The sequence below is a fragment of the Macadamia integrifolia genome, unplaced genomic scaffold (genome assembly GCF_013358625.1).
Source record: "Macadamia integrifolia cultivar HAES 741 unplaced genomic scaffold, SCU_Mint_v3 scaffold978, whole genome shotgun sequence".
In the NCBI taxonomy this organism is placed as follows: domain Eukaryota; kingdom Viridiplantae; phylum Streptophyta; class Magnoliopsida; order Proteales; family Proteaceae; genus Macadamia; species Macadamia integrifolia.
In genome coordinates, this window is record NW_024870608.1 from 177190 (window position 1) to 229988 (window position 52799).

Below are 52799 nucleotides of genomic sequence, written 5' to 3' on the forward strand. Positions count from 1 at the left end.
TTTTTTGAACCTTCTTATGGACTCGGGCTAGGAAGGATTCATTGGTTGTTGCACTAAATACTCTCATGGGACATGATGGTGCCTTCTCTGTAGAACTGCGGATACAAAAAACTCAGGCTTAGGTTTTGATTATGCCTGCATGTTGGGTTTATTAAGAGAGTTTTGAACAGTAGTATTACTTATGAGATTGCCAAAATTGATTTTGAGGTGATGACTTGCTATGAGGATTTTTCCACTCTCGTTTTCTCAATTAGTTGATTATCTATAAACCTTCTATTATTGTTTGGAGAATAAGCACTATGTACAATGTATAATTTACTTATTCTCTTAGATATGATGAAATAACATTTTTATCATACCTTACAATGTATCTGTATCTTTCTAAATTCTCTCCTAAGAAGAATTTGTAGGTGCAAGCGCCTCCTAAATATGTGTATCTATATCACAAAATTTTGATATTCTTGTACGTCTATTTTTCTCATCTATATGTCAAGAGACACAGAAGTTTTCAATTGATCCAAAATCAGGTTTTCTTGACACTGAGTTTCTGACTTTGAGTACGAAGGGGAAGAACCTAAAATGAAATATAAAATACAGTGAATTAATTTTGGGTATTGGGATTCTTTTTCTACTTCTAGGGTTTCAATGGAGACTTTCTCTCTCTTCATAAGACCATATGTTCAAGTTCCTATTATATTTATTTGGCTTGCATTCCATGCAAAATTAACCATGACTTATTGATGTGAATAATCTACATTCTTTCAGGGAATAAACATTTGACAACGCTGGAATGTTGGTGCATGGCACGAATACATGGATTAGACGTTGGTCCCATTTGCAATCCTCGCATATGTTGTATCAGTCTAAGTCATTTTGGAGCTCAGCCATGTCATTACGACGCTGCAAGGTATCTTTCTTCATATGATCTTATCTCTCCTTCAAATTTTCCATTATTGATTAAATTTTTGTTCTATAGCCAATCCCCATTTGTCGGTGACAGTGACAGAACTAATAACCCTTTTTTAATATTTGATTAGGCTTCTCTATATCCCTTTCTTAAATTAACTCTAACTAGATAGAGTTGAAGAGATTTTCTTTTCATGTCTATTAATAAACCAATGGGTTGCTACTTTCTTCTCCTCCCTTGTTTAATTGTATTAGATATTTGGTTTGTTGTTTCAGTAGCTATTGGATAACTATCGTTTTATACTTGTATTCTTCTTTAAAGCAATGGATTAGGCTTGATTGGTTTGAGTAGCTATTGGATAATCTTCTCCATATTTCAGCAACATTTCTTTCCAGCATCAAAGAATAGCTAATAAGACTTTGTTCACTCTAAGAGCTTATCCTGCCATTGCCTAATGAATTTAAATGGATTCTAAGCTCTATGTGCTTAACAGATGAATTCAGAATCTTAACAAGATTGGACTGCTTGGATATCACAGAAACAAAACCATTGATAACGCTTGGATATTACAGAAATAAAACCATTGATAGTTGCACAGGAAAATACCAATATTGGAGGAAATGATTATTGATAATTTTTCGGTTCTAAGAAATCCTATGGTTCATGCCTCCATCCGAAGGGGCTATATAGTGTTAGATCTAATTTAGGGTTTCACATCATACCCTAAATGATTTCATACAGACAGCTAGAACACGATATCAAATTAAACCAAAAGTTTGGATCAAAACATAGAAGATTGAATTGTACCTTTCACTTAGTATGTTGAAGACGACTGACGCTGTTCTTCACCTTTTTCCTTCTCTTGGTTATGGATCTTCTACAGCCCCTTAGACCTCCTTGGTTCTCTCACTTCAGTGGTAAAGTGGGGAAGAGTGAATAATGGTTGTAGGGACCCAAAACCTAGTATTTATAATATTGTCCTGCACCCAAAACCTTAAACCGTAACGGATTGGGCCAGCATATCCCTAAACTTGAGAGTGGACTGAACCGGTTCATGCAACTTGATTCTCACCCATTTAATCAATCCGAATAATTAATTAAGCCCATAAATCCAACAATCTCCCACTTGAGCTATATTAATTATAAAGATATCTTTTAAATTGGTGTGACCATAGAATCTAATTACATTAACTACTTTTTACTATGATTTAGTTAAAAAATCACTCACATCAAACAATAGCAGAAGATACATCTCAATATAAGACATACAACTTTCTATCATTACAAACATAAGTAAGTTTCTCAACACGAATCTATGTGGGATATTAATATGGAAATATTGACATATCCTCAAATAAACCTATTGTCATTCCATGTAGGTCCTTAACTATGATATTAACCTTTACAATGGTAAATCGCCTTTAATCTAGGGTTAACATTTAACTGTGGTTTTTAGCCTATAACTGCGGCTTTTCGCCTGTAAACTATGGCAAATATTGCCTTTGAACTGTGGTAAGTGCTGCCTTTTAAACTGTGGTAAAAAATATTGTCTTTGAACTGTAGCAAGTGCTACATTTTAAATTATGGTAAAAAATATTACCTTTTGTTACACCCGTGCCCTAATTCGGTATAATTTGAACTGTTGTGATAGGCCTCGGATCAGAGATCGAAAGTACAATTAGGTTTTGGCTCGTGGCTGCACATTACCGAAGGGGTAGAGATGACCCCACATGTTCGTGCATTGCGTGCCTATCCAACTGGAGGGGATTCATACCTTCTGATCCCAGACGATAAGTGACCTGACTCCCCACACTTGATTTCTGGCACGCATCAAAATTACTGAATAGCCTTGAGTATGATCGAGGGCAACCAACTTTGTGAAACCAACCATGGGACAGCAAGCTGTCAAGACATGACCGCTGGAAACAAGCCATCGGAAGCAGCTTGGCCCTGGATCCGGTGCCTATTTCTAGTGGGTTGATAGGTTGCTGTCGAGGTTCTGATGCCTGTGGTTCCCGCCACTCGCATCGTAAATGACTCCGGATGATCCCAAATCATCGTTCACATTTGCCTCGTGATGTGAGCACCTTATGGACATAAATGTGTGAGTCTTCGTGCCCCGAATTTCATTTTAACTCGATTGGTTCAAAGGAGGTCTAAAACAAACAGACCCTAAGGCCCACTTAAGTTATAAGTTGGGAAATGAGGATTCATTTCCTCATTTCCCTTGTGCCCAACATAGGAGAGGAGAGAAAGAGGAGAGGAAGGAAGAAGAAAAGGAAGAAGGAGAGGGTTGAAGGCCTACATTGGTGCCGGCTGCCCCCTTATTGTCGGAATCACTGCTAGAGGTAAGTACAACCTCCCATACTACTCTCTTTCTTCATTTTGACCTAAGTAGGGTTAGGTATGGATGGAATCTTGATGTAAAAACATCTTAAGGTTGTAGGATGAGTGTTCTACCCTCCCGATGTTGTTGTCGAGCTCGAACCAAGCCTGGTGAGCTCCGGTAACATATAATGCCAAAAGACCAACTAGGATTTCAATCGTTTGATCGAAAAATCTCCCAAATGGCTTGGTGGAATTAGAATTTTCTTCGCTTAGAATGATGCTAGGAACATCCCCTACAAACTCCATAGAACAAATCCCGACAATCGAGCCCGAGCTGAAAAGCCCCAAAATAGTTGGACTACTCTGAACCTTCACCGGAAATAGCCCACCGGATCCACTGGGTCTGTTTCTGGTGGATATGGAGCCTTATGTGCTTTCTATCACATCCACCGGAAATAGTTTTGATATTTCTATTAGAAATGCCCTGTTTTTGGTGGTTGTATCCGGTGACAGTACTGTCACTTAAGAACAGTGTCTGTACCCTTTGGGGGTGACCTGTGTGGGTCCCTCCTGATATTCTCGATGTGTACTGATGTACGGTTTCCTTGTATCTAGGACAGTGACGCGCACATGCCCCGAAGCTAGAATTGAATTGATCGATCAATGGCCGTACTTGAACCCGAACACACCCGATCATAAAATAGGTGAGAGATGGACTGTGTTTATTTCTAAAATGTTTTTATCATTGAATTACTCACATGTTTAGAATCATATGTTTAATTGTAATTATTCAAATACTATTATGATATGCTACATTATCATTTTACGATTTGATATGAATTGTATGGAGATGTATGATGGGATCCGGTGTGGTCGAGGTGGTACTGATACTGTGATCGCCGTGTGTTTGGTTGTGTGTATGAGACAGAATCTGACGTGGCTGAGGTGGTACCGGTGCCATGATTTCCGTGTGTATGTTGTATTCATGCATTGATTATTTGCATTAGAGTTAGTTGTAGTCGTGGGTTACAATTTATGGCCAAGTTTTCACTGGTATCGTGTACCCCGGGACTGCATTTGGAAATAGATACACTTCGTGGTCGAGGTCTTGCCGGTGTTGCGTAGTCCATACTCAAATGCCATTTGCATGCTAGATTAGGTAAACGGTCTCGGGTTACACTTTGTGGCCAAGGTCTCTCTGGGATCGTATAATCCATACTAATTGTATCATTATGAAGGCATGTAGTATATATATATATATATGGTTAGGTATCACTCGCTATGTATGCACCCTTGCCAACAGGGGTTGAGGTGTTGGATAACCCATTGTGGTATAATTGATGTGCCTTTCTGAAGTGCCACTCCTGTGGTACGATGTGATTGTTGTTAGAGGAGGGAATCTGTCCGGCATGGCCGATGTGTTACCGGTGCAGTGACTTCCAGGAGGGGGTTATCAGGGGTTTGCTGGGTGACCCATGGATGCATATGGAGATTGAAAGACTTCTAATCACTGCTAGGGTTTGTATCCTTGCGTAGTCGATGGCGGTTCCTAGACGAAGGATACAGCCTAATGCGCCATAGTAGCATTTACCAGACTTTGTTTGTGTTGTTAGGTGGATAATAAATAAATGAATTGTAACGAGCATCATGGACTATGTGTTTAATTTTCGCAATCATGCATCATAAATTATTACTACTATTTTCTTACTTGGATGTGCTTGACCCCACGTATACACCCTTTTTTAGATGATGATGTAGGTACCGTGGTGCTGATGGCGAGTGACCCCAGTATCTTCTGGGTCGGAGTATAGTGTGAGTGACTGGTGAATGCCAAAAGCGGGGGAGCACAATCAGGACTGTGCTTGTGACCATTGTGCTTACGTCGCACTATGAGATTGTATATCATATTTTGATACTTTTGGGTATAACTGTGGATTTTATATTGTTTTAAGATTATATTATACGTCATGGATGAATGTAACAAAATAACTCGGTTATCGCTATTATATTATCATTAGATTTTTCTCTATTTTATTTATGATTCCACTACTATACTCTGATTCTGCTACCTATGTTGGTTTGTGATGCGAGATTGTGAAAATGTTGAGATACTACTATCAGAGATCCTAGTAAGTTGGTAAGACAAGTACGTGTCTTACTCACACCGCCAGTATTCCTAATGGTAAGTTGGGTCTACTGGGAGTGGGGTGTGACACCTTGGAACTGTGGTAAAATATTACTTTAAATTGAGGCAATTGCTGTCTATAAACCATGCTCAAATAAATTCATAAAGCAATCAACAAAGAAATTAATGATAGAATAACTTTGCATAAAATAAATGTTAAAATCGAATGAATAACATAATTATATAATCTATCAAACTGTGCCCAAAACATAGAGGCTAAAGTTTTAAAGCATAAACAAGTAATCAACAAGAAAAAAAGCTCTCACTAACCAAGCATTTCAAAAACTCAATAATGCTCATGTTAGAAACATGATCTTTGAATACTCCCACTGGAAAAGCCTTTGTAAGAGGCTTCCCAATATCTTGTCAGTGGTTAAGAGTTGTAATTGAAACTGTATTCCTATCCTTTAGGACAGTGATTCACTGATCTTCTTATTTCTTGTATTAATTGTGAAAAGTACATCAACTTTTGAAAATTCTATAACCTTTGGGTAGAATAACTCCTAAGTCAGTGTCTTTTTCTAACATGTGATGACATCACCTTTGGGAAAAATATCATTATTACTATCAAGAAATACATAATTAAATTGAATGTCCACAAACTTTGATGATATCACCTTTGAAAAATATCATATTTACTATTGAGAAAGACACAATCCAATTGAATGTGCCACTTTGGTGAATTTCACTCAATCATGTCATGTTTTCCCCATTGGAGATATATCTGTGTATAAGAACATATATTTAAATGTGTCACTAGGACATAAAAATCATATAAAAGTAACTACATTTCTATCCTTTGAGCTGAGAATGTACTGGTCTTCTTGCAAATTCATATTTACTATGAAAAGAACTATAACTTTCGGGGCCCCCTCACCTTTGGGCTTAGAAACCTCAAGGTTACTGTCATTTTCTTTAATTTTGGTGATATCACATTTGAAAAATTGTTACCTACTTTTCTGCCCCAGAAAAAATCATAAAAGAATAAGATGTGCCACTTTGGTGGATTTCACCTCACCCTCTCATGGTTTCTTAAAAATTTATTATGCAGTTAAATATGTGCGGAAGCTTACACCCAGTTTAATTCCAACATCATCCATTCATAATAAAGTATTCCAAATATGACATACAAGTACAAAATATCATTAATTTTTTACTTACGTCATTCATAAATGACTTTTTAATATCATGGTAATGATAAACCAGTGCATGCATCAACATAAATATCTATGTGGGAATACACTTGAAGTGTTATTCGTACAACCATTGACAGAAATAGGGCATAAAGTTGTTATAGAACTGAAAATTAGAACAAAAATCCTCGAAGAAAAAAATCAAGACAGTAAATATGACCCAAAATAATTTCAAAGCCAATATGAAAATAAAACAGAACACTACAATGTTCCAGGATAGTTCTAAAACAAAAAACTGGGTCCCAAAACAATTCTGGAACAAAAAAACTGAGTTCCACACATTTCTGGAACAAACTTTGATTTAATTCCATTTTATCTTGCATTAAAAGCAATATAGAATGTTGAATTTATCTTACTTTTTTGTTTTTTTAAAGCAATCTAGAATGTTGAATTTCATCCTCCCACTGATCGAACAATATAAAACATTTCAGAGTACACAATTCCATCCTCCCACTGATTTGACTAATCAAATATTAATCCACAACATCTCAAGTACATGATAAAGTGACATCATGATGACCAATGGTATTTTATTATTCATAAAGCCTTAGGACTAAGGTTTTAAAACTTGCAAACGATCATAGGATCTGTCAAGGCTGATACCGATCGATACTAACGGTTCTGTTTCCATTGAACCATGTTTAAGACTCTCAATAGAATTGGTTCGAATTTTAAAAACCCATTAGGCATTACTTGAAAATTTCTTATTATCAAATAACATCATTTTAATATACTTTTAAAGATAGAAACCCAATTTTATTCGTTCCTCATTAAATCATCAAACAGATTTGGGTTTAAAGAACAAGCCCACAAGAGTTTAACAAAAACAAACCCCTTGGGATCGAATACATGGCTCTTTAGATGACCAATAACATAATCATTTTTCAAAACATTGATCAATGGCCTCTTGTTTCTATGACTAACTATAAATAAAATATAAAATTTCATATAAATATGTCATAGAACAAATTAGATAATTAAATGTGGCCCGAAACAATGAATTCAACGCAAAAAATGGATTTCAATTTGGCCTCAAAATAACCCAAAAAATGGCATTTAAAGTAGTTTAAATGAATCCCACTCTAATTTGGTTCATCAAACCCAATTTGTTTTGGTTCAATTTATCATATTTTAGAATATGCTTATGGGCTTGAACCCATTATACTTAAAAAAATATGGGCTTCACCCATTAGTTTTAAGTCAAACAAATCTAAAAAGAACATCCATCGGCTCAGCCCATTAGTTTTGAGGAAAATAAACATGAGTATGAAACGTTAATGGGCTGAGCCTATTGGTATTTAAAAAAAAAAAAAAAAGGTTTTTGACTTAAAACTTTAATAGACCCATAATTGGGTCTGTCACCATAGACCCGTAAACCCCATCCCCTTTCTTTTTTTTTTTTTCCAAACAAAAACATCCGCCATCGAGTTGCAGGTCAGTTTTGGATATACTAGTAAGAAAAAACATGTGTAAATGCACGTGTGGCCAAATGCTTTTATATGCTAAAAATAATGCATGGTCATCGTATTTTCATTTATTTCCTATAATCAAAAATCTCATACGGGTTTTTTTTTTCAACAATAAATAGTTAAATGCTATTTTGGAGAGAGAGAGAGAGAGAGAGAGAGAGAGAGAGAGAGAGAGAGAGAGAGAGAGAGAACACAAATGATTTACATGGGTGAGTGCAATAGATAACTTGAAACAAAGTCAATATTATTTCGAGTAAAATTGTCACTTTAATCAATTTTCTAACTTGTCCAATTGTTGAGCTTATGTGATCTAACTCATCAATTAATATTAGAAAACTTGGTTTAACTCATGAGTAAATATCACCGTAAAATTACAAAAAGATATAACTACTTCCCTCTTATAGAGAATTTGAACTCGTCTGATGCGCAACACAGTATCCGGCACGCATCCAACGGCCAAAATTGATGCTACCATTAGGTTAAAATGAAATATTATGGAATTCATTTAAATAACTGCTATGTTATTCTAGTATACAACCCAGATATTTCCATGACACTACCATTAGGTTAAAATGAAATATTGATAAGGGACTTGGTGGATTCAAACCACTGTCCTCTTGAGGTATGGATTCATTTCTCATGCCGCAAAGTACTCAACCAATTGAGATAAAGGCCCACATTTTAATTATAAAGTCATGACAAAAGAAAAAGGAAGAAAACGAAACTAAGACATAATATTTCATAGTTAATAAATCCCATAATGTGAATAGAGGGAAATCACCTCAAATTTGCAATGTAGTAGCTTAAAAATTGCAGTGTCTCTATAGAATTAGTCCTAGAAACTGTTTGGTTACCCTAATCTATCAATTGGATTCTCTGGAATCAGTCTGAAAAAACTGTTTGCTTATCCTAACTCTATCAGTTGATGGTATTTATAATAAGACAAAAAAAATAAAAATTACATCCCTATTTAGTTACTTAAATTAATATATTTCTATAAATAATAATTAGAGATATATTCTATATAAGATGTGTTGTCAATCGTCATTCACACATTGGTGTGTCCCACCCACATGTATAATTGGGACTCACCCCCCATACTATGTGGTTGTGTGTGCACACGTCACTGAAAACAGATAAGAAAAAAATCATAGATTTAAACCAATAGAGGAGAATATTTTCAACGCATGATCAATTACATTTGGTTATCATCATAATGTGCACAACCTTAACCATACTAAATGGAGAGATTGTTCCCCAACAAAAAAGGTTTGTTTGGTCCTATCATATTGTATTGTAGTAACAAAGGACTAAACTAAGGAACTCAAGAACATATAACCACTCCTAACTATTACTGGAGTTGGAGAAAAAGAAAACAAAATAATAAGAACTTAAGCTAACCTAAACAATCTAAGTAACCATCTAGTTTTGGCAAGAGGCAATATTGATTTGAACTGGTAAAAAGAGCTCTTCATCTCCAATCACAATCATGTTCTCCATGGACGGTAAAACCTTATAAACTGTCTTGTCCACCACCATCAAGCTCTTGCAAGCAATAAATGTAAACTTCAAGGTCTTGTTCTCCCCTGCTTTCAAGAACACCCTTTGGAACCCAAAGACCTGTTTGATATGAGTTTCCTTGATGCCTACCAGAGGCTTTGAGTAGATGATGACAATATCGGCTCCATCCACATTTCCCACATTTTGAACTTGAATATCAACCTCAAAGTCTAATTCTTTGCCACAAGTTATGTCATCTACAACAACTGTTGGGCGAGGAGGCCTAGCAGTACCATCCTCATAAGTGAGATCACGACAATGTTGGAGCCTTCCGAATTTCAGTTGAAGTGCATGAGAAGAAGATACCATTGAGTATTTGAACCGAGTGTAGTTGAGGCCATAACCAAAAGGATAAAGGGTTTCACCATTGAAGAACTTATAAGTCCTTCCAAGGTAGCCAAATTTAGTAAGTGGCCTTAGGGACATGGAATTCAGGGGCAACTTGTCTATGTAGTCATTAGTGCACCATGTAAGAGGTAACTTACCACCTATATATTAAACACTACAAGTGAAAGGATGCCATCAAAGAATCCAAGTCTCATGAGAACAACATAGTTGTTCTTCAAAGCCCTATCAATGTCTCCCTCTTTGATTCTCCCAATCATAGTTGCATTCTAACCATAGTCTTGGAAGTACCATCCACATTCCAAATCCAAACCTGAATTTTACCAGCAAAATAAATAAATAAATAACCCCAGGATAACTAATTACACTTTAATATTTTGCAATTGATAAGATACTTTCCCAATAGTACCTGCATTTAGTGATTTTGCAATAACATCTTCATTTGAATCATCAAGCCATTTTTGTCTATGAGCTATTACATTCATTGAATAGCAATCAAATACAATGTACTTGTAAACCACAAAAGAATTAAGAAAAAAAAAAGAATAATTAACTATTAATGTCAAAAGGTCTAAAAGGAGAAGAGATCCAAAGAAGGGGAATATTACCCATTTAGACCCCTCTCCTCTAATAGTCTCTCTCAGAAATTTTGGGTCACTGCAAGCTAAGATTTCATTAACATTGTTGAAGGAGCACATAACACTAACAACATTGTTGAAAAACGAAAAGCAAAAGTTCTCTACCATCTTAATAGAATCAAAACTTGTCTTCTCTGTCAGGATGCAATGCTGATATAATCCAATAGGATATAATTGAAATCTTAAATATCTGTCAATATAGTTAAACTACCAGGGTGAATTAGATGTTTAATCAACCAATTTCCATCAACCAGAGAAAACTATAAGGGAAAGAACATTACATGATCTGATATACTTAAAGATGAGTCTCAGGTATTGTAAGTGAAGTGAAAATACCCTTTTTCTTACCTTTCCGCTTATCTCCTCCTTCTCCTCGCTCGATCTCACCAGCTGTGGTGAACTAAGTCTCCAAATATGGTCTGGCGACTGAAGGGGGGATGGGGAAATCATGATGTTTGGAGTCACCATCTAGGATTCAGGGCCTAGAACCCTATAGTAGAGCCCAATTTCAATCGAGGGATCGGGCTTGAATAGGGGGTTGGATTCCAATGAAAGGAAGGAACCCCCGAATTTGACTTCATACTTTGGTCTGTTCCAGAGATAAGGGTCCGTGTCAAGTTACGAGTGTGGGAAGGTGTTAGGCACCGACCTTGCCCAAAATCTTTGGTCTTTTTACTAGAAGCTTGGATTTCAAATATTATCCCTCGAGAATTTTAATAGTCTAAGCTAGCACGGAAGTCCTATTACATGAAATAACGCAAATATATACACATAAACTTGCCTAAAAGAATTCCACATAAAATAATAAAATTTACATAAAATAATGAAAAAATGCAATTATCTTATCTGCATACATGTATAACACCCCATGATATGACGATTATGATCATTATTTCATGTTAGGGACACATGCGATAACACATAAAATGATAGAACAAATTATTTTTAATGTACAGATGCTAAAATTAATACATGAAATGATAACAACAAACCATCATTTTATGCAGTAAACACATAAAATAATACATCCGAAGATAAGTTATGTATTATACATGCAAATAGAATTACGATGTAATATCTACATGATAATGACATATGAAAATGGTGAAATTTTAGATAATTCTCCTCGACTCAGGGGCAACGATTTAATTTTCTTCTCTCTTTCTTGGAGACATTAAAAACTTTCGACACTGGGGTAAGAAAAGTTGATAGGGTTTCCATGCTAGGGTAAGAACATGGGTTCTGGTTTATGAGAATTTGGGCAAGGCTTCCACACTGTATTCCTAGGGTTGGAATCAGCTCTGAAAATTTAGGTAGGGTTTCCATGCCGAATTCCTAGAATCAAAATTAGCTCAGGAAATTTGGGCAGGAATTCTGCGTCGTATTCTTAGGGTTGGAATCAGCTCTGAAAATTTGGACAGGGCTTCCGCACCATATTTTTAGGGTCGGAATGAGCTTTTAAGAATTTGGGCAGAGCTTCCACGTCGTATTTCTAGTGTTGGAATCAACTCTGAAAATTTGGGTAGGGTTTTCGTGTCGAATTCCTGGGGTCAGAATTAGCTCAGGAAATATGGGCAGGACATCTATGCCATATTCCTAGGGTTGGAATTAGCTCTGGAAATTTGGACAGGGCTTCCGCACCGTATTTCTAGGGTTGGAATCAGCTTCAAAAATTTTGGTAGGGCTTCTGCGCCATATTCCTAGGGTTGGAATTAGCCCAAAAAATTTGGATAGAGCTTTTGTGCCATATTCTTAGGGTCAAAATCAGCTTTGAAAATTTGAACAGGACTTTCGTACCATATTCTTAGGGTTAAAATCAGCTATGAAAATTTGGGCAGAGCTTCCGCACCTTATTTCTAGGGTTTGAATCAACTCTAGAAATTTGGGCAGAGCATCTGTGCCATAATAAAAGTATTGAATATAAACAAAAAAGACTTGAACAGAGGTTCAGTACTAACCAGATATAGACGACCTGGGCTTCCGAAAATGAGGCAGGACTCCGTCAACTTCAATCAACTTAGTTAGCTAGGCTCAGGGTTCTTACAGACTCTTTTCTTTCTTCTCTCTCTTTTTTTTTTTTAGACCTCTGGGACAATCTTTCTTCAGGGATTCTTCTTTTCTTTCTGCAGGGGTTTTACAATGACCCAGGGGTCACTATTTATAGGAGAGGAGGAGGTAGGGGTGTAAAAATGACTAAAGGCGTATAAGGGAGCCAAATCCGTGTAAGGCCCCCACAAATCCGTGTAAGGGCTTACACGGATTTGTAAGTCCTTACACAATCCGTGTAAGGTCTTACATGGATCCCCCCTGTGTCACCTTGTTGTACTGAAAGGGATACGTGTCACCCTGTCCTTCTTGGAAATAATCCATGGCACCCTACTACATCTCCAACCACTCTCGTAGACTGGGCGGCAGTAGCCCCTGGTGGAAGTCTTATCGTGGTAATAGGCATGGGTATGCCGGTAAGTTTTGGATAGGGGTTGGTCTGGTCCGATTTAAGTTTGGGGTTTCATTTAAATTTAAGGTTTAGTTTAAGTTTAGTGTTTGGTTTAAGTTTAAGGTTGGTTTAAGTTTAGGGTTTGGTTTAGTTTTGGGTTCGGGTTTAGGGTTTTGGGTTTTAGATTAGGGTTTGGTTAGGGTTTTGGTTTGGTTCGGGTTTAGGGTTAGATTAGGGTTTTGGTTTAGGGTTTGGTTTTAGATTAGGGTTTGGTTTATGGTTTTAGGTTTTAGATTAGGGTTTTGTTAGGGTTTTGGTTTGGTTCGGGTTTAGGGTTAGATTAGGGTTTTGGTTTGGGTTTAGGATTTGGTTTAGGTTTGAGTTTTAGCGTTTGGTTTAGATTAGGGTTTTGATTTGGGTTTAGGGTTTGGTTTTAGATTAGGGTTTGGCTGGGGTTTTGGTCAGGGTTTTGGCTAGGGTTTAGGTTAGGGTTTTGGCTTGGGTTTATGGTTTTGGGTTTGGTTTTAGATTAGGGTTTGGTTTAGGGTTTCGGGTTTTAGATTAGGGCTTTGGTTTGATTCAGGGTTTGGTCTGGTTTAGGGTTTGGTTTGGTTCTAGGGTTAGTCGGGTTCAAGGTTTGGTCTGGTTCAGGGTTTGGTCTAGTTTCGTTTGGGTTGGTTTAGGGTTGGTTTGAGTTGGTCTAACTTGGTTCAAAGTTTAAGTAGTCATTACGGCACATCTGGTCATCCATTTTTTTTCCATACAAGATATCAATGGGACCGTATTTCCGAGTACTTTCCAATGATACAGGAATCGAGCACATGTTAGGCACGATTGTCATATTTCAGAAAAAGGTATTAATAACCACTTTCGGTCACCCGCCCTGCATAAAAAAAATCGGGTTTGACCAATCACAAGTTCTGGGATAAGCTGAACTTATGCCAAAAATTCAACTTCTTTCTGAAAGAGAGAATATATGTCTTAATTCATCATTGTCGAGGGGGGGGGGACAAATTTGATGTCTACAGAATGCCCATCTTTGGTCGAGACTGTGCAACAACCGAAAGGCAAAGAAAAGAACAACAAAATTTTGTCATCCTAGAGCATGTACTAGCGATATCCTTCTCAGGAATAGCGGAGGTGCAATGCAAAAAAAAGGCGAGAAATTAAACTCTAGCGGTAAAATTTGATGAAAACAAGAAATTAATATCACCATACATCCAATTGACTAGTGTCGATATATCATACCACTAGAACTGGATCACATATGAAATGTCTTGAACTTGGCCAAGAATGCAAGTATGAGGGAATTATCTCAAAGTACAATTAAATCCTAATGAGAAAGAGAATATATACCTTAGAGATAACTCAGTGGAGAAATTGTAAGGATATCGTTCTTATAACGTACTTCAACCCTTTTGATCAGATTGACGTCTTTGTAACATTTCTTGATACTTTTGATCTTATTGATATCTTAACATTAAAATTGGCATTGAGATTAATATTTTCCAATATTGTTATGGAAACAAGGATGAAATTGGCACTTTTTGGCGCTGTTGTGGAGATGATATTCTTATTATAACATCTGACCAATGCAATCAGCACTTTCTAGTGCTGCTGTAGAAAAAGAATTTTCATAAGCATCTTGGCACTGAAATGTCATTCTTATAATGGCATCTTGGTCATGGAATTGGCACTTTTTGGCACTGTTATGGAGATGATATTCTTATTATATCATCTATACAATGCAATTGGCACTTTCTGGCACTATTTGTAGAAATGATGCTCTTTTCGCGTCACTTAAACACTGAAGTTACACTTATGACACCGTTCGGAGAAACGTATTTATTGTAATGATATTTTGGTATTGGAATCAGCACTTTCTGGCGCTGTTGTGAAAATGTTATTCTTATAATGACATTTTGAAATGAAATTGACACTTTCTGGCACTGTTATGGAGATGATATTCTTGTTATATCATCTTGACACTTTCTGACACTGTTGTGGAAATGATATTTTTACTGAAGTTATACTTATGGCATTGTTGGGGAAATGTCATTCTTATAATGGTATTTTAGTCATTGATTGTTCCTACTCTCTGGGGGGTTTTTTTTTATTGAAACATTAGTGTAGCATTATATGTACTTACTCCTTTTATTTATTTTATTTTTATTTTTATTATTATGATTATTTTGTTTATTTATTTTTTTCTTTTTTTATTATTATTATTTTTATTATATATATTTTTATTATCTTTTTTTTTTTGTGAAAAATGCATGTACTTACTAATGCATTATTACATGTATTATTATTTTTTTTTAACTTTTTTATTTGTGAAACATGCATGCATTTACTCATGCATTATTACATATATTACTTTTTTACTTTTTCTTATTTTTTATATTTTAATAAATTTCTATTATACAGGTAAGTTGGAATATATGCGCAAGTGCGACATTTCCTGATGTGACATTGTTTAGCGAAGCTAGCCACTTAACCACACGTAGGGTTCTTTTTTAAGGACCCAGAGGCCAGGTTTGGTATCTTGGAGAGAAAGTGCCTAAACAATGGTCGGTTCGTGCGTCAGAAACTCCTGTTAATCCTCCAGTGTTGATGCATAATCAGGGATCCTTAAAGGTACATTGTTGGAAGAAGTAAAGGCTGGACGAGAAGCCATTCAGTTTTTTAATAAATCGATTCCTTATCAAGAATATCTCATGAGAGGAACCGTTTGTGTTCCCCTTACCATTTTTTTTGTTGACTTCACAAATCTTCAACAGTATCCTATTCGTCCTATGGCTTCTAGCAGTGAGGCTTCCGCCCCCAGCATTCCTCCTAGTGTCTTGCCTTCACATGCCTCTTCGAGTACACCTTCTGCTTATTCAGACCATCGTCATACGGATTCCAGGACATTTATCTTTGCTTTTCCTGGAAATGATGTCATGGATGCATGTTTTTCTTATCCGATTCATTTGCAGGCCCCAAGGACTCCTGACCAGGAACTGGTCTTCCACCCGCCTTTGATTACGTATGCCCCTTTTGCCCTCCTCCTATAATATATATATATATTTTTTTTGACAATGTTTGTACATATATTAGTATGTACCATGCAAGGATGCAATGGATGATGGTGCCTTGTTATAGCAATTTTATTTCCTCTCTTTAGGCTATGCACGATTCCCTTCTCTTTTCTTTTTTTTTTATTCCCACCACTCATGTGAAGGTAGATAGAAAAGGCTAAATTTATTTCAACTCTAAGCTTAGGTTTACAATAAACGAAAAACGGTTACATGGGAGTACAATAAACCAAAAAGCTAGATCTTCAACTGTCTTTAAATGTTCGGAACTCTTTCTTCTCAAAACCTTACACTAGCTACCTTTGCCACAAATCTACCAGTAGATCTATGACACTAGTGGATAGCTACTCCAAGGGATAAAAGTTCACTACTTCTCCTAGATCTATTTGAAGTAACTAATATTGCTGCTGCAGATGTGTAGGTAGATAAAAGGATGTGTGAGTCAAACCCATCAGCCTAACATAATTGCACCCTGAGGTATTCATAATAGGATTCTCAATTGGTGACCACTGACAAGTCCATCTGATATTATCTTCTGTTTTCTCTTGAAGGTACTCTTGCCAATTGGCAATTGAGTGGAATTCTGAAATTTCTCTCATTGTCTGGTACTGGATGGCTATCAGCTTACTATGTTGGAAAGGCCTTAACAGTTGTAGCTTCTCAGTCAACCAAATTTGAAAAGTAGCAAGACAACCCATGTAGTGATTTATACCAAATCGCCCAAAAATGACCATCTGATCCAGTCCTTTAAGTGTTTCAGTTAGGATTGTAGGAACAATGTTGCAATCTTCTCGAAGTTTAACACTATTTTGATGATGGCGGGAACAGCTCCATGTCCAGGATAACGCAACAAGTGTCGTGCTATCATACATAATAGATAAACATTACATCTACACCACTGATCCGTTCCCTCCAAATGTCTGTATTGAGAAAAAGCTTTGGCTACTTCAAAGATGTCTACTTTCTGAAAAACCATGAACTTCTTCATTTCCTTTATGTTTCATCCGAAAAACTCTTGGATATCTTGAGTGTAGTCTTTTTGCAGAGTAGGACGAAAAAGTTTCCCTTTGGGTGGAGAGAGTAAGCAGGTTCTGAATTCTTCTAGAGTTGGACAACATTCTACTGACCCAAATTTGAACACGTGCAGGTTACAATCCCAATGCTTGGGAACTTCCATCAGCAAACTATGGCATAATTCCATGCAGCGAATCCGGCTAAGAATTTGAAGATTTGTGTCGTCCAATAGTCTAGAATCATCCACATTCATGTTCATAGTCCACCTATGTAGAGTCTCATTCAGAGTATTTGCACGGGAGTAAGCCATGATTGATTTGTTCCTGAATAATACAGACGAACGACTTGATCAAAAAAATGAAATAAACATATACAAGACATGGCAATAAGCACACAAATATTTTGTTCTATGAGAAGATACTTCTAATAGAAAGAAAATTATTTAATGGCCCAATAAGTCCTGCATCATAATTCCAACTTTGTACACTAAAGATAGGATATTAAGGTTGAAAGGTGAACAAAAAGAATCACAATTAGCGAATGATTTGACTTGTGACTGATAATGCCAACTGGCGATTTTTGTAGACCGTTGATGATAGAGAAACTAATTACTAAGAAAAACAAGCTATCTAGCAATTAAGGCACCAAGTGGCGAGGTGATGATCTTAAAACCTTGCTTTCCCTTTTTGGACACTCAAGACATAACTCCGGATCTTTTTTTTTTCACATTTTTTTCTCTTTGTTCTTTTTTTTTTTTTTTTTTTCATCATCATTTTTTTTTCAATCAATGCCCTAAGAATTTTTTCTTTTAGAGTTTAGTATAGATGAGACCACACTCGAATATGCCAAGTTGCCTACATATCCCTTGTGAGGAATCATGTCAAACGTAGTTCAAGTGGTTACCCTAAACTTAAACATAATATTTTTTTAGTTGATCTATATTAACCAAACCTAGCAATTCATCTCCATCCAAATCCATGAATAGTGCAGCTTTTCCTAGCAAGACTTTCTTCACTGTGAATGGACCACTCCAATTTGGTCGGAACTTTCCCCCTTGTGTAGTTGCTCTTTGTTCTCTGAGAACCAAATCTCCATCTTCAATGTTGTGAGGACGAACATTTTTATTAGATGCTCTTGCCATTTTCAACTGATACTTTTTAAAATTGTCTATGGCTTTCATTCTTTTTTCATCTAACAGATTGAGTTCATCATATTTAACCTGTACCCATTCTCCTTCTGGTAGCTTGCTTTCTATGAGGACTTGAAGAGAGGGGACTTGTATCTCAATTGGTAACATGGCTTCCATTCCATATACAAGGGATTACGGAGTTGGCCCTGTCGAAGTTCGAATCAACATTCTGCCCATAGTGCATACGGTAAGTGATCCGCCCAATCTCTATGTGTATCTACCATCTTCTGGAGAATTACCTTCATATTCTTTTTAGTTGCTTCCACTGCCCCTTTTTTTGTGGATGATAAGTGGTGGATCTATGCCGTCCGATCCCAAACTTGTCGAAAAGTTTATCAACTTGTCCTAAAAAATGAGTGCCTGGTCAGATATCAGTTGTTGCAGGATCCCATGTTGACAAATGATGTTCTCTTTAATGAACTTGGCCACATTTACAGCAGTGAGGGCTGAATATGACTGTGCTTCTACCCATTTGGTGAAATAGTCAATTGCTATCAATATGAACTCATGACCATTTGATGATTTTAGAGTAATTTTTCCTATAACATCAATACCTTATGTAGAGAACGGCCAAGGGGAACTGAGCGAGTGTAATTTCATTGGCGGAATATGGATGACATTAGCAAATATTTGACATTTGTGGCACTTCCAAACAAAATCCACACAGTCTGCCTCCATTATGTTCCAATAATATCTTAATTTTAGGATTTTCTTTGTTAGCATTCTTGCATTCATATGAGGCCCACAAATACCTTGATGTATTTCTTCTATCACAGTCTGTGCCTGTTCTTCATCCACACACAATAGTTGAATTCCATAGAACGATCTTTTGTATAGCAAATAGTCTTGTAATGTGAATTGGGTGGCATATTTTCTAAGAAACTTCTTTTCCCCTGATGTTGCTTCCATAGGATATTTCCCTTCCCTGCTGAAGTCCACAATAGGAGCAAACCAAGATCTTCCATATGTTTTCAAGGCATTCAATGAGCTGTGATAGATGGGCTTTTCCTTTCTTTCAACCAAAAAAGGTCTTACTTGGGCCATAGGACTACACTCAACCATTGACGCTAATGTTACAAGAGCATCGGCGAACTGGTTGCTATCTCTCTGAAATTATTCAAAATAGATTTCTTCAAAGTGCTTAGAGATCTTCTCCAGATATTCTTGATATGGCTTCAATTTCTCATCTCTGGTCTTCCATTTCCCTTGAGTTTGGCAGATTACAATGGATGAGTCACCAAACACCCAGATCCTTTTTACCCCAATTGTCAAAGCTATTTCTAGACCAATTGCACATGCTTCATATTCAACAATATTATTGGTACATGAAAAATCAAGTTGAAAAGATGAAGGCAAATACAGCTCGTCGGGTGTTATTAATAGCACACTCGCCCCATAACCCCTTTGATTGGATGCTCCGTCAAAATATAATTGCCATGTATTAACAGAGTTTCCTTTTTCAACCATCATGATTTCTTCATCTGGAAAGGCATCATTTAATGACCTTCCATCTTCTGTGCGATGTATAGTCAAATGATCCACAATTGCCCTGCCTTTAATAAACTTTTGATTGACATATGTGATGTCAAATTTTGAGAATAATAGCAACCACCTTGCCATTTTACCAGTGAGTGCAAGCTTTTCGAACAAATACTTGATAGGATCCATTCTAGAAATCAAGCGAATCGGATATGCCACCATGTAGTGTTGTAACCTTCTTGTTGCCCAAATAAGAGTTGTGTAAGTCTTTTCTAATGATGTATACCGAACTTCATACTCCAAGAATTTCTTACTCAAGTAGTAGATAACTTGTTCTACTCCTTTTACCTTATCTTTCTGAGCTAACATGGACCCTATTGAGAATTTCCCTACTGACAGATATAACAGATGTGGTTTTCCTTTTACTGGTGGTATAAGAACTGGTGGATTTGACAAGTATCCTTTGAATTTATCCTTGACATTAGGAATTCCACAGATAGTGGTCAATTGGGATATGAAACGGCTAATGTATTGGATGTGACCAAGGAATCCTCGTATTTCCTTCTCAGTCTGAGGTGCAGGCATGTCTCTGATTGCTTTAATCTTGATAGGATCCACTTCTATACATCTTTCACTTACAAGAAAGCCTAATAACTTTCCTGCCTTTATGCCAAACACACACTTCTGAGGGTTCAACCGTAATTGAAATTTCTTGATTCTTTCAAAAAACTTTCTTAGTGTTAGGATACGCCCCTATCTATAGATAGACTTGAAAATCATGTCATCGACGTAGACTTCCACTTCCTTGTGAATCATATCATGCAAAATAGCACTAGCGGCCCTTTAATATGTGGCTTCAGTATTCTTTAGACCAAATGGCATTAGCTTATAGCAATAGGTCCCCCAAGGGGTGGTGAAAGTAGTCTTTTCCATATCTTTAGGATGCATGCTGATCTGGTTGTATCCTGAAAATCCATCCATGAATGACAATAAGGCATGTACTGCCATACTATCAATCAATATATCAATATAAGGCAAAGGAAAGTCATCTTTAGGATTGACTTTATTCAAATCTCTAAAATCCACACACATTCTGACTTTTCCATCTTTTTTTGGAACTGGAACAATATTGGCCAACCAATGGGGGTATTTTATGACTTGCAAGAATCCTGCATTCCATTGCTTAATTACTTCTCCTTTAATCTTTTCACTCTATTCAGGCCACATTCTTCTAGCCTTTAGTTTGATAGGTTTCGCCTCTGGATACGTAGAAAGTCGATGCTGCACTATTTTTGCGTCAATGTCAGGCATGTCTTCATAAGACCAATCGAAAACTCTATAAATTCTTTTAACAGATTCACCATTTGTGAGGTTTCTTTTTCATTCAGGGTTGCACCAATTTTAATTTTTTTAGGACAAGTAAAAGGAGACTGACAATAGAAAGGAAATCTTCAGTGTACTTGTTATACCCGAACCCTAAAACTTCCTATTTAATGTTCAGGTGCGACGTAGGAGGACACCAATACCAATGAGCACTGGGTTGCATCCGTCTTTTGCCAAGGAAGGAAGGGCGACCCCACTTGCACCTGCTACCTATGCTTAAGTAGTTGGAAGGGATTCCAGACCTGAAGGGAAAGGTCAGTTGAACCTCACACACACTAGAAACCCTAGAGAAGGACCCACTCAAACAGAGGAGAAATCGCATACAAAGTGAGCAGTTCAGCCTTCACCGGGTGATGGTCACTGGTGGATGGAGCATCCACCGGTGAACACCCTTCGGAGAGAATACTGGCCGAAAAGGGGTTAATTTGCCGTGGGACCCGAATCTTCGCACCTGTGCACATCAAACCACCCCCAATAGTTGGTACGACCTATTGGGGAATAAATGAACGTATCCGGACACCCTAAGGTGGGCCTGTTAGTGCTGAATAACGAAATAACTCGGTATTAGGTAAAAACCCATTAATTCCCCAAACAGCCCTTAGTGGGACTTAAGTGGCTACAAATAGGGCTCTTACCATACATTTCTTCTCCTACCAAAATAGAAAGAAGGAAAGGGAGAAAGAAGAAGAAGAAGAAGAAGAAGAAGAAGAAGAAGGAGGCTAGGGCTCCATTCTTGAGGTAAGCCCATATGCTCATCTCTCCACACACACACATAAATCTCTATCTATCTCTCTCTCCTTCCCATTTCACTCTTTATTGGGAGTAATGGAGACCCAACCAAATTCCACCTACCCAACCATAAATACTACATAATGGAAGAGGGAAATTAGAGTAAGAGACCTACATTGGCAAGGTTATTCACTCAACCTTGGGTCTAAGGACAAATCCCTATGAAATCCCTACCCAAAACCCTAGGATTTGAGAATTTGAACAAATCCTCTATGACCTAACATCCTAACCTAATCCTAAGTTAGGGAAAATGAAATTAAACCTAGGTATGGTGTGTGAGAGTGATTTCATGAGCCATTAATGACCATTCCATGAGATCAACCTAAGTCTTCCCCAATGTATCCTAACCTAGACTTGTGTATTGAGGAAAATGGGTGTATCTTGAAACCGTGTGTTGATCCAGTCACTAATTTCACTAAACCTAAGCTAAGTGAAGTGTGTGAGGATACCCTACATGAAAAACCAACCCTAAAACCACAAAACCCAATTTGTAAACTATACGAAAGAAGGAGAAAGGGGAATGGAGTTGGAAAATGACACCCCACTGAAAAATACGTATTTCCACCAGCATACACAGGGGCCACAGGGCCAATAGGGCTGATCTGGGCAAGAAAAGCCCAGTTTTACCTTCACCGATGGATGGTCATCGGCCAGTCAGTGAAGGTAGGAACCATCCACCAGTGAAAATATTGTAGGATGTGCATTCCGTTTGGATTCATCCACCGGTGAACTCACCGGCGGATAACCATCCACCAGTGAGCATCCACCGATGAACCATTTTTAAGTTAATTTTTAATCCTTTTAATTAGGGCACAAGTCTTAGTGTCCCACTCCTCTATGAATAATAAAATAACCTAAAAACACTATGTATACTAGGAGTGGAACCGAGAAGTGACGGAGACACGCAACACGAAACCATCAACTATCTACCGCCATCTAGAACACGAGGTGAGGGGATTTTGTGTGTTTTTATGGAATGCTTGCATCATAATGCATATGTGAATAAATTTTATCATTTTGCATATTATTATATTATTCCTTATATATGGTGTTGATGTGGCATGAGAATGTGGATTATGATTGTGCATGTGTGCGTGTGTGTGTGTGATTGGGGTGCAGGGTGGCCAACGGTTGGTGCTGGCGGCACTGCATGCTCAGGGTGCATGTGTGCGTGTAGGTGTGTGACTGGGGTGCAGGGTGGCCAACGGTTGGTGCCGACGGCACTGCATGCTCAGGGTGTGTGTGTGTCTGTGTGTGTGATTGGGCTATAGGGTGGCCAATGGTTGGTGTCGGTGGCACTGCATGCTCAAAGTGAGTGTGTGTGTGTGTGACTGGGGTGCATGGTGTCCAATGGTTGGTGCCGGCGGCACTGCATGCTCAAGGTGTGTGTGAGTGTGTGAGTGTGATTGAATTGTGTTGTTGCATATTAGAATGCATTGGGCTAGGATAACCACCCTGGTTCTACAACCCTTGTCAATAGGGGTTTATGTATTGGCTAATCATCTTGTCTGACGGTCTGTGGTTGGGGACAATTTTCGGTGACTAAGGTGCGAAGATGCCAGCGTCGTGATAAACCCTCACGCGATGTTTGATTCGGTGACGAGTATACCCTACATGCGATGTTGGATTCGATGTAGTGGTATCATGTGAGGGTTATTAATAGGGGTTTACCAGGTAACGATGTGGTTCCAGAATCAGCACGCTCCTGACTCGCAACTAGCTAGTATCCCTGGGGACTGATAACGTACATTCATGACTGGGGATAACACCTACGTTGTAGTAGCACTTATACCCCCTTTGGACTTAGAAATTGTTGCTTAGAATTGCTTGATAATAAATGGATCATGTCATTGCACTCATATAAGTGCATTCATATTGATGTGGTCGGGCATGAATATTCGTATTGTTGCATTTTCTTGGATTGTCATGATTGCTTATGTGTGTTACCCTCACTGGGCATCATGGAAGCTCACCCTCTGTTGTTGCCTTTTTTTAGATGTTGATTCAGGAAATCCTTTGGAAACTGTAATCGTGGTCCCAGCTCTCTATGGAGGCGACCTCTGGGATAAGGTGCTGGTTACGCACGATGATGGATGTGTGTGCGATGATTGTGCATTTGGAGCACTCTGAGGATGGGAGTATCATCTTTTATTTTTGATTCTTTTTGTACTTAATAGATGTAGCCCTATGGGGGCATAACTATAATTATGATTAAGATGTGAAAACATTCTTTTTGTATAAACATGGTAAATATCAATAGAAATCACCTGTTGATATATATTTTGTTTATATTATAAGTATGTGATTTTAGAATTCATTTAATAATCTTATGAACTTAAAGTACTGCATTGTGGATCCTGGATGGATGGTGGACACGTGTGTGTGTCCATGTCGCTAACCTTCAGGTGAGTGGAGGCGGGGTGTGACAACGAGTGGTATCATAGCGCGATACTGTGCTTTAATTCATAAACTTATGAAATGTTAAGACTATTGGTGATTAGGTTATAAATAAAAGCTTAAAGATAAGTATATAAATCATAGTTCACACATAGGAGACAAGTTGAAGATAGAAGCCGATAACACTGATAATTTCATTAATAACAAATTCAGCTTACAACTTTGAGAGAGGAGAATACAAGACTTAACTAAGAGAAAATTACATGGACGTTAACTACCTGCTGAATAACTGTCAAGTTAATAACACTAATGGCACAAATAAAACATAATAGGATCACAACCCTAAGAACAAGATTGAAAGATAGGAGGACCTAGGAAAAACCACTACTGGGGTGGATCACTGGGTGGTACTGAAGAAACAGGAGTAGTATCTGCTAGCCCAAAGTAAGTGTTCCACCTACGGGTCCATACGTCTAGATGATTGGCCCTATCATCAATGCTGTCCAGACGGGTATTCAAACCCTGAAAACCTATTTCCATAGCTTGCATCGCCCAATCCCAACCTACTGCATCACTTGGTGCGGTCGAAGAAGCGCCATCGACATATTGAGATGAAGTGTAAGGAGGAGGTGGGGTAGTTACCCTATGGCCTTGACGCAATGGAGGTCCATCATCTTCACTATCCTCCCCATCTTCCTCGCTCTCCTTGGGCTCCTCGTCGTTTTCCATATCCATATCCTGGTCACCTCCTATAGGGACCATTACCGGTAGCCCCTCCTGTCCCACCTATACTTTCCACCCAGGATGTAGTGTCAATTATGGGTAACATGTTGCAAGGATTACAACAGCAACAGAATGCAAGGGTTGCAACAGCAACAACTGGAGTTTATGACGGGTCTAAATGCACAGATCAGTGCTGTGTTTCAGACTCGAGAGGCACAGGTTGTTCCACCCTAGACATAGCCAGTACCTAACGTTGCTCCTACCACTATCCCCCAGGCACAACAAGTCCCAGCACCAATGGCTCACCACATAACCCACCCAGAGGGCTCCAATGTACATTATGCCTCACGACCTGATGTACCACTAACACAGGGGCAAATGACACCACAGAGCCAAGCCATACTGCCTATACCTATGGACAATGTGAAAGTGATGGAAACATTCAAGAAGTTTAAGCCTCCCTACTTGGTGGGATTGCGCAGGACCCTTTGGCACCCACCAAATAGGTAGAGGGAATGGAAAAGGCATTTAAGGTAATGACCCTTATTGAAGAACAAAAACTGATGTGTGCCGACTACCAACTACAAAATGAGGCAAATACATGGTGGAAGTCCACTGAACCCATCCTAGTGGCCCTACAACCTAACCTCACATGGGAACACTTTAAAGTGGCGTTCTACAACAACTACTTCCCAGACAGTGTGAGGGAGAGGAAGGAAACAGAGTTCATGGAGTTGAAACAAGGGTCCAACTCTGTATTGGAACATCAACAAGATTTTGAGAAGTTGTTCTTCTTCACACCTGAGCATTTGAAAGGGGATCAGGCAAAGGCGAAGAGATTTGAGAAAGGGTTAAGACCCACTATAGGGGTTGTGTTAGTGGCTCAGTACCTCCACAGTTATGCCCACGTGGTTCAAGCTGCCAAATCCATTGAGGATAAACAAAGAGAGAACTATCATGCCATCTAAGGGAAGAGGACAGTGGCACCTAGCAGGTTTGGTAAGGGGACATATTCTAGTGCAGCCTCAGGTCAGTATAGAAACCAGAAACAGGACAAGCACCACCACCACCTAGACCCATGGTAGCACAGTCTCAAACGGTCCCCTTAAGGTGTTTTGTCTATCTGCAAATAGGTCACTTTGTAAGGAATTGCTCACAGAGGAGACCGGGTGACCCCTATGTAGGACCAACCAGATCAGTGCAGCCATTATCCACCACCCGTCTGGCTCAGGCACCACAGGGAGCTAGATTGCAAGGGAAAGTGTTTGCACTGACTATTGAGGAAGAGGAGGCATCACCTAGAGTGGTCACAGGTACCTTGTTGATATCGATGACCCCTGCATATGTTTTGTTTGATACTGGTGCATCACATTCATTTGTATCCCCCACTTTTGCCACTAAGATGAATATCAAGCCAAAAATGTTAACACACAAGTTAGTAGTTAGCACACCAACTGAGAGTGAGGTAGGATTAGAGGAGATTTATGAGTTGTGTCCTATTCAAGTCTGTGGACGGGACATGATTGCCCATTTGATTAAATTAGAGATTCGTGACTTCGATGTTATCTTAGGTATGGATTGGTTATCCGCCTATAGGGCATGTGTTTTATGTGCTGAGAAGAAAATTGTATTCAAACTTCGAGAAGGAGGTGAGTTTGCTTACAAAGGGAGAAAAGTCAAGAAGTCCAAGAAACTAGTGATACTGCACTTGAAGTGAGAAGATTACTAGAGCAAGGATGTGAGGCTTATTTGGCATCTATGATTGACACAACTGAGGAGAATAAGTCGGTAGAGGAAAAAGTAGTGAGAGAATTTTCAGACATCTTTCTTAACAACTTACCTAGACTACCCCTGGACCGAGAGACTGAATTCACTATTGATCTGATCCTTGGGCAGAACCTATATCAAAAGCTCCATATAGCATGGCACTTTCAGAACTGAAGGAGTTGAATGAACAATTACAAGATTTATTGGAGATAGGGTTCATCCGACCTAGTGTGTCCCCATGGGGAGCACCGGTACTCTTTGTTAGGAAGAAGGATGGGAGTATGAGAATGTGCATAGACTATAGGGAACTCAATAAGCTAACTATCAAGAATAGGTATTGGTTGCCTAGAATCGATGATCTCTTTGATCAATTACAAGGTGCAACCACGTTCTCCAAAATTGACCTTAGATCTGGTTATCATCAACTCAAGATCAGAGAGGGTGATATCAGGAAGACAGCTTTCAGGACCCGTTATGGACACTATGAGTTCCTAGTTATGCCATTTGGACTAACCAATTCCCCTGCAGTGTTCATGGAGTTGATAAATAGAGTATTCCACGATATGTTAGACAACTTTGTCATCGTGTTCATTGATGACATTTTGATCTATTCGAATCAGTTGTATGTAAAATTCAGTAAATTTGAATTTTGGCTTATACAAGTGCATTTCTTAAGGCATGTTGTCTCAGAGAAGGGCATTGAAGTTGATCTTGGAAAGGTAAAGGCTGTGGTAGAATGGGAGGCACCTAAGAATGTAGGTGAAATTCGTAGTTTCCTAGGGTTAGCAGGGTACTATAGAAGGTTCATCGAAAATTTCTCACGCATTTCTGGACCTATGACTCGACTAACACGGAAAGGGAGTGAAATTTGAATGGTCTAAGGAATGTGAAGAAAGTTTCCAGGAATTGAAGTGAAAATTAATAACAGCTCCAGTACTCACTATTCTAGAAGGCAATACTGGAATGGTAGTATATAGTGATGCATCCAAGTTGGGCTTAGGCTGTGTGTTGATGCAAAATGGCAAGGTGGTAGCATATGCATCTCGACAGCTGAAGGACTATGAAAAGAATTACCCCAATCATGACTTGGAGTTAGCAACGGTCATTTTTGCTTTAAAGATCTGGCAGAATTATTTATATGGGGAAAAGAGTGAGATCTACAGTGATCATAAGGGTTTGAAATACTTTTTCACCCAAAAGGAGCTGAATATGAGACAAAGAAGATGGTTGGAACTGATGAAGGATTATGACTGCACCATCCATTACCATCCGGGGAAGGCCAATGTAGTGGCTGATGCATTGAGCAGGAAGTCTCGGACTCTATCCCTAGCAGCCTTGACTATGAATGAACAGTTGATTGAGGAAGCTAGAAGAATGGATTTGGAACTACTAACGAATGAGGCGACAATGACCTTGGCCGCACTTATGATACAACCATCGTTAGTGGAGAAAATCCAAGTCTCCCAAGTACTAGATAAGGATCTTCAGAAAATAGTAAGTGATATCAAAGAAGGAAGATAAAAAGATTTAAATTTCAAGTTGATTGAAGATGGGGTCCTTAAGTTCAAAGATAGACTTTGCGTACCAAAGGATGAAGAGATGAGGGAATTAAAATTGAAAGAAGCTCACAGTTCACCCTACTCCATCCATCCAGGTAGTACAAAAATGTACAAGGATTTGAAGAAGTCCTATTGGTGGTGTGGCATGAAAACTGACGTAGCCACCCATGTAGCCAGATGCTTGAATTGTCAACAGATCAAAGCAGAAAGGCAAAGGCCACATGGCTTATTACAACCCCTACCCGTACCAGAATGGAAATGGGAAAACATTACCATAGATTTTGTCATAGGACTGCCACGTACTCAGAAAGGGAATGACACCATCTGGGTAATTGTAGACCGACTGACCAAGGTGGCCCACTTCATCCCTATGAAGATTACTTACTCCGTGGAAAAGTTGGGTCAACTATATGTTGACAATATTGTCCGATTACACGGGGTACCAGCAAGCATTGTCTCTGACCGCGATGCCAGATTCACCTCCAACTTCTGGAAATGTCTGCAGACAGCAATGGGGACACAACTGAATTTTAGCACGGCATTCCATCCACAGATAGATGGGCAGTCAGAGAGGACTATACAGACCCTAGAGGATATGTTGTGGGCTTCTGTATTGGATATGAGCTATAGCTGGGATGAGCACTTGTCACTCATAGAGTTCTCCTACAACAATAGCTACCAGGCTACTATAGGCATGGCACCTTATGAAGCCCAGTATGGTGAGAAATGCAGAACACCTTTGTATTGGGATGAAGTTGGAGAAAGGAGGATCCTAGGCCCGGAACTGATCCAAGCCACTTATGAGAAAGTGGATGTAATCGGGAGAGAATTAAGGCGGCTCAATCAAGACAGAAAAACTATGCAGATGTCAGACGGAAGAACCTAGAGTTTGAGGTGGGCGATAAAATTTTTCTAAAAGTATCCCCAATGAGAGGAGTGAAGAGGTTTGGCAAGAAGGGAAAACTAAGTCCTCGATACATGGGACCTTATGAAATATTGGGTCGAGTCAAAATAGTAGCTTACCGGGTCGCTATGCCACCCGAATTAGAAGGAGCTCATAATGTGTTTCATGTTTCCATGCTCAAGAAGTATGTTTCTGATCCAGCTCATATTTTGACACATGTACCCTTGGAACTTGACGCTGATTGGAAGTATATAGAATAGCCAGAAGAAATCATTGACTAGAGAGACCACATTCTCCGCAATCAGACTATTTCTTATGTACTAGTCAAGTGGAGAATTCACTCCAGACAAAAAGCATCTTAGGAACGTGAGGAGGAAATGAAGAAGAAATATCCTAAGTTGTTTGGATCACTAGGTACGTCAAATTTCAAGGACGAAATTTCTTGTAAAGAGGGGGGAATGTTATATCCGAACCCTAAAACTTCCTATTTAATGTTTAGGTGCGACGCCGGAGGACACCAGTACCAGCGAGCACTGGGTTGTATCCGTCTTTTGCCACGGAAGGAAGGGTGATCCCACTTGCACCTGCTACCCATGCTTAAGTAATTGGAAGGGATTCCGAACTTGAAGGGAAAGGTCAGTTGAACCACACACACACTAGAAACCCTGGAGAAGGCCCCACTCAAACAGAGGAGAAATCGCATACAAAGTGACCAGTTCAGCCTTCACCGGCTGATGGTCACCGGTGGATGGAGCATCCACCGGTGAACACCCTCTGGAGAGAAAACTGGTCGAAAAGGGGTTAATTTGCCGTGGGACCTAAATCTTCGCACCTGTGCACATCAAACCACCCCCAATAGTTGGTACAACCTATTGGGGAATAAATGAACGTATCCGAACACCCTAAGGTGGGCCTGTTAGTACTGAATAACGAAATAACCCGGTATTAGGTAAAAACCCATTAATTCCCCAAACAGCCCTTAGTGGGACTTAAGTGGCTATAAATAGGGCTCTTACCATACATTTCTTCTCCTACCAAAATAGAAAGAAGGAAAGGGAGAAAGAAGAAGAAGAAGAAGAAGGAGAAGGAAAGGAAGGAAGGAGGAAGGCTAGGGCTCCATTCTTGAGGTAAGCCCATATGCTCATCTCTCCACACACACACATAAATCTCTATCTATCTTTCTCTCCTTCCCATTTCACTCTTTATTGAGAGTAATGGAGACCCAACCAAATTCCACCTACCCAACCACAAATACTACATAATGGGAGAGGGAAATTAGAGTAAGAGACCTACATTGGCAAGGTTATTCACTCAACCTTGGGTCTAAGGACAAATCCCTATGAAATCCCTACCCCAAACCCTAAGATTTGGGAATTTGAACAAATCCTCTATGACCTAACATCCTAACCTAATCCTAAGTTGGGGAAAATGAAATTAAACCCAGGTATGGTGTGTGAGAGTGATCTCATGAGCCATTAATGACCATTCCATGAGATCAACCTAAGTCTTCCCCAATGTGTCCTAACCTCAACTTGTGTATTAAGGAAATTGGGTGTATCTTGAAACCCTATATTGATTCACTCACTAATTTCACTAAACCTAAGCTAAGTGAAGTGTGTGAGGATAGCCTACATGAAAAACCAACCCTAAAATCACAAAACCCAATTTGTAAACTATACAAAAGAAGGAAAAAGGGGAATGGAGTTGGGAAATGACACCCCACTGAAAAATACGTATTTCCACCACCATACACAGGGGCCACAGGGCCAATAGGGATGATCTGAGCAAGAAAACCCCAATTTTACCTTCACCAGTGGATGGTCACTGGCCAGCCGGTGAAGGCAGGAACCATCCACCGGTGAAAATATTACAGGATGTGCATTCCGTTCGGATTCATCCACCGGTGAACCATTTTAAAGTTAATTTTTAATTCTTTTAATTGGGGCACGAGTCTTAGTGTCCCACTCCTCTATGAATAACCGAATAACCTAAAAACACTATGTATCCTAGAAGTGGAACCGAGAAGTGACGGGGACACGCAACACGAAACCATCAACTATCTACCGCCATCTAAAACACGAGGTGAGGGGATTTTATGTGTTTTTATGGAATGCTTGCATCATAATGCATATGTGAATGAATTTTATCATTTTTTATATTATTATATTATTCCTTATATATGGTGTTGATGTGGCATGAGAATGTGGATTATGATTGTGCATGTGTGTGTGTGTGTGTGTGACTGGGGTGCAGGGTGGCCAACTGTTGGTGCCGGTGGCACTACATGCTCAGGGTGCATGTGTATGTGTGGGTGTGTGACTGGGGTGCAGGGTGACCAACGGTTGGTGCCGATGGCACTGCATGCTCAGGGTGTGTGTGTGTGTGATTGGGCTATAGGGTGGCCAATGGTTGGTGTCGGTGGCACTGCATGCTCAGAGTGAGTGTGTGTGTGTGTGACTGGGGTGCATGGTGGCCAATGGTTGGTGCCAGCGGCACTGCATGCTCAAGGTGTGTGTGAGTGTGTGAGTGTGATTGAATTGTGTTGTGGCATATTAGAATGCATTGGGCTAGGATAACCACCCTGGTGCTACAACCCTTGCCAATAGGGGTTTACGTATTAGCTAATCCTCTCATCCGACGGTCCATGGTTGGGGATGATTTTCGATGACTGAGATGCAAAGATGCCAGCGTCGTGATAGATCCTCACGCGATGTTTGATTCGATGACGGGTATACCCTACATGCGATGTTGGATTCGATGTAGTGGTATCATGAGAGGGTTATTAATAGGGGTTTACTAGGTAACGATGCGGTTTCAGAACCGGCACGCTCCTGACTTGCAATTAGCTAGTATCCCTGGAGACTGATAACGTACATTCATGACTGGGGATAACACCTACGTTGCAGTAGCAGTTATACCCCCTTTGGACTTAGAAATTGTTGCTTAGAATTGCTTGATAATAAATGGATCATGTCATTGCACTCATATTTATGTGGTCGGGCATGAATATTCATACTATTGCATTTTCTTGGATTGTCATGATTGCTTGTGTGTGTTACCTTCACTGGGCTTCATGGAAGCTCACCCTCTATTGTTGCCCCTTTTTAGATGTTGATTCAGGAAATCCTTTGAAAACTGTAATCGAGGTCCCGGCTCTCTGCGAAGGCATCCTCTGGGATGAGGAGCTGGTTGCACACGAGGATGGATGCATGTGCGATGATTGTGCATTTAGAGCACTCTGAGGATGGGAGTATCATCTTCTATTTTTTATTCTTCTTGTACTTAATAGATGTAGCCCTATGGGGGCATAACTATAATTATGATTAAGATGTGAAAACATTCTTTTTGTGTAAACATGGTAAATATCAATAGAAATCACCAGTTGATATATATTTTGTTTATATTATAAGTATGTGATTTTAGAATTCATTTCATAATCTTATGAACTTAAAGTACTACATCGTGGATCCTAGATGGATGGTGGACACGTGTGCGTGTCCATGTCGCCAGCCTTCAGGTGAGTGGAGGCGGGGTGTGACAGTACTATATAGTGATTGTAGAACCGATTAGACCCTGAGTCTTAGTGAGCTTGAAGTCATATCCTACGCTGGTCTAGTTGAGTAGTGGTTCGCGGGCTAGATGAATCAATAGATATGGTATTGGTCCCTCCTTTATCTCTTCAATGGAAATAACATCTACCTCAAAGGTTTTGTTGACACCACTACTTTCACCTTCTTCATGGAGCTGAAGATGCCCCAGTTTCTCTTGGCAGAAGAGTTCAGATTCAGCCTGCCTACTCTTAGCACTTTTATGGTAAAAACAAGTTGATCAATCTCATGATCTGTAAACTCAAATTTTCTGAGGGATGCACCTCGCCACAGGTTATTCAACCCTCGCTCCAAAAAATCTAACTTCTCAAGCCTTTTATGTGAGGCAATCCCCTTGCCACAGTCACACCGTTGACCTCCATCTCTGATGTAACCATTATAGTTGCTTCTAGCACAGTAAGGGCAGATATTCATCCTTCTAGCTTTTCTCTTTCTAGCATATGAACTGCTCCCACAAAAAGAGCGATATTGCCCCTTTCTCAGCTCCTCCAGATACATCTTCCATGGGAAAGAAAAGATGTGAGCTCGCATCTCGATTGGAAGATTGAGACGCCAAGTAGCTCTTAATTTATGCTACCAAACTTCTTTCAGTGTAAGACGAGGCTTGAGAACTTGTGATGATCGTCGAATCAGGGATGCAGGGTTAACTGTAGATTCTTCTTTAGTTGTGGCAATCACATCTATCTCAAAGACGTCACTGATACCATTGTCTTTACTATCCTCCTTAAATGGTAGACGTTCCAACTAATAGGTGATCCAATCAATTTGATCTTGATAGACGACTTCGAACTCAAAATCTGCTTCTTTACTTCTTTCTTAGGTTGAAAGTCGTGATCCACACAACTGGGAAAACCTTCTGCTGCATTTACAAAGTAGCTCTCTAAGGTAGGATAATTTGCAACCCTTTTCTTACAAGAGGATTCCATTCTTGCCATTACAAGCATCTTTTGATTATCAAACCCTTGATAGGCACTTGTTCCAGGTCGGCCCCTTCTTATATCTTCTAACATATTTTGTTCTTCTTTTTGAGAAAACCCTAAACTAAGGATTCCTGTAGCGTGAGGGAATTTAGGCAACCTCGTGGGTCCTTCCTGGTATTTTCCCAATCCCATTCCAGGAAAATAATGCATCTGTTTCATCATTTGACCAACAATGGTATTCCATATGCCCTCATAGGACATTAGAATGTTATCCTTCATTGGCTCTTCAACAACAGAAGCACAAACTTTTTCTAATTCGAAGCCACTCAGACGAACCTCCTATTCTTGAGTTTTCCTAACTTCAGTGTTAGCCAATGTGTTAACTAACTGAAGATCTCCAAAAATAGTAATCACCTTCTCATCATAGATAAATTTCACTTTTTGGTGCAGAGTTGATGACACTGCCCCTGCTTTAGGAAGCCATGGACTACCCAGAAGCATATTGAAGGAGGCTGGGATATCTATTACTTGGAACTCAACATAGAACTCAGCTGGCCCTATTATCACCATTGTTGTGAGAATTCCAGCAACATTTCTTTGGTGTTGTCGTAAGCCTTAATGATCTAAGCCGAGGGCTTGAATTGATCTGGATTAAAGCCTGTACATGTGGCAGCCCTCAAGGGTAGGACATTCAAATTTGATCCATTGTCAATAAGGACCTATGGCAGTGTATTCATATTGCATTCGATAGTGATGTACAGAGCTCTTGTATGCTTGATACCTTCTGGAGGTAAGTCTATATCAGAGAACATCAATGCCTGAACAGCATACGTGGCTCCCACAATTTGAGATAATCATGATGGATCCATCTCTATATGTACTTGCACACTGGTGAGGGACTTCACTACAGCTTCCCTATGGGCAAGAGATGCCATTAACAACCCCCAAATGGAGACGTTGGCCTGCACCTTCTTCAACTAGCTCAATAATTGATTCTCAGGTTGTGGCTGCCTACTACACTACCCTATCTTCGTGATAGTTGGTTATTTCAATATCAAACCCTTGGCTTTGTAGTCTTTCCCCCTTCTAGTGGCCATCACTTTCTTGAATCCTTCAGGCCTCTTTTTGATGAGAATATTATAAGGGTATTTACTCCCATCCTCATTATTTATATCACCAATCATGCCTACCATAGGTTCTTCAATCCCTTCTTCATATGCAGATAGTGGACTTGGAGGACCCCCCGAAATGTCAATAGCCTGAGCTTTAACTATTTAAATAACATTATTCAAATGTATATTAAGCCCTTTGACAAATGATTCATACTCGAAATTAACCTTAAGATTTTCATAAACTTCTTTGACAGTTTCTTGCCGGACTGCCACTTTCCTCAACATTTTCTCAGTTACTATATATCTTCACACATTTGGTTCAGTAAGCAGAGTATATTGTCGTAGGAGGGATTCTCTTCTTCACTTTCCTCTTCAAACTCAATTTCAAAGTATGCACTTTTTGACTTTTGATTATCTTCACTTTCTTCACCAAAATCTTCCTCTAGATCTTTATTTTTTTTATTATTGACCTTCTTCTTCATCTTCGTCTTCTTCAACAAGATCTTCTAGGTCTTCATTTCCTGATTCTTAATCACCTTTTATATCCTCATCCCCGTCTTCTTCCTTCTCTGAATCATCATCAGAAGAAAAGATTGGGCGAATGATATCTGTTGGATCCACATCGGGCCCATTTCCCCTAATAGCATTCACTGTCTCACAAATTTTTTCAGTATCACTATCACTCTCTCCACCTATATGGATTAGGTGATCCTCATCCCCATCTTCTTCTTCCTCTAAATCATCATTAGAAGGGAAAATTGGGAGAATGATATTTTTTGGATCCACATCGGGCACATTTCCTCTAATAGCATTCACTGTTTCAGCATCACTGTCACTCTCTCCACCTATATGGATTAGGTGTATTTCATCTGAAATCATTTCTCCAATAGTTAATGCCACTATTGCCCTGATCATGTCTGGTGTGACCTCTTCTATTGTTGGTACAATGAGATTTGTAGGGTCAATCTGGGACTCTTCTTCCCTATCTATGAGATTCATCGATCCGGTAAAGGAGTGAGTGGGAGTATCTGGATCCATTAACATATCGGTCCAAGAAGTTCCAATCAGCCAATCTACCTCTGAACCCTGATGTTGGATCCCTTCTTCTAACCATCCGTTCATGGGAAAGTATTCTGGTGGTGTTGGATAAGGGTAAGGGTTATATGGAATTGGCAGGCAGCAAGGCTCTAGGTGAAATGGAGGCAAAGATAGGGGAAATGGGGCAATAACTGGTGATGGTAATCCTTCCCGAGTTGGGACACAATAGTCTAGTGTTGGATGGTAAGATGGAGATGGAGGAGGTGATAGGAAGGTGATGGAGGGTATGATATTGGGTGATATCAAGGTGATGGAGGATGAGATGCTGGATGATATGAAGATGATGGAATGTATGATGCTGGATGATATAAAGGTGATAGGGGATGTGGGTGATAGGAAGATGATGGAAGGTATGATGCTGGGTGATATGAAGGTGATTGAGGAAGTGATGGTAGGTGATAAGAAGGTGATGAAGGATAGGATGCTGGGTGGATATGAAAGTGATGGAAGAAGTGATGGTAGGTGATATGAAGGTGATAAAGGATAGGATGCTGGGAGATATGAAGATGATGGAGGATGTGATGCTGGGTGAGATGAAGGTGAGGCCCTATCTGAGGAAGTGTAAGATTACAAGGTGGGAGACTTTCATCTTCCTAGGAATAATTTCTTCAATTCTCTTTCGATTCTCTTCTTCTTTTGCTTCTAAATGCTTGGCTTTGAGCAAATCTCAGTAAGTTTGGGTAGTAAGATGCCCTCTCTTTGGTGAGGGTTGAATCCTTTGCATAGGATCATTCTCATCTGAATCACTTTGTATCATTCCAACTGTTCTGTTATTCGAAAGTGGATTGGTAGTCACATTTGGCTAGCTCTTCAATTCCAGTTCAATCTGCGTTGATTCAATCAAATCTTATACTGTATGCTTCAAGGTGATACGCTGGTTGGTGGGATGACCCTTTTGATTATGGAAAGAATAATATTCATTGTCCTTGTACTAAGGAGGTGGAGGATCACTGATTGGATGAGTAGGCGTCGTACTCAAGAGACCTTTCTTTAATTTCTCATAACACACAGATAAGGGCATCCCCAAATCTGAGAATTGCCTCCTCTGTACTAAACCTTTTTGAGATGGAAGACTTGGCTTAATGACAATTGGAGCAGGCTTAAGAGTTACTGTATACACCGTAGGCTGCTGGTCGGTGCTGGCGGTAGTTATCTTGTTCACCTCTGTATTACGTCCTTTACTATACCTGGTATTCTTACTCTTCTTTAAGGAACCCTATGGACTATTTCGGTGTTGCGCTTCTCTAAAGATTCAGTATTCAACTCTTCTTCCTATTGCTAGCAACGCTGAGAATGTCTTGATGTGCTGACTATATAGCACATCATAATAAGGATTTTCCAAGTTAACCAAGATCATTTCAACTTGTTCTTTTTCAGTAGGTCGAGACATCATCATACCTGCTTTATCTCAAAACCTTAAGAGAAACTCCGTGAAACCCTCACTTGGAGTCTGTCGAATAGTTTCTCACTCTCGTCGAGTTATGTAAAGTTCAGTGTTGTAAGAGTATTGCTTGGTGAATGCTTTTATAATCGTTAACCAATTCTGATTCTGGGAAGGGTCCAACTGAGTTAACCAACGAAGAGTTGGGCTTGAAAGAGTAAGCAAAAATGCTTGCCCCATTTGTTCTTCAGTAAATCCCCATGATCTGAAAATATTAATGAAGACCTTCAAGTGTGCCCTTGAGTTGCCATCAAACTTATCAGTGTTCCATTTAAATTTCTCTAAAATGCGAGCTCTGGGAAAGAGGACCATCTCATCAGTTTCTATGGCTTGAGCATCTACATCCTTCCCCTTCTACAACAACTTTTCAAGTCTTTCTAATTGTTCCCTCATCTTTCTTTCCCTTTCAGTTTCAAGGGGTTCAATTAGAAGATCTGGTCATATTTTCTCTTCATCATCTTCGACCACAAGCCTCGGTATGGTAAGAGGTGCATTAGACCCCATCTTGGTCCATTCCTATTCTCTTGGGGTTAAAATAGGTTCAGTTTGTTACCGAGGCTGCTTGGCACTGGTAAACTGGTTGAATAAATGACACAACTCTTCCAACTCTAACTGCATCATATCCATTCTCCTTTTCTCTTAGGCATCTGGTTGACTTCCACTAGCCGGATCCATATTCACTGACTGTTCAGACGATGCTGAGCTAGGTGAATTTGGTGGAGTGAGTTAAACAATAAGTTCCACCGTTGGTAAGAACTTCTCAGGGCTAACTCGGACCAAATGATTATCTTGACGGTTCCACACAGACAGCAAGGAATTTTTTTTACACGAAATCATGCCTGACCTAAACCAAGAAATTTAAATTTTAGATTTTTATTTTTATTTTATTTTATTTTTAATTTTTTTTATGATGCATACACAAAATTACTCCCCCTCAATAATAAGTGTCTAACTTTGGCCCAATCTTCAGTTGGTATTCACAATTTTTTTTTAGGGCCTAATTTAGACACAAATTATGGTGTGGGAAAACAAACAAGTTGGTCCACGCAAGAACAACCTCGTAGCTAATTTCATATAGGTATTTTGTTTCTCCCCGTAGTATGAAAATACCTAATTATTCCTGACTCTGGGATTGGTTCTATAGAACATTATCAGTTTGGAGCACGTGCTAATATAATGTGGTGAAGCAGGAATCACCCCACAAGCATGGTTGCATGAACCAAAATCGACATAGTTGCATCTCCCAATTCCCAATTGTCAAAGAACACATCAAGTTTAAACATATATAGGAAAAATCTCACCCCAAATGAAACAAGCTAGAAGGGTTCTAACTTGAACCCGTAAATAATTACTAATTCAGTTTGTAGCGTACCCTAGTTGTTTAATGGTCTCGTTCCAATATGATACGATGCAATGGGTAAGACTGTAGGACAGAACAAGGCTACCCTTGATAGAACCAATATACCTATCACTGAAGGTGAATCGTGGGTACGTGGTTCCTTTAATATATTAGATGGTACTGTATCAAGGGGTGTGACTTCGCCGGTGAATGCCCATGAAATTACATGGGTTCAGTAGGCTAACCACAGGGGTAGGTGTATCCGTGAGTGAGTGTGTGCACAAGTGTAGTGTAGAAAGTGGCCATTGGTTAATCTCAGAATAGCCCGATATGTTCTATCACCCTAAGGGTTCCGAACTATCGACGACCATCCTCGTCAATAAATTTCACTTCGAGCACTCTTATATAGGAAGTGGGCATCATTTGATCTCAAAATACTTAGTATATTGTGCACTGACCTCCCCGAGGGTGCGGGCACAACAAGGAGTACCCTCATCAACTGATTTCACTTCAAACACGATGCATGATGCGGTTAGTAAGCAATATACAAACATGTTTGCACACAATGATGATGAGGGGGAGAAAATTCTAACATTCATTGTAAGCTTCTGGCATAGAAAGTTTGACAGGCCCTAGTGGAGTCACCACTATAAGTGAAATGAAAATACCCTTTTTCTTACCTTTCCGCTTATCTCCTCCTTCTCCTCACCTGGTCTCACCAGTTGTGGTGAACTGAGTCTCCAAATATGGTCTGGCGACTATGGGGGAATGGGGAAAGCATGATGTTTGGAGTCACCATCTAGGATTCAGGGCCTAAAACCCTATGGTGGCCCAATTTTGGTCTAGGGATCGAGCTCGAATAGGGGGTTGGATTCCTGTGAAAGGAAGGAACCCCTGAATTTGACTTCATACTTTGGTCTGTTCCAGAGATAGGGGTCCGATTCAGATTACGAGTGTGGGATGGTGTTAGGCACCCACCTCACCCAAAATTTTTGGTCTTTCTACCAGAAGCTTGGATTTCGAATATTCTCCCCCGAGAATTTTAATAGTCTAAGCTAGCAAGGAAGTCCTATTATATGAAATAACATAAACATATACACATAAACTTGCTTGAAAGAATTCCACATGAAATAATAAAATTTACATATAATAATGAAAAATGCAATTATCTTATCTGCGTACATGTATAACACCTCATGACATGACAATTATGACCGTTATTTCATGTGAGGAACATATGCGATAACACATAAAATGATAAAACATATTATGTTTAATGTACAGATGCTAAAATTAATACATGAAATGATAACAATAAACCATCATTTTATGCAGTAGACACATAAAATAATATATGCGGAGATGAGTTATGTATTATACATGCAAATAGAATTACGATGTAATATCTGCATAATAATGACAGATGAAAATGGTGAAATTTTAGATAATTCTACTCGACTTAGGGGCAACGATTTAATTTTCTTCTCTCTTTCTTGGAGAAATTAAAAACTTCTAGCACTGGAGTAAGAAAAGTTCATAGGGTTTCTATGCTAGGGTAAGAACATGGGTTATAGTTTTCAAGAATTTAGGTAGGGCTTCCACACTATATTCCTAGGGTTGGAATCAACTCTGAAAATTTGGACAGGGCTTCTGTGCCGTATTTCTAGGGTTAGAATCAGCTCCAGAAATTTGGGCAAGGTTTCCGTGTTGAATTCCTAGGGTCAGAATTAGCTTAGAAAATTTGGGCAAGACTTCAGCGCCGTATTTCTAGGGTTGGAATCAGCTCTGAAAATTTGGATAAGGCTTCCATGCCATATTCTTAGGGTCATAATCAACTTCTGGGAATTTGGGCAGAGCTTTCACGTCTTACTTCTAGGGTTGGAATCAACTCCAAAATTTTGGGCAGGGTGTCCGCGTCGTATTCCTAGGGTTGGAATTTATCCTAAAAATTTGGACAGAGCTTTCGCGCCATGTTCTTAGGGTCGGAATCAGCTTTGGAAATTTGGACAGGGCTTCCACGCCATGTTCTTAGGGTCGGAATCAGCTTTGGAAATTTGGACAGGGCTTCCACGCCATATTCTTAGGGTCGGAATCAACTCTGGAAATTTGGACAGAGCCTCCGCATCGTATTTCTAAGGTTAGAATCAACTCCAAAAATTTAGGCAGAGCTTCATCGCCATAATAAAAGTGTTGAATTTAAATAAAAAGAACTTGAATAGAGGTTCAGTACTAACCTAATATGGATGACCTGGGCTTTTGGAAATGAGATACGACTCCGTCAACTTCAATCAACTTAGTAAGCTAGGCTTAAGGTTCTTATAGACTCTTTTCTTTCTTCTCTCTATCTTTCTCTCTCTTTTTTTTTAGACCTCTGGGACAATCTTTCTCCAGGGATTCTTCTCTTTTTTTCTGCGGGGGTTTTACAGTGACCCAGGGGTCACTATCTATAGGAGAGGCAGAGGGGTAGGGGTGTAAAAATGACTAAGAGTGTGTAACAGGGCCAAATCCGTGTAAGGCCCCCATAAATCCGTGTAAGGGCTTACACAAATTTGTAAGTCCTTACACAACCCGTGTAAGGCCTTATACGGATGTGTATCTTACATGTAAGGTCTTACACGGACCCCTCCCCCTGTGTCACCTTATTATACTGAAAGGGATACGTGTCACCCTATCCTTCTTGGAAATAATCCGTGGCACCCTACTAAGTCTCTAGCCACTCTCGTAGACTGGGCGGCAGTTGCCCCTGGTGGAAGTCTTATCACCGTAATAGCCATGGGTATGTCGGTAAGTTTTGGATAGGGGTTGGTCTGGTCCAGTTTAAGTTTGGGGTTTGTCTTAAATCTAAGGTTTGGTTTAATTTTAGTGTTTGGTTTAAGTTTAAGGTTTGGTTTAAGTTTAGGGTTTGGTTTAGTTTTGGGTTTGGGTTTTCGGTTTTAGATTAGAGTTTGGTTAGGGTTTTGGTTTGGTTAAGGTTTAGGGTTAGAATAGGGTTTTGGTTTAGGTTTAGGGTTTGGTTTAGGTTTGGGTTTTAGGGTTTGGTTTAGATTAGGGTTTTGATTTGGGTTTAGGGTTAGGGTTTGGTTTTAGATTAGGGTTTTTCCTGAGGTTTTGGTCATGGTTTTGGCTATTGTTTCGGTTAGGGCTTTGGCTGGGGTTTTGGTTAAGGTTTAGGTTAGGGTTTTGGCTTGGGTTTAGGGTTTTGGCTTGGGTTTAGATTAGGGTTTGGTTTTGGGTTTTGGGTTTTAGATTAGGTTTTTGGTTTGATTTAGGGTTTGGTCTGGTTTAGGGTTTGGTCTGGTTTAGGGTTGGTCGAGTTCAAGGTTTGGTCTGGTTTGGTTTGGGTTGGTTTAGGGTTTGAGTTGGTTTGAGTTGGTCTAACTTGGTTCAAAGTTTAAGTAGTCATTACGGCACATCTGGTCATCCGTTTTTTTTTTCATACAAGATATCAATGGGACCGTATTTTCGAATACTTTCCAATGATATGAGAATCGAGCACATGCTGGGCTCGATTGTCGTATTCCAACAAAATTTATTAATGACCACTTTTGGTCACCCTCCCTGCATAAAAAAAATATCAAGTTTGACTGATCACAAGTTCTGGGATAAGCTGAACTTGTGCCGAAAATTCATCTTCTTTCTGGAAGAGAGAATATATGTCTCCTCATTACTCGTAATTCATCATTGCCGAGGGGGGAGAAAATTTGGTGCCTACAGGTATATGGATACATTGCAGTCTTCTTGTTGCATAGGAGTCATGTACTTGGATCCTTATCAATCAGATTCTATTACCACAGCAGTGTACTCTATCCAAGTGTGTTTACAAGTTTAGCAGTTGATGCCATGGGTCAGATACTTGGGTGCTCGAGATAAGTATAAATAAAAGAATACATACCCTAACAAACTAAAAAATTCTTATGTTCAAATAAGTATAAATAAAAGAATAAATGTGGTTTGGGTGTTGACATTAATGAGGTAAAACTTAAAAAAAATTGCAATCCAATGTTCATAGCAATAGTGAGGGAAGCTTAGAAAAAGGAACACATCATGAACAAAGTAATAAAGAACCTATTACTTTATTATGAATGAAGTAGTAACAATCAGTTTGAAGTTGGATGAAATGTGTAAACTTGGTTAGGCACAATGAACAAGTAATTTCGCTTTCAATTTAATGAAGGTTTAGGTCATGAGACAAAGACTCTACCAAGCACTTGGTAACTTATGAAGCACCTAGGAGTGGGAAGCACCTACGGACTTTATGGGTCTGATCATTGTTCCCCACCATATGGACAAGTCTTTGAACACTCTCTGTTGTGCTTTGCTCAAACTCTATTTTCGTATACACTTCTCACGCAAAGTGCAAGGTCTCGCATGATATTATGCACCCACATACAACCTTTCTCATCCCCATCTTCCAACATGCAAGAAATTTTCAAACTCTTAATCAAATCCTCAAATTTATCCCTAGAAGCTTTCAAACTCCCTAATTGATCTACTAATACCTCTCCAACCCAATAATTTAACATATCGTCTAGGTCTCCCCTTATGTTATAGTCTTCAAGGAAACAAGCACAGTAGAGAGAGACTTTTGAGCATTTCATTCTCCAAACTATCATAACTAAAAATTCCCAAAAATAAAAATAAAAAATTAACACATAGACAAAGATTCCAATTTTCAAATCCATCCAGTGAATTAGATAACCAACAGCAGATAGAAATGCATTGAAACACATAGAAAATCAATATCTGTAATAAAACCATGTAAGAAACACCACTTATTCACCTCAAATCGATAAGAAAAGGAAGAACAAGAAGAGAAGGAGTGGAGAAGCTACCTGTGAACTGGAAGAGAGTATAGCCCTAGAGCTGTTGGTGCTGCTGCAGATATAGATTTCGAAAGCGCTACCTTGATCGACCCTTGCAAATATTTTTTTGGCAGATCTAGGGCTTCCCTAAAAAATAACTCTCACAACTTGAATCTTCAAGACAAAAAAAAAAACCCCCTCTTCAAAGAAAAATAGGATCGAATCAGCAACTAGCTTGCAGCAAATCAAAGGAGGTCTTCAATCGTCCCTTTGCAGCAGATCCATAGAAGAAGTCCTTGGCAGTCGCAAGAGGGGGTGTAGGGGGAGAAATTATAAAAACATGAGGGAGAAAGAGAGGAAGAAAAGAAAAGTGAGAAAGAGAGACGAATAAAGGAAAGTAGAGAGAAAAAGAGAAAGAAGAGAAATACGAATAAAGAAACAAAGGTTCGTGGATTGATTTGTTTCTCAATAACAACTGACTTGGTTTTCATGGATACATTAGTTACTTAATAAGAAAAAATAATAATAAGATAAAGATGGAAAGAGAGAACGTAATATAGCGAGACCACGATAGTTGGATATTTTATAAGATAAAAAAATAATTGAGTTTAATTTTCTGACGAAGGGTACCAAAATTAAAAAAAAAAATTAAAGAAAAGAATAAAATGATATGAAGGACTTATAGTATTAAAACAAAAAAATGAGGATATAATAGTCCAGAAAAAGATTAGCCACGACGCATGAGTACATGCATTTATATAATAGTATATAGTATATATATATATATATATTTATATCACATTGACAAACAATAAGGTATGAGAAAAATAAATAAAGTTTTAAGTTCTTTTCAATGGAGGATCACCATAAACCCACTGGTTCATGAAATCATAAATCAAGATATTCATGCTCTACTAATCAATTATAGCTCTGTATAAGTTGCTCTGATACCACTCGTTAGATCTAATTTAGGGTTTCACATCATGCCCTAAATGATTCTCATTCAGACAACTAGAATACGATATCAAATTAAAACAAATGTTTGGATCAAAACATAGATGATTGAATTGTACCTTTCACCTAGTATGTTGAAGACGATCGATGTCGTTCTTCACTTTTTTCTCCCTCTTAGTTATGAATCTTCTACAGCTCCTTAGACCTCCTTGGTTCTCTCCCTTCAGTGGTAAAGTGGGAAGGAGTAAATAATGGCTGCAGGAACCCAAAACCTAGTATTTATAATATTGTGTTGCACTCAAAACTCTAAACCACAATGGATTGGATCAGTATATCCCTAAACTTGAGAGTGGACCGAACCGATTCATGCAACTCGACTTTCACCCTTTTAATTAACCCGAATAATTAATTAAGCACATAAATCCAACATATAGGACTTTCCCAGGGAAGCATTAGAAGTTAGTGGTACGATTTCATAAGCTTCTACGTAACCGTCAATCACCCCTATCTATTATTATTATTATTAAGAACAAGCAAACCACAAGTGAAACCTCAACAATATTAAACGACCAACTAACCTTTTGACACCCTAACTACAACAATATTTGAAGTTCAGAACTTCTTGCCTAAAGCATAACTAGTTTAGAGTCTACTCTCATGATGGGTCCCATTTCATTTGTCTTGGCTCACAATAAGTTTTTCTATATCTTTCCTATAGCCATCTTTGCTATAGAAAAGTATTCCCCTGTATTGCTGTTGGTCCATGGAAGAGATCTCTCACTGCAGAAGGCAACATTTTCATTGGAGATAAAGAGGAGCCCTGTAATTGTATTACCAGTTGTTGTTGACAAATAACATTGAGAAGCATTCAATAGCTGTTCTCCTTCTCTAACACTGAGGGCCCGTTTGATAACGCTTCTGCTGTTTCTGTTTCAAGAAACGGCAGAAACATAAATTTCCATTTCTGGGAACAGAAACAGAATTTTGGGTGTTTGATAAACTTTGTTTCTTGAAACTCTTATTAGCGGCCATACGAGTCTCTATGCATGTGGTTAAACCCAGGTTTCTGGTTCAACACCGACATTCAAAACAAACACCAGAGTTCGATTGTTATCACGGGTGAAGGAAATGGATTCATTCAATACGAGGATATCGGCAGTGATGAGAACAGAGTCGTTATTGAAAAGGAAACCAGCTTTGGGATCAAGAATTGTGGAAGAGGTTTACTACATGAAAAGGAAACCAGCTTCGTTCGCCGACTTCGACTCCATCCTCTGTGTGTCCTTCCCATTCTTCCACCTCTTTCCCGAAGCAAACCCTAGATTTCCCGATTCGAAGCCCCAAATTGTCCCGCAAAGCCAACTTCCTTCCCCCTATTTGCGCCGTTGCCGTACCAGAGAAAGTAGAGAAGATTGGAAACGAGCTCAAAAACCTAACCCTAGAAGAAGCTCGCAGCCTCGTTGACTGGTTACAGGAAGAGCTCGGTGTCTCCGCTGCTGCCTTCGCACCGGCGGCTGTTGCCGTAGCGCCTGGTGCCGTTGCCGATGCGGGACCAGCCGTCGTTGAGGAGCAAACGGAGTTCGATGTTCTTATCGAGGAAGTGCCGAGTAACGCGAGGATTGCAACGATTAAGGCCGTGAGAGCACTTACGAATCTGGCGTTGAAGGAAGCGAAGGAGTTGATTGAAGGATTACCGAAGAAATTCAAGGAGGGAACCTCAGAGGAAGGGGGGTGTCGATCTTCGAATGAACATGATAAATTTTCATAGATTTTTAAGTTGGTGTGTCGGTCGATCGTGGAATTGTGCCCCTTTTTTGTTTCGAGAAACAAGCGAAACAAGTAAAACTTGTTTCGTCATTCATGTTTCTTGAAGCATAAATTGTTATAAATTTCAATTTATGTTTCAAGAAACAAGTGGAACAGAACACTTTTACCAAACGGTATTTATGCCGTTTCTGTGTTTCTGAGAACAAGAAAACACAGAAACACGTTTCTGGTTACGTTATCAAACGGGCCCTGAATATCTGCCTTAATAACTTCTCAACACCCGCTTCTTGAAGAATTCTAGCATGCAAACTCAAGTTCCCCTTCATAATTGCAGATACCTTGGGCCCAATCTAATTGTAACATCAAACAATTTGAATCAACATTCAAAGATTGTTCATCATAGTAACCAATGGCAATTGGGAGGAGAATCCGATGGTCCTCACTCTATCCACTCGCTTTTTTTTTTGCCCTCTCTCTCTCTCTCTCTCTCTCTCTCTCTCTCTCTCTCTCTCTCTCTCTCTCTCTCTCTCTCTCTCTCTCTCTCTCTCTCTCTCTCATACACACACAATCTGTTTTTAAAGGACTAGCAACTCTTTTGAAGAAGAAATTGCTTGAAAGAATTACGAGTAAAAGATTATATTATTCAAGTTTGTAAGAGTTGTTGGACATTTAAAAAATAATTTAGATTACTGACTACATAAAAAAATGGTAATACGATGAATGTGCAATTTTTTTCCACACAAATACACTAAAAATAAATGTTTTGGCACATGTGCGTACACACACACCAAAAATCAAAATGTTTTACCACACGTGCACGTGCAATTGCACTTGTGCTTTTACTAGTCTATATATATATATATATATATCCTCTCATTTTCCAACTCGCCATACCAAACCAACCTGTTGGACTTGACCCCTAGCCATGCATAGTACTCTTCCATACTGATGATGGGTTCAATCGTAGATTTGCCTCTATGAAATTCTGATTTTGAAAATAAATATGTATTAGGAATCGAGCCCATAGAGAAAATGGCTCACTCCACAACTTCCAAGCAACATTTACTAACAACGCGTTATTATGCAAAGATGGGTCCCTAAACCCCAACCATTCCTTCTTCTTAGATTGACACAAATGGAGCCGAGAACACTCAATGGATCTTCCTTTTATCTGAGCCATTTCCCAAAAAAAATAAAAATTACCGTTGTCTTGTGAAGACGAGTATGGTAAGGAGCGGGAAGTTTAAATTGCGAAAATGCACAATTTGCAAGAAAAAAGGAAACCGACTTCATCTTAATTCTTTACTTGCATGTGATAGAAGACGATCCTTCCATCCATTAAAACGTCACCCCAGCTTCTCTGAAATATCATGAAATAGCATAGCTTTAGATGTCCCAAAAGTTATTAGAGGCTTGAAACTCTTGGCACACTATGTCCTTCACATTTTGATGAATAAAATTGTTTTCTACCCAAAAAAAAAAGGGAATTTCACATGTTGATTGTCAATAAACTATTAACCATACAAAGAATATGTGATTGGTCTGCCCCCATATGTGTGTTGCATTATTTCATTGATGATAATGGAAGTGCAATGAAGAGTATCAGGTAGTGTTTGGTATGCATTCTCAAAATAGATTCTAAGTCTAGAATGCATTCTAAAGCAAGAAATTAGTGAATAATTAAGGCTTTAAAATACATGCTAGACCTCTATTAGTTTATTCGCGTTTAAAACGTCGAATCATTTTTTTGCCATTTTAAACACTGTTTGCCAAATTATCCACAAAAGGCCAGTAAAAAACAGAAACGGGTCTATTTGAAGTTGCAAAACGTGTATCCCTTTTTTCCCTATTAAGAAAATGGATATTAAAAAATTAATTAAACCCACGATTACTTTCACTTTCACTTCCCGTCTTCACCGGTTCACCCCATTCGGCCATTCCCAAAGTTTCAAACCCTATCACTTCCTCTCTTCTTCTCTCCCAACAGTCCACTGTCTACCTCACTACGGCCAGTGGAAATACCGGAGTCTATGATCCACCATCCACCATCTTGTGTTGAATTCTTTTTTGGGTTATTTAAGGGAACTGCTGATTTTTTACTCAAGGAACTATTCATGCCCCTATACATGATCAAAGTAATATTTTATGCTGCATTAGGTGTTTGGGAATTACTCTTTAGTCATGGATTTGTTGTGAAGATGTATGTTAAAATCTAAATAAATATTTGATTGTTAATTGTTAATTCTTTATTCTCAATTCTCATATGTACTCATCATATATGTTAAATCTAAATAAATATTTGATTGCATATTAAGTAGGTACTTGATATTCTTGAGAAATGAGTAGAAAAAATGATAAGTTTTGGGAACATGTACAACAACTTGGGCCGAGCAGTTTTAAATGCAATTATTGTGAACTTGATTAATCTGGTAGTGTTACTCGAGTGAAGGCTCATTTGGCCTGCTTGAATAGCCATGATGTTCAAATTTGCACTAAAGTCCCTGACCATGTTCAAGCTGAAGCCAGTGCAGAAATGAATTTGAGTACATCTAAAAAGAAAAGGACAAATGAGGCCCTAGAAAGTGAAATTGGTTCCACAAATTCCCATAATATGAGCATTTATCAAACCACAATAGTAGAGTTGGCTACTAAACAAGACAATAAGTCATTAGAAAAGATGATAGGAGAATTTTTTGTTAAGAATAACATTTCTTTCAATGATATTCAGACAGAATCTATTATTCAAATGATGAAAGGTGCTTGTGCCTATGGTCAGGGTTTTGTTATTCCTAGTTACTCTAATCTTCGTACCCATTTGATTCCTGAAGCTAAGGTAGAGATCATGGAATATGTAAGCAATATAAAGTCAATATGGGGTGACATAGGTTGCACAATAATGTCTGATTTTTGGACTGACCTAAAGAAGAGGTCTTGGGTCAATGTGATAGTTTTTCTCCTGGTGAGGCTATGTTCCTGAAGTGCATTGAATGTGGTTCAAATAGTATTACTGCTGGATATCTTTTTAGAGAAATGTCTGATGTTATTGAAATGTTTGGACCACAACATGTTGTGCAATTTGTTTCAGATAATGGTGCTAACTATAATTGTTGTGGTGATATGTTGATTGAAAAATTGTCTCACATGTATAGGACAAATTATGCTGCACATGAGATTAATTTGCTTTTAAAGGATATCCATAAGCATGTTAGATGGGTGAGAAAAATTATTGATGATGGTAAACATGTAGTGGATTATATGCACAGGCACACAGCTGTTATAGCTTTAATGAGGGAATTCACAAATGATAAAGAGATTAAGTAGTCTTGCAAAATAAGGTTTACTACTAATTTTTTAATGCTCCAATCTCTTATTACAGTAAGTTATTGATTGCATCATCTGAATAGAGAGGCTTCCATTGCAATAGAGTTGAAATAGCATTAAAGACTGTGAGGATAATTCAATCTGATATATTCTGGGACGGAGCCAAAGAGGTTATTGCTTTTATGGATCCTCTCATTAGGATTCTTCGCCTTGTTGATTCAAATGGTTTCACTACATGCTACTTCTATGAAGCAACTGTTAGGGCAAAAGAAAAATTAAAAAAATTAAACGAGAGTGATGGAGTAAAGTACTTTACCATATTGAATTTGTTTGATACAAGAGTGGAAAGAATATAATTCATCCTATTCATGTGCTTGCTGTAGCTTTAAATCCTAATAATTTGTTTGATGGTGGACTTTTTATTGAGACAAATACAATTGTGCAAGCTCAAGAATGTATTGTGGCAACCATTGTTCCTCCAGAAGATTGTGAATAATTCATTGCAGAAATGGTTGAGTATCGAATGAAGAGCCAAAATTTGTTCAATATCACAGGAAAGTCTTTGATGAAAACTAACCATCCAAGTAAGTCTGTTAATTAATTAAGTTTATACTTCTATTTGTAAACTATTCTTATATTTATTTACTTGTGTTAATTTGTAGGGATTTGGTGGGAAAATATGGGTGATTATCTTTCTGTGATTCAAAAGGTTCCTTCAGAATCTTAAGCCAACCTTGTAGCTCCTCTCCTTGCGAGAGGAATTGGAATGATTGAGACGCAGTACAAACAAAGAAGAGGAACAAATTAACTCCAGAAATGTTAGAAGATTTGGTATACATTAGAATGAATTCTTTGATGAAGGAGAAGTATGAAAGCCGAGCAATTCAAGATACAAAACCTATTGACTTAGAAAAACTTGGTGACTTGTCTGATGTAAACATTGAGTTGGAGACAGAGAGACTTGAAAAGACATATGTTGAACCTGTTCATGATCAACCTAACTCTATATCATGATACATTTGTGTTTTTTTTAATGAAATGGGATGATGTAATTTGGATGATACATTTTGGATTATATAATTTGGATGATGATTTTGGATATTTAAATGATTTATTTTGGATCTTATATTAATCTTTGGATGGATATATTTTGGATGTTATTTCATGATATGATAGGTTTAGAATTTGGATTGAAATATGAATATTATCTACATTTGTTTTGATTGTTATCCAGGTATTTAGATAATTATTATTATACCAATTTATGTCTATATATTGCCCTTTTTTTTTACACCGTATTATTTAAATATAAACGTTTAAAATGCGTATCATCTGTTTTTTATTTTTTTTCCACTTTTTGTCATATTTGACTGTATTTTTTACCGTCTTGTTCACATTTTGATCCGTTTAAAACATGCTCGTACCGAACAATGTTTTTTTTCCGTTCCCGTTTTAACTAACAAAGTGCTAGACCTAGAATCTATTACAATAATGCATAGCAAATACAATATGAGATTCTATAGAGGTAGGTCAGTGATGCAATTTTAAGTGTAGTTACCACACAGGGTTGAAAAGAAATTTTGTGAGGTGTGGGAGGAACAAGCATGCATGCAAGGGATTACTTATTAGTCCTAGAAAGGGAATCAATTTATCTTCTTTTATGATAGTTTTATGATCAATTCTAGTCTTCAATGCTAAATGGTGATTTACTAAAACTATTCCCCTACTCTATTTGGCAACAGAGACTAAAACAAATGGTTTACAAACATCATTAATATCTGAAAAAAGAGGAACATGTCCCATGGCCATTGGTCTTTTCCTCACTAAAGAAGAATCACCAGTCATTCAAAGTCAGTCCAGACCGTGATGATGGTAAGCCTTAACCACTTGGCTTTTTGCGGCCCTTCAGGTACTCCTCTTGCTTCTGACTCCTCTGTGATCCATGTATAGCCAAAATTTGAAGATGCACAAACATATAAACATATATATATATATATATATTTTTTTTTAATAGAGATCATAGCTGCCCAATCAACTTCACCTGAATTTGAAGAATAACTCCTATCACAAACAATAGTAAATGATGACCACATTTATTTGTGAAATCTATGGTAGTAAAACATGCATTTTACATATTTAGAATGGAGTTACCTTGAGTTTTACTCTCTTTTTGCAGATTTTATATTTTCAAGGCCTTAAGGACTATCGGACGCTATATCTTTAATTTTACACGTAAAGAGGTCCTATTTCTTTTCATGGTTGCAAAGAAGACAAAATTCTGAGCAAGATGGACGTGTTCAATTAAAAGTACACATTCGTTTGGTCACCCGTACAAATAATTATTCTTTTAGGCCAAAAAAGAATAATGGATCAGAACTGAACCGAGATGCAGAACCAGTCCGTTTGCAATTGTCCCAGAGGTACAAGGAATATTCTAAATGCCAACAAGGATCGATGGACCACATCCTTAATTGATTGAAGATTCGTTTTTGGTAACAACAACAACCTAGTGTAGTTGGTGAGCTATGGTATACAAAATTCCCTTGCTCACCAAGAGGTCCCATGTTCGAATCTCATGGTTGTTTTTTACAGAGAATTTTGTTGAAGATTTCCTGCTTTTTACTCACTTAAAGCACTAAGAGCATGGAGGGGATTTCCACATCAAATTAGAAGCAAGGAAAATCGTGGAAGCAAGAAGAGAAGAAGAAAAAAAAGGAAAGAAAAAAAAAGGGAGAAATAGAGATTGTACAAATCTTCTCTCTCCTCCACATCATCACCAAAATATTGTCCAAATCACACAAAGCAAGAAGAAAATCGTCCCTTGGAGGGAGAAAAAGAAGAGAAATAAAAAAAAAAAAAAAAGGAAACAAAATAAGCAAAAAAATTATAGGAAATTTATTTTTTCTCTCTCCTCCACCTTAGCACTTTTGGTCTCAAAAGATCTCACAATTAATTGTGGGTTTCTCTCTTTTAGGAAATAGAAAATTGTTACCCTACCTCCCCATTCCCTATAAATACAACTCATGTTAGAGGAGGGGAGACAATTCATTCTTCTTCTAGTTTTTTTAGTTGCTCTCTATTTCTCTTGCTCTCT

At 38.6% G+C, this 52799-nt stretch overlaps 2 protein-coding genes and 1 long non-coding RNA gene across 5 annotated transcripts; 2 read left to right on the plus strand and 1 right to left on the minus strand.

Moving 5' to 3' along the window:
- Nucleotides 1–9270: 9270 nt before the first annotated feature.
- On the minus strand, nt 9271–44102 carry LOC122070708 (putative beta-D-xylosidase). 3 transcript variants are annotated; one of them, XR_006137938.1, is made up of 4 exons: nt 43694–44102; nt 40725–40726; nt 35482–35486; nt 26797–26806 (listed from the first exon to the last, which is right to left on the minus strand). XR_006137938.1 is itself a non-coding variant. In XM_042634917.1 (2 exons), the coding sequence occupies exon 2, from the start codon at nt 10066–10068 to the stop codon at nt 9505–9507; it is 564 nt and encodes a 187-aa protein (XP_042490851.1). In that variant the 5' UTR covers nt 10069–10300; nt 43694–44102; the 3' UTR covers nt 9271–9504. The 3 variants fall into 3 exon arrangements, 2 of the variants coding, with proteins under 2 accessions (XP_042490851.1, XP_042490852.1); XM_042634917.1 differs by lacking the exons at nt 26797–26806; nt 35482–35486; nt 40725–40726 and adding an exon at nt 9271–10300; XM_042634918.1 differs by lacking the exons at nt 26797–26806; nt 35482–35486; nt 40725–40726; nt 43694–44102 and adding exons at nt 9271–10300; nt 10397–10529.
- A 1175-nt stretch (nt 44103–45277) lies between these two features.
- On the plus strand, nt 45278–46504 carry LOC122070704 (50S ribosomal protein L12, chloroplastic-like). Its single transcript, XM_042634915.1, has 2 exons — nt 45278–45439; nt 45864–46504. The coding sequence occupies exons 1-2, from the start codon at nt 45278–45280 to the stop codon at nt 46383–46385; spliced, it is 684 nt and encodes a 227-aa protein (XP_042490849.1). The 3' UTR covers nt 46386–46504.
- A 1931-nt stretch (nt 46505–48435) lies between these two features.
- LOC122070707 lies at nt 48436–50806 on the plus strand. Its single transcript, XR_006137937.1, has 2 exons — nt 48436–50289; nt 50368–50806. It is a non-coding gene; the product is annotated as an uncharacterized LOC122070707 (long non-coding RNA).
- The last annotated feature ends 1993 nt before the right edge of the window (nt 50807–52799 follow it).

What these genes read in the sequence shown, in the direction of transcription:
- LOC122070708 (XM_042634917.1), bottom strand. Translation starts at nt 10,068, where the DNA reads ATGTCCCTAAGGCCACTTACTAAATTTGGCTACCTTGGAAGGACTTAT.
- LOC122070704 (XM_042634915.1), top strand. Translation starts at nt 45,278, where the DNA reads ATGGGTCCCATTTCATTTGTCTTGGCTCACAATAAGTTTTTCTATATC. An exon ending in TGGAGATAAAGAGGAGCCCT is followed by an intron (nt 45,440 to 45,863) that starts GTAATTGTATTA and finishes AAAGGAAACCAG; the next exon opens with CTTCGTTCGCCGACTTCGAC.